At 43.1% G+C, this 72,089-nt stretch overlaps 1 long non-coding RNA gene across 3 annotated transcripts; it reads right to left on the reverse strand.

The window, feature by feature from the left end:
- Positions 1 to 36,555: 36,555 nt before the first annotated feature.
- Positions 36,556 to 60,420, reverse strand: LOC308458700. Of its 3 annotated transcripts, XR_013977624.1 has the most exons (4): positions 60,275 to 60,420; positions 59,760 to 59,810; positions 53,111 to 53,260; positions 36,556 to 36,773 (listed from the first exon to the last, which is right to left on the reverse strand). It is a non-coding gene; the product is annotated as an uncharacterized lncRNA (long non-coding RNA). The 3 variants fall into 3 exon arrangements; XR_013977625.1 differs by lacking the exon at positions 36,556 to 36,773 and having other exon boundaries at positions 52,608 to 53,260; XR_013977626.1 differs by lacking the exons at positions 36,556 to 36,773; positions 53,111 to 53,260 and adding an exon at positions 55,469 to 55,639.
- Between the last annotated feature and the right edge of the window lie 11,669 nt (positions 60,421 to 72,089).

A 72,089-nucleotide genomic window follows, 5' to 3' on the forward strand; every position in this document is an offset into this window, starting at 1 on the left:
CCTGTGAGGAGGGAGCGGCATTGGCATGGACGTTGAAGTTTCCCAAAACCAGTAGGTTTGGGAACTCCAAGGCCCAGCCCGCCACCACCTCCAGCAGGTCTGACAGGGTGGCTGCAGGTGTGCTGGGTGGTTGGTACACCTGCCAGACAGCCAAGCTCTCCTTGGTGCCACACATGAGACCAACACATTCAATGATGGAGATCGCCGGTGATGGCAGAGCTCTGAAAGAGCAATCCTCCCGGAATAACAATGCTACTCCTCCCCCCCGACCCACAGTCCGCGATTGATGGAGGACAGAGAAACCTGGGGGTGTTATCTCATGTAGGGAGACTACTTCGCCTTCCCGTACCCAGGTCTCCATCACGCAAGCCAGGTCAATCCCCTGCGAGACAAAAAAGTCACGCATGGTGGCGGTTTTGTTGCCTATGAACCTGGCATTGCACAGCACCAATGATGGAGGTATGTAATCCTTGCTCTCCCTACCCTCATCCCTTGGGATGGGGCGTAGATTGGAAGGGGTTCGAGGATCACTGCATCTCGAAACCCTTTGCCGATAGAGATATCTAGCCCCCCCCCGCCATACATAGGTAGCAAGGTATTTTATCACTCTAGGTGAAATAAACAAGCAGGAAAAATAACATTGGACGTCCACTGAAAATTTGCCATGTTATCTGTGCATGCAATGATATCAAGCCTGAGGTCCAGTGCTAAGGGCCTTTTGGTGGTTCCCTCCCTGTGAGAAGCCAAGTTACAGGGAACCAGGCAGAGGGCCTTCTCGGTAGTGGCACCCGCCCTGTGGAACGCCCTCCCACCAGATGTCAAAGAGAAAAACAACAACCAGACTTTTAGAATACATCTGAAGGCTGTTTAGGGAAGCTTTTAATGTTTAATAGACTATTGTATTTTAATATTCTGTTGGAAGCCACCCAGAGTGGCTGGGGAAACCCAGCCAGATGGGCGGGGTATAAATAAATTATTATTATTATTATTATTATTATTATTATTATTAGTTTTCTTCTGAATTTCTTTCCAAGTTCCCATAGATTTCCTGGTTTCCTTTGCAGACGCCACTTTTCAAGAAATAAAAAGAAATGAACCTACTATAATTTCTCAGCGCTTTCGCTTAGAAGTCTAAAGTTACTACTATTCGAAGCACAATTTTTTACTTGTGGCTGGTCATACGGAGCTAAACGTCAGAAACCGGCAAGGTTTTTGAGAGTGATGGGCGGGGAGGGATGTTATTATTTTATACTAGGCAGGCTCGGTGTTGGAAATACAAATATAGGAGCCTCATAACCGTGAAATGTTATGATAAGGAAAGCTCCTCTCTGTTGATCTTGCTTTCTCTTTGCTGAGCTTTATACATATGGCGCCATCCCATATATCAGATAGTGTTTCATTATCTTGCTAGACATGATCGTACTTGAGTAATATATTTTCTAATAAATCTTAGATCTGCAGACCTAGCAGAATATCAATAACTTTGCCTCCCAAGCTACTTGCTTGTTCCGCTGTAGCTACAATGTTTCATTCTTAGTGCCGACTTTTTTTTTTTACAGTTTACAATGATCAGACATGACATCTTCTGTAAATCGGAGCCCACATTTAGCAAGTTGTGATATTTTTCTTTTTCATATGCATTTATTCCAAAGGATCCTGAAATTTGCACACACACACTTTAGCAGCCACCTAATGGCAAACCTCTAGAGGACTACCTTAATCAGATCAGAAATTGAAACTTAGAAGATAGTATATTTGGGGGGGGGGGGGGGACATAGCCCAAAATGGCTCAGTTGTTGCCATTTGGATAACAAATTTCCAGATAATGGTCATTTGCATTTGCTTGTGAACCACTATTCTTCTGATACTGAGGCACACTGTGGAGAATATTCATTATTCATTCAAAGGCCAAAAATGTCTGATTTAATATGTTAGGTCTGCTCTATCCAGGAGTCTTGGAGTGAAGAAATTCTCTACCTTTTTCATCCTCTTCTCTGACATTTGCAATTCCAATTTATTTATATATAGGCTTACTTTTACAGACTTGCGTCAAATGTATCTCAATCAGTGCTTCATTTCACAAGGCCCGATGATTTTTTCAGTGCATCTTCTGTAGAGCAGACTGCTGGGGAAAATAACCACAGGATATGGCTATACCGCTGTCTGGCAAATAGGGAGGAGTGAATCCCTTCCCCCTGGGTTCTGATCAGATTGGCTCGGAATAAGCAGAGTTATTCCATCCCAAATTGGTAAATAGCTCAGTTTATTCCGAGACAATTTGAATTCAATTGGACCTCATGTCCCCACCAATTAGGGGTGTTAAGGAGTACACCTGGTGCTCCCCATTAATCTTCCACTTACCAGTGGGGCTGATAACACAGCGACACGCTGCAGATTGGATGAATTCATAACATAAACTGGATAATTATGAATTTTGGAACCATCGCTAATTCCATCACTTGTTCATTGTGAAGGTACTGTGAAAACTGACACACACAGAAGGATATAGTCTAGAAAGTGTGAAAAGATACCTAGTCACATCAGGTTTGGGGGTTATACTCTGCATAACCATTATAGCATCATTAAAAACCACTCAAGTTTGATGAGTAAGGAAGAAAGATGGGCGGTTCTAGCTGTTTCCCCAAGACTGCTCCCCCATTCCTCTTTTCTTCTGTTCCACAATCCATACTTTTTCATCTGGTTCAGTATGAAATGGGAACCATGAATGCTGCTGTAAACATGCCTGCCCCTCCTCCAATGTACCAAACTGAATATAGCCTTAAGGAATGCTTCCTTCTCCTCAACCAGTGACTGTGTTTGGGGTGGAGATGGCTAAAGAAGCAATGCAGAAAATTCCCTCCCTCTTCCCTCCCAAACACAACGGTAGCTTCAGGGAGCATCAGAAGTATATTTACTCCCATCTTCAATGCTGGAGCTACCCTTATAAAGCTAGGCTGTTTTCTTCTGCCTATGGTGATAGTGGTGATGGGGGATGAGTGTTCAGACCCCTGGGCTCTCACTTGTGGGGTGCCTCAGGGTTCCGTCCTCTCCCCCATGTTTTTTAACATCTATATGAAGCCACTCGGAGAGATCATCAGGGGGTTTGGGCTGGGTGTTCATCAGTATGTGGATGATACGCAGCTCTACCTCTCTTTCAAATCAGAACCAGTGAAGGTGGTGAAGGTCCTGTGTGAGTGTCTGGAGGTGGTTGGACGATGGATGGCAGCTAACAAATTGAGGTTGAATCCTGACAAGACGGAAGTACTGTTTTGGGGGGACAGAGGGCCGGTAGGTGTGGAGGATTCCTTGGTCCTGAATGGGGTAACTGTGCCCCTGAAGGACCAGGTGTGCAGTCTAGAAGTCATTTTGGACTCACAGCTGTCAATGGAGGCACAGGTCAATTCTGTGTCCAGGGCAGCTGCCTATCAGCTCCATCTGGTATGCAGGCTGTCTTGCCAGAGTGGTGCATGCTCTAGTTATCTCCTGCAATACACTCTACGTGGGGCTACCTTTGAGGGTGACCTGGAAACTACAATTAATTCAGAACGTGGCAGCTAGACTGGTGACTGGGAGTGGCTGCCAAGACCACATAACACCTGTCCGGAAATACCTTCATTGATTTTTCTGAGCACAATTCAAAGTGTTGGTGCTGACCTTCAAAGCCCTAAACGGCCTCGGTCCAGTGTACCTGAAGGAGCGTCTCCAGCCCCATCATTCAGCCTGGACACTGAGGTCCAGCTCCGAGAGCCTTCTGGCGGTACCCTCACTGCTACAATTGAGGTTATAGGGAACCAGGCAGAGGGCCTTCTTGGTAGTGGTGCCTGCACTGTGGAACGCCCTCCCTTCAGATGTCAAGGAAGTAAACAACTACCTGGCTTTTAGAAGACATCTGAAGGCAGCCCTGCTTAGGGAAATTTTTAATGTTTGATGTTTTATCATGTTTTTAATATTCTGTTGGGAGCAGCCCAGAGTGGCTGGGGAGACCCAGCCCGGGCGGGGTATAAATAATAAGTTGTTGTTTTTGTTGTTGTCATCATAGTTATCCCACTATGACCAAAGAAATTAGAGCTTTAGAAACTATTCTAGAACTGGGGAAAAGCCTGCAACGTCCATTTTCTTAATTTCTAATTCTACCGTAGGTGCAACCCTTAATTCCATAGTACTGACACAGCCGATTTAACCAGTTTCTGAATACCTTCTGGATATCTCAATTTCACTTCAAGTGGTACATACACACACACACACACACAGAGAGAGAGAGAGAGAGAGAGAGAGAGAGAGAGAGAGAGAAGTCATCTGAATGTATCCTTTCACATATCAAACTACTACTTCATATAAACTTGACAATATTAGATATGTGAAAGCATGTACTCAAAGGCCTTTTTTAAAGGGGTGGGGGCAAAATGCCCTGGGCAGAGTCTTGAGGATTGCTGGGCCACATTCTCAAAACTGAGGTCTTGAGGTTCCCCACTCCTGCAACAGAAAGTAATTTGGCAATAAGCTCCTTTCCCCACTTAATGGTAGATTTGTGAGTCTCGTGCCTGGTCGTATCACCACTTACAGTCCCATTAAAATCAGTCCCTTGATGGGTAGTTTATAAGAACATTTTCAGTGGTCTGTACTTTATAAAAGCCACATGTAGCTTGTTCCAGTGCCCTGCCTGCCTGTTAAAGACACAGCACCTCTCTCATTATACCCCTCGAGTGTGGCTTGTCATGTTACTGTCAAAATTATCCATGGGTAATTTCATTTCATGAATAATTAGTCCACTTTTTGTCTCTGCTTAAAGGGTATAACTAATGGAAAATTCCCCCACCCCAAGATTCAGAAATATCCAGCGTGATAGAATAAAGAGAAATGTCTTTTCTCTGTGTGGTTAAGTTTGATTCTGAGTATAGTGACAGGGACTTTTTTTAACCCTCTTTTTTTAATATAAAAAATCTCATCCCTCTCCCATGAGTACTGTATCCAAAATATGAAAGTAATAAAATACCATAACTTCCAACATTTCTCACATGAAAATAGGGACATCCTATTTAGTGATAACAACAACAACAACAACAACATTTATATTTAATAATAATATTATTAAATCTGCCCTGCCCATCTGACTGGGTTGCCCCAGTCACTCTGGGCGGCTTTCAGCCCATATAAAAACATAATAAAATGTCAAACATTAAAAATTTCCCTATACAGGCTGCCTTCAGATGCATAGCTGTCAATGTTCTCCTTTTTTAAAGGGAAATTCCCTTATTCCAAATAGGATTCCTCGCAAGAAAAGGGAAAAGTTGACAGCTATGTTCAGATGTCTTCTAAAGGTTGTATGGTTTTCTCCTTGGCTCAGGGATTGCATAACTTCAAACACTCTAATGAAAATATTTTAAAATTGCACCTATCTTTCTCTTTATTCATGGAGCAGTGGGGCGCGGAGAGAGATAAATAAGCTTATTTGCACTTAAAAATGGAGGATTTTCTCTTTCCTTCCCATGGTAATAATAACAGTAATAGTAATAGTAATACTTTATTATTTATACCCAGCCCATCTGGCTGGGTTTCCCCAGCCACTCTGGGCAGCTTCCAACAAAAGATTAAAAATACATTAAAACATCAGTCAATAAAAACTTCCCTTCAGGGCCGCCTTCAGATGTCTTCTAAAAGTCAGATAGTTGTTTATTTCTTTGACATCTGCCGGGAGGGTGTTCCACAGGGCGGGCACCACTACCAAGAAGCCCCTCTGCCTGGTTCCCTGTAACCTCACTTCTCTCAGTGAGGGAACCTCCAAAAGGCCCTCGGCGTTGGACCTCAGTGTCTGGGCTGAACGATGGGGGTGGAGACGCTCCTTCAGGTATACTGGGCCGAGGCCATTTAGGGCTTTGAAGGTCAGCACCAACACTTTGAATTGTGCTCGGAAACATACTGGGAGCCAATGTAAGTCTTTGATGGTAGTAGTCATTGTGCTGGTAGTGGCAGTTTTGGTGTGTATGTGTGAAAAGGAGACTTTCTCTCCTTTGCTCCTTTCTTTCCATATGGGAAAACTGACATGTGGAGTGCAGGAAGCCTTGCAATGCCCACCCAGTGCTGCTTCTTCCTACCCCATCTGCCTCTATCTGCCTCCAGTTCCCTCCTGTGGTGGCCACACGAACTGCAGCATGGCGACACCCTTACAATCTTATTCTAAACCAACATGCACACTTTTATATGTAGCTTCGTCTAATCTACACATTTTGCAAAGCAGTTTCATTTAACATAACTCACCATTGTGTGCTGTGTTCATTAATACATGCATTTCTGTGTATACTTTACCCCATTTTTTGCACACATTTTTGGCTTGAGAACTGCATTGCAAGATTCAGAGACATGCACATTTTGAAGGGCATCTGTGTTTCACTTTTCGTCCTGTTTTGCAATGTGCAAATTAAATAAGTTTACTCTTAAATGTGAGCTGAATTGAGTATCCCCTCCCTACTAAGAGGGAATGGAGATGGTGGCTTTTTTCTTTTTTCTAGTTGTCACAAGTATACTGATTAAATGTGGAGTCTTGGGATGAAATAATGGAATTTACATTCTAGGAAAGCTGCGTAGATATTTGGAAATACCCTTCCTGACATTCTAGATCCCCCAAGTTGCTTAGAATTCATCAAAGTCGAGATGCTTAGTAGCTTGCCATTTGTGTTACGAAATAAATACATACTTGCACTCTCTAATAACCTTTGTGTCACAGAGAAATGATTAAATATTCATGTAATTTAGCTTAGTTCCAGTTTGTTTTCAATTAACAGAAGAAAATCCTCTCTCATACATAATGTGCCATTTTATGTATGGCTTTGGTTTATTTAACTAACAAAATTAAGCTCCAAGGCTTGGGAATCGCAACGATTAAGGCTGTTGAAAACAACGTTTATTAAATAAATGGATAATAATGAGAAATAGGCAATAATGTGCTTGCAAATATAATAAAATGTAATTACTTTTCTTCTTTCCTCTTAAAAACAAATATTTTGCTAGGAAACCATCCCCAATAGGACAGGATGGTGGGGGGGGGGGAGATTAAGGAAGCATCTGATGTGTATGTAACGTATCTTGATTTCGATAAGGGTTTTGACAAAATCCCCCATGATATATTTGTGGAGAAGCTGGTAAAATCTGGACTGGACAAGATAAAGGTCAGGCTGATTTGTAGCTTGTTAACGGACCAAACCCCAAGAGTGCTCATTAACAGTACTTGGTCATCCTGGAAAACAGTGACAAGTGGGGTTCTGTAACTGGGTCTGCTGTTCAACATCTTTATAAATGACTTGGATGAAGGTATTGAGGGGGTGCTCATCAAATTTGCAGATGACACCCAACTGGGAAGGGTAGCCAATGCCACTGAAGACAGACTCAGGTGTCAAGATGAATTTAACAGATTGGAGAACTGGGCCCAAACTAACAAAATAAATTTCAGTAGGGACAAATGTAAGATTCTACACTTAGGCAGGAATAACCAGCTGCACAAATATAAGATGGAAGCCACCCAGCTTGAGAAAAAGTTCTAGGAGACCATCTTAGTAGACCATAACCTTCCTCTGGGGCCTGTTTTGGGAACCTGGATTCAGCATAGGCACTAGCTCCTTGGAGTTTATGGGGCTAAAGCTCCCCAAAAATATATATTTGAGGGGGCACAGCTCCCCCCCCCCAGATGATGAGTGCGCCACCGACTCACCAAACAGAGCGCAGGCTGTTTCTACAGGGCTGGCAGAACAAAGGTGAAGTCCCAGCCGCCCAGAAGTACTCCTGAGCTCTGCCTCACCAATTGAAACCTGATCCACTGTTCTGTTGGCTGGGGGGGGGGGGAGGCAGTGCCTGCAACTGGGGAAGGGCTGAGGCTGAGCAGGCCAGCTGGCTGGCTCTGTAAATTAAGTTGTAAACAAACATTACACGGCTCACATGGTCACACACAGTCTCACGTGGGTGGGGAGTGAGCCAATGAAGAAGCCTCTAATGGAGTAGCTGGCTGTTGTAAGCATGCCTACATGGTCCAGTATGGACTATTAAAGCCCAGGCAGGACCTGAAAGCAAATTGGTAATGACAACAGTGTATGCAGTATTGGCATATGTTTCTACATCCAAGCCTAGAAGTGAGTCCATTTGTTCTACACTGTCCCTGGAACAGTCTTCAAGGGCATGTTGGGAAACTGTGTATGTGCAGCTACTCACACAGTGTCAATTAAGGTTTGGCAGACAGCCAGATGGCAATCTGAAGGAGTAAGTCTGCCTGGAGACAACAGAGACATGAAGACAGCTCCCTGATTGGTCAAGCTCTTTCAAGGGAGTGATAATTAACGGCCTACTAACTGGAATGTGTTAGTTCAGGAGTTCAGTGTTCAGAGTTCTGTGTCAGTGTAGGAGTTGTGAGTCGTGTCAGAGAGAGCTAGCATAAGATCCGTGTTCTGTTCCTGTAAACAGTCCACTGTATATAATAAACACCTAACTACAAGTTCCTGGTTCCTGCTTCGTTTATCCTGTCTGCAGCCAAGTCACCAATTGCTTCCGTGGATTCTGCTTGTACTCTGCTAGGTCTGGCTAAGGTCCTGCAACTAGTCAGAAAGTTGCGAAACACCAAATAGGTTTTGCCAGTAGGGCAGCCTTTAAAAAACAACAACTCATAGCTGCAAGTGTCTTCATAATATGGAAATCCTAAGATGTCCAGCTGAGGCAGGTGTTTGGCAAAGCTTCCAATTCCTTCTGCCCTGTTTACATTTCTGAGATTCACATCTGAACCACGGCTGCGTTACAAAGGTATCCCCCTGCAGGCATAATCTGACTTCTCCCTTCTAAGTGACTTCAAAGGGCAAGCAGTATAATTTACTGTTGGGATCTACTCTCAGCAATACCCTAATGATTTGTACAGTAGCTGCTGCATGCTGAAGAATTTACAGATTCACCCAATGCCACAGAACAAATGTCTCCAACAAATCATATATATATATATATATATATATATATATATATATATCACATTACAATGGGTATTGTATCAACTTTGCTCACAGTACAAAGATAATTTGCCCGTCCCTGCCTCAGCCATGGTCTGCTTTCTCTGCTCTGTGCCTGACTTTCAAAGTGGATTCTGTGTTTGCTCTGACAATCGGCTGGTGCCCAGAATCCTGCTTCTTTAATTAAAGAGTGATTGCCACAGTATGCGCCGTGCAACCCCATTGATTGGAACGAGGGGAGAGCGTGAGAAATAACAGGAGTGCTTTCTACAGAAGGTTGCACCAACATGTCATTCAACTGGGAACACAGATGGCTGGCACTGTGAAGGCGATAGCATAATGGCGGTTCTATAGCAAATCCTCATTACACGGGAATGACAGAGAAACCCTGTTAAGATGAGAGGTGAAGTGCAAAGTTTCCCCAAATTGGCTATAGGCTACAAAGGAAGGAAGGAAGGAAGGAAGGAAGGGAAGGGAAGGGAAGGGAAGGGAAGGAAAGGAAAGGAAAGGAAAGGAAAGGAAAGGAAGAAAAACGGGGAAGAAAAGGAGGCAGGATAGAATAGAGGATGCTGCATATAACAAGGGTTCATCTAGCTCAGGGGTCTGCAGACTTTTTCAGCAGGGGCTGGTCCACTATTCCTCAGACCTTGTGGTGGGCCAGACTATATTTTGGAGAAAAAAATGAATGAATTCCTATGCCCCACAAATAACCCAGACATGCATTTTAAATAAAAGGACACATTCTACTCACGTAAAAACACGCTGATTCCCAGGCCATCCGTGGGTCGGATTTAGAAGGTGATTGGGCCAGATCCGGCCCCCAGGCCTTAGTTTGCCTACCTATGATCTAGCTCGTCGTTGACTACCTACACTAACTGGGAGCAGCTCTCCAGGGTTACAGGAATGGGACATTCCAAACCCGACAGAGAATGTTGGAGTGTTGTGGGTATCAAGGAGTTTACACTCTGTGCTGGGTGGAAATGCTGACTCAGCAGCATGTGATGCATATCCACCCCCATCGTTCTGCCCGGACACTGAGATCCGGCGCCGAGGGCCTACTGGCGGTTCCCTCGCTGCGAGAAGTCAAGTTACAGGGATCCAGGCAGAGGGCCTTCTTGGTAGTGGCACCCGCCCTGTGGAACGCCCTCCCATCAGATGTCAAAGAGATAAACCACTACGTGAGGTTTAAAAGATATCTGAAGGCAGCTCTGTTTAGGGAAGTTTTTAATGACTGATGTTCTAATTTATTTTTAATCTCTGTTGGAAGCCACTCAGAGTGGCTGGGGAAACCCAGTCAGATGGGCGGGGTACAAATAATAAATTATTATAATTATAATTATTATAATTATTATTATTATTATTATTAGCATCACAAGACATGGAGAGTTGACTAATTGGTCCTTATTCGGCTAGTATAAAGAGGTGTGGTTGTTTTTCCTATGCTGGCTTCTCCCCTGTATGCAATCCCACCTGTGTACACTGGTTCCTGGATGTAAGAGAGACTGCTTTATGATGATGCAAGACTTGCAACCGGAATAAAGCCCTACTTAAAATACAGCTTGACTCCTGACGGCTTCATGCGGGGCTTCCGTACATCTCAGCAGAGATGACCGAGACGAAACCTGTGCATGCAAATCAGATATTCTACCCTGAGCTCTGGCCCTTCCTCAACCACGCTGCCAATCCATCCACAAGCTCCAAGAAGAGGTTTTGGGAAGATGACTGTTTTATGTGTGGAGATCAGTGCACGCTGATCAACTCACAGTCTTTGCAGTAAGGCTCTATTCTGATGGCATGAGTATCACAACGACTGGTAATTTCTTATCTGCTGCAGCCTTCATCCGCCGTCACAGCCATTGGAGAAATGTTGGACGGTATGTCTTTTTTAAATTTTTATTTATGCATTTTTACACTGTTACACATAACAGAATATCCATCGTTTATCCCTTTTCCCAGGACTTCCTAGTCCATCTCTCCATGCCATTCTAAGTAAACCTTGGTCAGCTGCATATTCTAATACTCCACCCATTCATCTCAAATCTTCCTTTATTCGATGTTATCTGCTGCTCATAAGTGAACTCCTACTTGTAGGTTAAAGTGAAGATTGCATTTCCATTCTTCTCTTATCTGTGAGTCATTTCTTAATTTCGCAGTCAAAGTTACTAATTCTGTATATTCTATCAATTTCTTCTGCCAAGCTTTTTCCGTGGGTACCTCTTTCTCTTTCCATTTTTTCGCATATATCACTCTAGCTGCAGCAGTCACATATAAAACGAGTTTGAGTGCAATTTTCAGGATATTGTCACTTATTATCCCTAATAGGAATTTCTCCAATCTTTTGGGAAATGTGAGTTTAAGCATCTTTTTAAATTCTGTGTGGATCATTTCCCAGTATTCTCTAGCATATTTGCATGACCACCACATGTGTATCAGAGTGCCTTCTACCTCGTGGCACTTCCTGCATAAGTTTGAACCTTTTCTGTACATTTTCATCAATTTGCTTGGTGTCAAGTACCACTGGTATACAGGGCCATCTTACCCATAGGCGCTAGGGGTGTGGGGCAACCGGGCGCCGGGCTCTCAGGGGCGCCAGGCTGAGAGTCCAGGGCCCAAGAATTGAGTCCGGGGAAGAGCCCACCCATCAGTCTGAGCGCCACAGTGGGCTTTTCTTCTGCGGGCGACTGTGGCGTGAGTTCAGAGGCGACTGAGCCAGCGAGATGCTGAGGTGGCCGGCCAGCTCCACCCTCCTGCATGCCTGGGCAACCTGGGGGGGGGGCACCGGGCAGATCTTTGCACCCCGGTGCCACATATGCTTAAGACAGCCCTGCTGGTATATAACATTTTATTAAGTTTTCCTTAATAAAGGTAGCAGGCAGAGAAAATGTTGAATGGTATGTAATCCCTGACCACTGTCTGAGGATGATGTGAGTTCCCTTTGCATACCCTATGACTGTGGACCCAATTTGCACAACTGCCTAGGAATTCATCTCCCCATTTTTATTGTTGCCCTCTCCATCTCCTCAACCTGGTCATTCCTAGAATGCTCCAAGAGGTCAGGTAGGCAGTTGGTGCTAGCAAAGACGAAGAGATCTCTGGGGATCAGCATCACACCCTCTGCTAATTTGCTGATTGGAAGGTTGGCAGTTCAAATCCCCACGACGGGGTGAGCTCCCATTACTCTGTCCCAGCTCCTGCCAACCTAGCAGTTCGAAAGCGGGTAGATAAATAGGTACCACTGCGGCAGGAAGGTAAACGGCATTTCCATGCACTCTGGTTTCTGTCACGGTGTCCTGTTATGCCCGAAGCGGTTTAGTCATGCTGGCCACATGACCCAGATAACTGTCTGTGGACAAATGCTGGCTCCCTCGGCCTGAAAGTGAGATGAGTGCCACAACCCCATAGTCGCCTTTGACTGGATTTAACTGTCCAGGGTCCTTTACCTTTACTTTTGTCACCAGTGTGCCTCTATGTCAATGACTCCTATTTTTCAAATGCCTGCCAACTTCTTCAAAGGCAATCTGGGAGAAAGAAAATCCTTGCCTTCTGTTCTGCAGAACTTGCTCTCATAAGGTATTTTATGGACCAGATCAGTTTAAGGAAATGAATAAACTTGCCATGCATTTGTGAGGGAACTGTGTTCATTTCATATTCCGGCATGCAGTTAAATCATTCCCCAGGGGGGAAATAAGAAGGAGTTTGTGTATATCTCTGTGGGTGTTGTATAGTGATTGAAGGATGCCTTGGAGAATTCCATATTTTGTGTCATCTCTGGAGATGGGGATATTACCCAATCTATCAAGAAATCATTCAGAGAAGGGGAATACTTTAAATAATATTGTCATTGTTACATACCAAACCCTGGATTTCCTTATAGCCAGAGACAAGAAGGATAAGTAATATTTTTGATAAATAGCAGGAAGAAAGAAAAACCAAGATTTAACACTTATGAGAGTTAAATCTGAGTTATAAAAGGAGGAGAACTTGTTTTATTGTTATTTTTCTTATTAATGTAATCTTTTTCTTTTGAAATTTTAATAAATATCATTTAAAAAAATAAAAAAAAATAATTTTTTTTTTTAAAAAAAGAGAACTTGCAGAAATTTTTATCCATTACCTGGTGTTCCTTCATTGTTTATATTAATTTTAAAAAGATGGGTTAATTTCTCAAAGACCCATGTGGTCATATGATATATGGCCACCAAGACCATATAACACCAGTTCTGAAAGACCTACATTGGCTCCCGGTACGTTTCCAAGCACAATTCAAAGTGTTGGTGCTGACCTTTAAAGTCCTAAACGGCCTCGGCCCAGTATACTTGAAGGAGTGTCTTCACCCTGTCGTTCAGTCACTGAGATCCTCTTCTGAGGGTCTTCTGCTGGTTCCTTGACTGCGAGAAGTGAAGCTACAGTGAACCAGGCAGAGGGCTTTCTAATTAATAATAATAATAATAATAATAATAATAATAATAATAATAATTTAATTCCTAAGCATTTCTGGTCACTGGTTTGATAACAACATAACCTGTGCCTGCTCTACTTTACCCTACATTGCACACTCTGTGAGTTTATGGTATTGCATGTCGTATCCGTACCAAATATTGAAAAATGTAAATAAGAAAAGATTGGGGTGGAATTAAAGGAGGGGGGACTGAAGCGATTGGTCCCTTGGAAAGTTGTTCATTGCCACCCACCCACAACATTTCTCTTATGAAATTCGGGACATCCTAAGGAAAAGCAGTTAGAAAGCACGTCAAAATGCAAGTAGAGAAATAGGTACCGCTCCGGCGGGAAGGTAAACGGCGTTTCCGTGCGCTGCTCTGGTTCGCCAGAAGCGGCTTAGTCATGCTGGCCCCATGACCCGGAAGCTGTACACCGGCTCCCTTGGCCAATAAACGAGATGAGCGTCACAACCCCAGAGTTGGTCACTACTGGACCTAATGGTCAGGGTCCCTTTACCTTTTAAGTAAAAGTGGAACATTTTGGGATCAAATCAGAAACTGGGATGGCTTATTATGTGAATCCTGGACTGTCACTGGAAAATAGGGACATTTGCGGGGTCTGATTCCTCCCATATAAATGACTGGCTATAGCAAGTCAATGGTGGTGTGTTTTACATTTTGGTCTGCCCAGTACCTGCGCATGTTAACAGTCACCTTCTTGATGTACAAAAGTTGTTTCCTGACTGCATTGTGGTGATTTTTTTTAAAAAAAAAACACCATCACCATGCATAACACTATGACCTCTTCAGTCATAGGTAAAGGTAAAGGGACCCCTGACCCTTAGGTCCAGTCGCAGATGACTCTGGGGTTGCAGCGCTCATCTCGCTTTATTGGCCAAGGGAGCCGGTGTACAGCTTCCGGGTCATCATGACTAAGCTGCTTCTGGCGAACCAGAGCAGCACACAGAAACGCCGTTTACCTTCCCGCTGGAGCGGTACCTATTTATCTACTTGCACTTTGTGCTTTCGAACTGCTAGGTTGGCAGGAGCAGGGACCGAGCAACGGGAGCTCACCCAGTCGCTGGGATTCGAACCGCTGACCTTCTGATCGGCAAGCCCGAGGCTCTGTGGTTTAACCCACAGCACCACCCGTGTCAGTCATAAGGTCAGCCTAAAATAGATATGGCATGATGGCTTTCTGGTGTGCTGCCTTGTACGATTCTCCCTTCATATGGGAACACTATATGAACCCCACCTTTCCCTTCTGTTTCGTCGACGGATGCCTCCCTTCATTTTCATTTTCTGTGAGTTCATGGAACTGTTAGTTGGTTATATGCCAGAGTTAAAAGAAAGGTTTAGCCTAGAAAATAAGGGGAGGGGAGCTAATGGATTCCTAATGATGTTCCAGAGTTGTTCATCAGGAATTGCTTCCCTTCTCCCTTTCATTTGACCTTTCCCCCTTCCCTAGGTGCTGTTCTACAGAAGAAAACGATACCATGGAAATGATAATTAAAACATGGACCGTTCTGTTCCACGCCGAATCATGATTTATGATAGTTTCCTCAAGTGTTGGGTGTTTTATTGGAGGTTTGCGTTGTTTATTTGCGAGTATACCTGAGCTCTGCCACTCTCTTTGTCTAATGAATTAAACATTTGAATCCTGAAAGAAAAAACAAGGAATTAAGATAAAGCCCCACTTTATCCTCAGCTAACAGTGTAGCCCATCTATTGATGGACCAAATCTGAAACTAAAACACTTGTCTGCAAAACTGGTTTCTCTGGAGATGACCTTTGCGGGTCAAATCCTCTATCAGCCGTCGGCTGTTATAACAACACAAAGCTGTAAATTTGGAAATCAAAAAGTTCTATTTATTCTCAGAAATGTAAAAGTGAGATGTGGAGAGACCGCACAGGAGAGCCAGCTATCCCAAGGGGAAGCTCTCACTCTCAGTCATCCTGCCAAGTGCAAAGGAGGTATTGTCTCACATCAGATGCAAATGTGTGGTAGAATGTGTGAGGGAAGTTTTGCTATTCAAATGCACACTGGGGACTCAGCTATACAGCTGCAGATATAACGTTTTAAGTGCATTATACAAATGCGACAGTAGATGGTGCTGATGATGCAATGGCAAATTCTATCTATCTATCACAGTAGTGATGTATGGAAGTGAGAGCTGGACCATAAAGAAGGCTGATCGCCGAAGAATTGATGCTTTTGAATTATGGTGCTGGAGGAGACTCTTCAGAGTCCCATGGACTGCAAGAAGATCACGCCTATCCATTCTTAAGGAAATCAGCCCTGAGTGCTCGCTGGAAGGACAGATCATGTTGAGGCTCCAAGACTTTCACCACCTCATGAGAAGAAAAGACTCCCTGGAAAAGACCCTGATGTTGGGAAAGATTGAGGGCACAAGGAGAAGGGGACGACAGAGGACGAGATGGTTGGACAGTGTTCTCAAAGCTAGTAACATGAGTTTGACCAAACTGCAGGAGGCAGTGGAAGACAGGAGTGCCTGGCGTGCTCTGGTCCAGGGGGTCACAAAGAGTCAGACACGACTAAATGACTAAACAACAACAACATCTATCACAACTTTTTTTTTAAAAAAAAGCATTTTCACAGCGTTTGTTATATCTGTGTAGATTCAGCCTGGGTCACATCCATGCCATACATTTTAAGCACTATTATAGTGTTCCTACAGCCATGGAGAACCCTGGGAACTGTAGTTTGCTAACTGATTTCACAGAACTTCAGTTCTATTATTATTTTATGTAATTCACAGTGCCCTTGACGAACAACAGCTCCCAGGATTCTCCACAACTGTTAAAGCGCTATAATAGTGCTTAAAATGTATGTGTGGAACACCTTGAGTGACCACAACACCGTATTTAGCATTTGTATAATTGCTGCCAGTGTGTCTCTGCATGTATTTGAGATGGAATGCATTTATATTTGGCTGGGAGAAGCATAATTAGAAACTTGCAGTCTAAACGAAAAGGGAGGGGGAACCCCAAGAAGATAATAGTTGACAGGGAACCCATACTGAGGGTGGACACAGCTTCTTAAAATGTTCTGCTCATAAATGCATATATGTGGAAATAAATTTGGAATACCTGCTTTTAGCACTAAATGATCATGCACCTAGGAAACGCAGCCACAATTACACCCCACACCCCAAACCCTGGCATTAGATCTTGTTTTCCACAGCCTGCCATTTAAGAAACATGCAAATTGCTTAAAGGGAGATAAATCTGTTTTAGTGTTATCTATCCTATCATTATTTGAGATTGTAGCAGTGTTGTTGTTCTTAAAATTATTCCAGTGGGGCATTTTTAATTCCATATGTTTGGCACTTTGGATGATCTGGTTACTGCTGCTCAATGAACCTCAAATTGCTTACCTACGTCCAGTGCTTTCCCCCCCTAAAAAAATCTTTAAAGGTAAAGGTAAAGGTACCCCTGCCCGTACGGGCCAGTCGTGTCCGACTCTAGGATTGTGCGCTCATCTCACTTAAGAGGCCGGGAGCCAGCGCTGTCCGAAGACACTTCCGGGTCACGTGGCCAGCGTGACGAAGCTGCTCTGGCGAGCCAGCATCAGCGCAGCACACGGAAATGCCGTTTACCTTCCCGCTATAATGTGGTACCTATTTATCTACTTGCACTTAGGGGTGCTTTCGAACTGCTAGGTGGGCAGGAGCTGGGACCGAAAGACGGGAGCTCACCCCGCCGCGGGAATTCGAACCGCCGACCATACGATCGGCAAGTCCTAGGCACTGAGGTTTTACCCGCAGCGCCACCCGTGTCCCCCCCAAAAAATCTTTAGGGGTACTCTTATTTTGACTCAAGCAAATCACCATTTTATACTTCAAATGGGGAAAAATAAATACAGTAAATGGACAAAAGTACAAAGATCATGCATTGCCTCATTTCCTACTCATATTGAAATACTGCCCCTCAACGAGGCCAAACTTTCATCAGTAAAACACCACACATCCACATTCCACACTGCTTCACATATTAAAAGCTCACTTCCGTCTAAGACTCAGGAAACACCAGGAAAGGGAAGGAAGCCACCATTGGAGGTAGTAAGAATGAAACTGACCAATCGCCATGCTAGATGCCAACTCCTACTTCACACATTAAACACTCGCTTCTGTCTGAGACTCAGGAAACACCATGACAGGAAATAAAGCTGCCATCGGGTGTAGCAACGGAACTGACGATTCACCGTGCTAGAGAAGAAACTTTACATTTTTTTAAAAAATTGGTTCTTTTCCCGTTAGATTCACAAAATGTTTAGGGGTATGTGAACCCCTGTGTCCCCCCAGAACAAAGCACTGCCTACATTAAAGCGATGAGATGTCGGGAGTGAAGAGGGGATGTATTTCTCCTTGACACAAATTGGAGGAAAAAATATATTGACATATGACAAACTACTGCTTGAAATTAAAATGTGTGCCTTTACCAAGGAAGCAGTGGGCTGGTAGCACAGCATGCCATTGAACTGTGTCAGGTTCACAAAAAATAAAAGTTTACTCATGAATTTATTCCAGCAAACTCAACAGTTTTGAGATTATATGGTGAGAAATGTTTGTTTGCTACTGGATATACTTATATCAGGTAGCTTCCGCTAAAGTTGGCTTTAGATATTCAATAAGAATATGGAGGCCAAATGGCCGAAGTATTGGGAAATTTTGGAACAAGAGGGTGACAGATTAAAATTGCAGAGCTTTGAAAAATTAAAAAACAGAGTACGAGATTGGCTCCATTACTATCAAATAATGGAGGCATATAATTTGGACAAAAAATTAGGCTTCCAGGTGGAAAAATCAAAATTGGAAACAGAATTGTTACACCCTAAAGTTAAGAATTTGTCAAGAATGTATAACTTGCTGCTGAAATGGAATACTCAAGATGAAATGGTGAAATCTGCTATGGTTAAATGGGCACAAGATGTTGGACATAATATTATGATGGCTGACTGGGAACAGTTATGGACCACTGGTATGAAGTTTACGGCATGTAATGCCTTAAAAGAGAATTTAATGAAAATGATTTACAGGTGGTACATAACACCAGTCAAGCTCGCAAAAATTTACCATTTGCCCGATAATAAATGTTGGAAATGTAATGAAACTGAAGGTACATTCTTTCACCTTTGGTGGACATGCCCAAAGATTAAGGCATTCTGGGAGATGATCTATAATGAAATGAAAAAGGTATTTAAATATACCTTTCCAAAGAAACCAGAGGCCTTTCTCCTGGGCATGGTAGGCCAATTGGTGCCAAAGATGGATAGAACTTTTTTCATGTATGCTACAACAGCAGCAAGAATACTTATCGCAAAGCACTGGAAGACACAAGATCTACCCACCAGGGAAGAATGGCAGATGAAGCTGGTGGACTACATGGAACTGGCGGAAATGACTGGCAGAATCCGAGACCAGGGAGAAGAATCGGTGGAAGAAGATTGGAAAAAATTTAAAGTATATTTACAGAAATATTGTAAAATTAATGAATGTTAGAAGGATGCTGGAAAGAAGTTATATGACTTTGGCAGAAATGTTATAAAGAATTAAATATGAATAGATTGACAATGGGTAAAGGTGCAAAACTTAAGGTTAAATTGCGTTAAGATAAATTATGGAACTAAATTTGAGAAAGAGGGAAAGGACTTGCTGGAATAATTAATTGAACTAGAATACAAAAAAGGAGGTGTGAGGAAGTCGAGGAAATAAGCAAATGAAAGATAAGGACATGAAAATACGGGGTCTTTTTTCTTTTTTTTCTTTTCTCCCTTCTATTTTTTCAAAGGTTTGTGTTTTTTAAATGTTTCTGTTTTTTTCTTTTTTAATGTTTTGATGTACTACTGTTGTTTTGTTTTATTGTATTTTCTCTTGTTTTTGAGGTTTTGTAACTGTTCATTGCTTGTATTTCTTCTTTTTTTTGTAACTCTTAAAGTTTAATAAATATCTTAAAAAAATAAATATTGATATTCCTTTATGACACAAGGAACTGGGAACATGTTTGCCATGTAGCACTGTTTTCTCACATACCTGCAAATATATTTATTTATTTATTTTATTACCCAAGATGGCAGTTCTCAGGAAGTCACCCAACCAGGCTCTCACCAGATCCAGACTTGCTTAGCCTCATCAAGGTGGTGGCCTCATGTGCCTTACCAGAACATATACCTTGGTACACATGAGACATGTGTATATGTTGGTGTAAAAATAAAAAGAAGTTACTGATTCACACTTGCATGCATGAAAGAGTTAACCGGGCCTGGCTCAAAGGTCAGGTTGCAAGTGGGCGTGGCTTACCAGGCTCTTGGTAGCCCCTGATCTCCCCTTCTCAGTCTTTTTCTATTTATGCTTCCTGGAACAATCAAAGAAGGAGCCATGCTGCCATGGCTCCCTGCAAGTGAACTGAATTTCTCCAAAATGAAATTTTACAGCCTGCATCTTTGCTAATGGAAAGATTGCATGACCCTTTTTTTTTAAGGAAACCAAATTATTTTCTTTTAAAGTCATTTGGAACCTTTTCTTCTTCTTTGTTTTACTGCCAGGGAATGGAGACTTGTCTGATGTAACTTCTGGAAAATCCGAGTAAAACATTCACTTACTTGCAAACCTAAGTGTCTGTGATTTATTCTAGCCTAAGTATTTTAGTGGGGAATGTTTGTTTAATGGTAGATGAGGTCAGATGAAAAAATTCTAACCAAGTTTTAATGTGTTTGATAGTAATCTCCATCAAGAGTAACTCTGCTACACGTGAGTAAGAATCTTTTTTCCAAACCTCTCCAGGATATATGGCAGGTAGACACAATCAGTTCTGGATCCTTGGTGAGATAGGTAGCTAGAAATGCGTGTTTGCCATGCCTGTGCTATGGCTGGACTTAGGTCGTGCCCTAAACTTTTAAAATCTGTTGTGCAAGAGCAGTTGTCCTGAAAACTGTGTGCTCTGCCCGGTAATTTCACATTCAACACATTTCATTTCCCATTTCTCCCTGTTGGAACTTTGAGAAAATGCAATCCCAGAACTGGCATATCTTTAAGCTGTTCCACATTTCCAGGGAAATTTATTATACATTTCAGTCCTTCTACTTTCTGATTCGAGGACAGAGACCAAGGAAATATGGAAAGCCTTTAATCTGTTGAGTTTACACACATTCGGGGGAGGGGGGAATGAATGGAAAAGAATCAAATAAAATGGTTACTTCTGCACTTTTAAGAGAACAAAAAGCCTTAGGAAACATTATTAGCATTTATGAGCCAGTGGAATTGCCACTTTACTTAGCTTTATCACAGTGCTGCCGTGACCAATAATTCAGCTTCTATCTTCATTAATGTGGTTTTGTTTTATGGAACCAATTCAGCTTGCAGATGCTTGCCATATCACAAACACGAGGAAAGAATTGCTATTGCTTCCCCCACCCCACTTATTATATTAGATAATTATGCCTCAGTACATGAGATGAATAAGACACCTCCCTTCTTTCATTTTCTTTAGTCACTAAAGCGCTAACACTTTGCATATTTCTTCCGGCTCAATTCTGTGATCGCTGAAACCAGAGTTTGCTGGAAGAAGGTGCATTTTTTTCTGCTTAGCTCAATGGCATAAGTTCATTAATGTGCAAGACAACCTTATAAGATCAGAACAGCAGAAAGTGGGGGCAGTGTTGGTGTTGACCTTTAAAGTGCTAAACGGCCTCTGCCCAGTATACCTGAAGGAGCGTCTCCACCCCCATCGTTCTGCCCGGATGCTGAGGTCCAGCTCCGAGGGCCTTCTGGCGCTTCCCTCATTGCAAGAAGCAAAGCGACAGGGAGCAGGGGAGAGGGCCTTCTCGGTAGTGGCGCCCGCCCTGTGGAATGCCCTCCCATCAGATTCCAAAGAGATAAACAACTACTTAACATTTAGAAGACATCTGAAGGCAGCCCTGTTCAGGGAAGTTTTTAATGTGTGACATTTTAATGTATTTTTAATCTTTGTTGGAAGCTGCCCAGAGTGGCTGGGGAAACACAGCCAGATGGGCGGGGTACAAATAAATTATTATTATTATTATTATTATTATTATCATTATTATCATTATTATCATTATTATCATTATTATCATTATTATCATTATTATTAGGGTCTGCCCACAGTCCTACAAGAATGTATTGGAGGTGGAGATTTAGACTCTGGCAGCAAAGGACATGTATGAAAAAATGTAAACACATTTGTTTTTGTAGTGTCTTGGCTCTCTAGCTCAGACTGCCATCTGAAATTGTGCAGCTAAGTGTACTTATCACATGACGTGACCGGCTGGTACAGAAAGCTTATTTCAAAAATTCCGACAACTGCACCATTCTTCAGCCACGTAGAAGCAATTCTAAGTTCCAACCACACCCCTACGGGGAATATTTGTATGTTCCCATTATTTTCACATGCAACCTACGACTTCTTGGCTTGATGAATACATTTTCTTCTGAGGTTAATATATGCAAGACATGCTCACCTTCAGTGGGATAATTCATTGCCTATTTGCAACACATTTTGTTTCTAAAGAAAATCAAGCATCCCCTGAGTCTTTAGTCTTTGGGAGTGAGGAATCCATTTGCATCTGCATCTTTGAAGATATAATTGCTTGCCAATTATCACAGCTCTGCAAATACATATATCTTAATTTATTACCACTCAGACACCCATTTATTTGTGTATGTGTATATATATATAGAGAGAGAGAGAGAGACAGAGAGAGAGAAAGTGAAACCTTCCTAATATTTCTACAGTGCTTTTCTTGGCTTAAGCTTTGGGAACGTTTCTCAAAAATTACTGTTTCAATAATTGTCCAGTGGTTCGTATTGACGTGACTCCACAGTTATGGAAACATCAATCTCCATCTTTCTCATAAATGCACCACCCATCTTATTGGTGTTCAGGAAATCCTACGTTTGCAGCTGTCCAAGCAGCTACTTGCTTTGGGAAGACAGTGTATTTTATGGGAAAGCACATGGGTGGAGAAATGATTTAATCATATATTTATTTAAACCAATTCTTTGCCACTTCACATTACCAAAGGAATCACTTACTGGCATACAGCCTGTCTTAAGTAATCAAGGGCAACTAAGCAAAATATTGAAAGAAACCATTGCAAATGAGAATAATAACTTTACGTTTGAAGTTGCTGACTTTGTTTTAGGATTTTGCTCCAGGAAATAAACTGCTGCAGGGGCAGGATTAAAACAGCAGGTGGGCAGGATTAGACCTCCAGACTTTGGACATGCCTGATCTAACGAGACCATTGATCCATAAAATGAAAGCGATAATCAATGTACTGTACTCTAAAATAAATAAGGCAGTATTGTAGAATATTGTAAAAATAAATAAATAAATAAATAAATAAATAATAAATAAACAGACAGTATTGTAGAATTATATATATATAATTCTTACCTGCAATGACGATAGTCATTGTTTGAATGTGGGGCTTTTATCCACTTCCACAGTCACGCAATCAATCAATCAATCAATCAATCAGTAACTGAACTGGGTTCCACACAGTTACAAAAACAAATTAACAACAACAAAAGCCTCAAAAGCAAAAACACAAAATAAATAGCAAAAACAAAGGTGCCAAATTTGATCCGTTCAGGAAGTCGGTTTGACTTCTGAAATGTTCAAAAACCAAGGCGCAGCTTCTGATTGGTGCAAGTGCCTGGAAACAATAGCTGACAGCTGCATTGGACATTTGGCTTCCGAAAAACATTAGAAAACTGGAACACTTACTTCTGGGTTTTCAGTGTTTGGGAACCAAGGCGTTCGAGTACCAAGGTACCACATAGAATAAGAATTATATGTCATGGGGGAAGGGGGTATTAGGATTTTAGAAATGCTTAGGTGGGGCATAGCCAAAAAAAGGTTGGGAACCACTTATCTAGGGCAATACATCATCATAGAGAAGCAGAACCACCCTCTCCCCACATCTCATCTAGATAGGGTCTTATTCTATACCAGTTCAGTCTCTCAAACTATACAACAATCCAGAGACTCTCTCTCTGGTTTACAGAGAGCAAAGCACACAGAAATTTAGTTTACTTTCCAATAATGCACCACGCCTCCTCCATCCCTAGGTGGACTCAAGCCAATCCACCTATTTGCTTTGGTTCCGAATTCAACAAAGGCGCCTCGATAAATACTGATGTACAACTGAAAAGCAAGATAATGCAACCACAATGCTTAAGCCGGCAAACAAACAACAGAACCTGAAAGAGGTGAGCGGATAATCCAAAGTTCCATGGAGAAATCACAAATACAGGAGTGCAATTTAATTCTTCATTAAGGCCAACAGGTGCCAAAGGGAGATAACCCCCCAAAACAGCATGCAGGAGGAGGTCGAGGGAGGATGGAGGATTGTTCTGCCTGGCAAGCAGCAATGCTTGAACAGACGGAACGTTTATCCTACAACGGCACTGAATTCCATCCATATTCTTTTCTATTTGAAAGTTTTTGTCTTTTGGTCTGGGAGGGCGTTGAATGAGCCCTGACTTACAGTCTGAAGTGTGGTCATGGCCCAAATTCAAGAATGCCACCAGAGTGAGAACTAGGCCTGAGTTTGCTGGGCTAAATATGCATTTCCACAAATGAGAGAACAAACGTTTTTAAAGGAAACAGAACGTGCCAATAGTAAGGTAACGTTAAGGTAAAGGACCTCTGGCCAGTTAAGAACCGTCAAAGGCAACTATTGGGTTGCGGTACTCATCTCGCTTTCAGGGAGCTGGTGTTTGCCCATGGATAGCTTTCTAGGTCATGTGGCCAGCATGACTAAACTGCTTCTGGTGCAACGGGACACTGTGACAGAAACCATAGCACACGGAAACGCTGTTTACTTTCCCGCCACAGCAGTACCTATTTATCTACTTGCACTGGCTTGCTTTCAAACTGCTAGGTTGGCAGGAGTTGGGACAGAGCAATGGGAGCTCACGCCGTCATGGGGATTTGAACCACCAACCTTTCGATTGGCAAGCCCAAGAGGCTCAGTGTCAGGAGTGCATGCAGAAGCCAGGCCCTGTGACAGGTATGGCCTCGCAGGACTGGGGCCTTTCTGAGTTTGGCCTGGAAGGGCAAGGTGCGACCACACAGGTGAGGCTTGACAGAAGACTCGTAGCACCTGGTGGCAAGGGCTGGGAGGGGTATATAAGACAATATTTCCCTCTGGCTCTTTGCCACAGCAACATGCTACCCACCTAGCTGTGATTCGGATTCCTGGTATCCTGACCCTCGGACCCATGGCTTCCTGACCCCTGGACTGCTGACCCTGGACTTCTGATTGCTGTTTCCTGACCTCTACCCCAGTCCCAACATACCAAGCCAGGACTCCGACTGCCTGTAACCTGGACCGTGACACTCAGTGGTTTAGACCACATCGCTAATTCCTTCCATCAATATATAGGAAAAGGACCTCAAGTTTCTAAAGGTTGAACTACTGGAGTTAGAAGGAAGCTTTTCCATGAAGTTATTTCAGATGTAAAGAACACCAGCAACTCCACAACAAACAATTTCTGTACATGTTCCCCAGCTAATTTTGCTGGGCGGTTTCAATTTGGAATATTACTTTCATATTAATTCCCCATTCGGGGAGAGGAGGAAGAAGGGGAGTGTTATGGAAATTTAGTGAAATACTAATAATATCTAACTTCATAAAAAGATCCTTCAACAATGACAAAGGGAAGTCTTCTTTTTAAAAAGAAAGTTTAAAAAGCACTATTAATACCCAAGAAACAGCATTTTGAAGCTAAGATAGCCCTAATTTATTTTAAGCCTTCAATCATGCTGAAAGGTTTTTGCATATAAAAGGCTTTTGTAATATTTTCTGTCTTTGCTCGTAGGCTCCGTTGCTTTGATTCAGTAAACTGTGCTAAGATGGGGATGGGGTGGGGAATAAGATATTTTACACAGATATGCAGAAGAGGAAATAAACCCTTCTTAGTACTGTGCCTCTAATGGGGATTATGGCTACAGATGGTGGTTTCTTGGGAGCAAAACAAACCACAGTCCTGGTTTGGACTTAACCCTAAGTCCAAGGATCATGGTTTGTTTTCCTTCCAGCAATAGCAAGGAAGAACAATGTGGCCCAGATGGGCATATTCACCGTGACTTACTGTGATGTGTGAAAGGTGCTCATAGGTGCGGCGCTGGCTATATGGGTTCCCAAGGGCCTCTATCTGTGAGTTGAGATGGGTGGATATGCCAAATTGGGTTTCTTTCCATTTCCCATTTTTCCAGGATTAAGTTCAGTTCTCCTCATTTCCAAATTGGTTTGTGTATTTGTTTGTTTGTTTTGTTTTTTTAAAAAGTCATCATGAAAATTCACCAGCATTTTAGTTTTAATTTATTCTCATATGGACATTCTTGTATGCAATTTTCTGTTACACATATAAGGCATTTTGTTTATATTTTGAATTTTTAAAAAATTTGGTGACCCATATCTTGTATTGGCCAGAATATAAGCCTCACTCCCCCCCCCCCCAATTCCAACTGTGAAAAGTTAAAGTGTGGCTTAAATTTGTGACCTAACAAAAATTGGCTTTTTTGATATCACTGCTGAAACAGGCATACGGTAAAACAGAGTGGATGTGAGTGCCTGCAGAATTTTAAGGGAGCAGCTTATATTTGGGTAATGTCTTTCTCTCTCTCCCCCCCCCCTTGAATTTTAAAGGTGCGGCTTATATTCGGGTGTGGCTTATATTCAGGCCAATACGGTATTATATCTACATGCTTAAGGCCTCTAAAGGTCTTAATCTGGTCCTGGGTTGATGTACTGCTAAGCTAAACCCGAAGAGCAGTCAAAACAGGAAATATTTTTCAAAAAATGAAATGAAGAGAGATATATACAGGGTGTGCATACGATTTGGATGAATCCCAAATTCTGATGTGAAGCAAAGTGCGTCAGAGGGGTTTGGGAGTGGAGGGGAAGCAGGGATCTGTATGACACAACTCAGACATCAAATGAGTGTTTGCTGAAAGCAAAGATAATATCTCTAAGCTCACTATTATGTCGTGATTAGGTGATGGAGGAAGAGAGAGCAAGTATTGTAGTGTAGATGGGGCAGAGAGAGATCTCCTTTGTGACTGACATGCCAGTCTTGTAAGCAGAGGGAATGATTTTACCCAGAAAAAGAATTCCTTTTAGTTTTTCTCACCCCAAAAATCCATTTTAAAACTAGCTAGCAAAAAAGCCCCTGGACCTATTTATCTGTTATTTGGCAGTTTATAAGAGCATCTCTCTCATGCCTGCCATTTTCAAACCAACAGCCTAGAGAAGGGGTGAACATCCTTGCAAATTTCATTCAGTTGCACTCTAAAATAAGAAACTTGTAGGTCTTCCCTTAAAAAACAACAACAACCAGACTTTAAAGGTGCCCAGAACAAAAGCTTCTGGACTGGTCTGCATGTCATTTGGCTGGACTGATACGCATCTAAACTGGTATTTATCCAGCTATTTCTATCAAAAGGTAGGGAAATTAAAGCTGTTTTGTTTTGGGGTTTTTAATCCCAATAATGAAGGGGTGGAGAAATGAATCAGACCTTGTGAAATACCTTGGACCAAGACAGACTTTTTATCTCAACCACCAAACAGGGTACAAAGCAAATCAGGTGGTTAATGCACACCTCTAAAATGGTAAATATTTTATCCCCATCAATTAAACAGTGTTTCCTTCCCATATTACTTCATCCAGATGCCTGACATAAACAAGTTGTGCAATATGGTCCAGAGAAAGCTTACATATCCCCTTTCTGCTGGACAGATTTAAATAAAGGTCTGCATTAAGTCTCCAAATGTTGCACAGAAGCCGTCGTCGGAATTATTTTAATTCTTTTGCAGATTCTGTATTGTAACCTTCCTCAGGCACCCTAGTGCTGAAGTCATAAAGAGAAGATGGAGGAAGCAACGCGGTTTTATTTATGCATCTGGTTGCATTGCACCATCTCCCCTTGTGATTTCCTGGTTTTGAGTGCCTGAAAAGGATGTTTGAAGATACAGATGAAACCGGTTCTGTGTTTCTTTGCAGAAAATCCATTCCTGGCTGCGAGCAAAAGTGGCAGTGCAAATCCCTGACAGGAATGCACCTCCAGTCACAACATCTTAAGAATCTAGCTTCTTTTCTGAAGTTGCTGCATTCCTAATCACCCATGCTCATTAAATTGTATGATGTTGTTATCCACACACTTGGGATTTTTCTTTACACGTTTCCCAATTAAGAAGCAAATGTCATCGGTGTGGGGCTAGATCAACAGATGTATGCTTACAAAAATATCCCTACCATAAACTAGGTATACAGCAGATGAGATGTGTGAAGATTAAAAAGGTAAAAAGGTAAAGGACCCCTGGATGGTTAAGTCCCTTCAAGGGCAACTATGGGGTTGTGGCGTGCGTCTCGCTTTCAGGCTGAGGGAGCTGGCGTTTGTCCACAGACGGTTTTCCAGGTCATGTGGTCAAGCATGACTAAACCACTCAAGAACGCTCAAGCCTCCCATAGAATCATTGAGTTGTAGAGTTAGAAGGGACTCCAAGGATCATCTAGTCCAGGCTTCCTCAAACTCGGCCCAACAGATGTTTTTGGACTACAGTTCCCATCATCCTTGATCACTGGTCCTGCTAGCTAGGGATCATGGGAGTTGTAGGCGAAAAACATCTGGAAGGCTGAGTTTGAGGAAGCCTGATCTAGTCCAACCCTCTGTTGTTCTTGTTTAGTCGTTTAGTCATGTCAGACTCTTCGTGACCCTATGGACCAGAGCACGCCAGGCACTCCTGTCTTCCACTGCCTCCCGCAGCTTGGTCAAACTCATGCTGGTAGCTTCGAGAACACTGTCCAACCATCTCGTCCTCTGTCATCCCCTTCTCCTTGTGCCCTCAATCTTTCCCAACATCAGGTTCTTTTCCAGGGAGTCTTCTCTCCTCATGAGGTGGCCAAAGTATTGGAGTCTCAGCTTCAGGATCTGTCCTTCCAGTGAGCACTCAGGGCTGATTTCTTTCAGAATGGATAGGTTTGATCTTCTTGCAGTCCATGGGAGCCCAAGAAAGTAAAATCTCTCACTGCCTCCATTTCTTCCCCTTCTATTTGCCAGGAGGTGATGGGACCAGCGGCCATGATCTTCGTTTTTTTGATGTTGAGCTTCAAACCATATTTTGCGCTCTCCTCTTTCACCCTCATTAAAAGGTTCTTTAATTCCAGTATGAAATGTATGTTTGTATGCTTGTATATGTGTATTAATGATGAACTATTTTAACAATAAAAACTTATTAAAAAAAAAATCCTTCTCACTTTCTGCCATCAATGTTGTGTCATCTGCATATCTGAGGTTCTTGATATTTCTTCCGGCAATCTTAATTCCAGCTATGGATTCATCCAGCCCAGCCTTTCGCATGATGAATTCTGCATATAAGTTAAATAAGCAGGGAGACAATATACAGCCTTGTCGTACTCCAACCCCCTACAATGCAGCAATCTCATCCATGACAGGTGGCCATCCAACCTCTGCTTAAAAACCTTCAAAGAAGGAGAGTCCACAACCTCCTTTGGGTGACTGTTCCACTGTCAAACAGCTCTTCCTGTCAGAAAGTTTTTTCCCCTGAATGTTTAGTTGAAATCTCCTTTCTTGTAACTTGAAGCCATCGGCTCAAGTCCCACCCTCCAGAGCAGCAGAAAACAAGCTTGTTCCCTCTTCCATGTGACAGCCCTTGAGATATTTGGCTATCATCTGCGAGAAGTGAGGTTACAGGGAACCAGGCAGAGGGCCTTCTTGGTGGTGGCGCCCACCCTGTGGAACGCCCTCCCATCTGATGTCAAGGAAATAAACAACTACCTGACTTTTAGAAGACATCTGAAGGCAGTCCTGTTTAGGGAAGCTTTTAATGTTTGATGTATCACAGTATTTTAATATTTTTTTGGAAGCCGCCCAGAGTGGCTGGGGAAGCCCTGCCAGATGGGCAGGGTATAAATAATAATTTATTATTATTATTATTATTATTATTATTATTATTATTATTAGGATAGTTTTTAATGCTTGATGTTTTATTGTGTTTTTAATATTTTGTTGGGAGCTACGCAGGGTGCCTGGGGAAATCCAGCCAGATGAGCAGGGTATAAATAATAAATAATAAATAATTATATTACTATTTCCCAGATTCCTTCAGGCAACTTGAGGAAGAAGGTGCAGCAGAAGAAAGGAGGAGGACACAAGAGCTTGTGTTTAAAAAGTGTGCTTTTCTTACTGTCTTCAAGCAAGCAAGCAAACAAACAAATCAAAACAGTTGCCCGCTACTGTAACATAATGTAACCTGCAGCTGACACAACAGCAACTATTTTATAATGAAAGGAACAGGGGCAAGCTGTACACTTTGGTGCTTTCTGTTCATTGGACGTCTTCTGAAAATATGCCGCAAACACTATAGGAAACTCACAATATTTTATTCCTGTTTTCTTTCAGTGTGAGTCTACGGAACTAGTGTCCTGGGCATTCCTGTAGCATGGCTGTTTTGCAGCCATCCTGTGGCAATGCCTTTTAATGTCACTGTTTGAACTCATCAGCCAGCTGACTGGTAAAATGAGATGGGATTACCCTTTGGCAACCACTTTCCCCATTTCTGAATGAAATGACCTTCAGTGGGTGAAATTCGCAGCAATCTATTCTTTGCTGTGACCCCTGTGGTAGCAGAACTGGTGGCTCACATTATAAGTGGAATGTCTAAGTGCTCTGAGTCATCGTCTGACCAGAGAAGAAATGTCAATGTGTTCAAAGATAGAAGGCTTTGCACAAAGAACACAATACAAAAAAGGCTCAACGCTGTTCCAGAGATGAGCTAACAGGCGAGCCAGTTCATTCAGATTCATGGCAACGCTGAGCTCCTCATTCACCTCCTTGATGCCACTGCCTTGCTAAGCACTTTCAATACATATGCGTACGTACACCTTTTCTCATCTAGTTTAAAAATGAAATGAAGGCATTTTCTGCTTTGATTTTCTGCTTGCCTTCTATCACTGTGCCATTGAGAGCGTGCTCACTTATGGCTTATGTGTGTGGTACGGAAGCTGTACTACCCAGGACAGGATGGGGTTGTGCAGGGTTGTTAAGGCAGCAGAGAGCATTGTTGGCTGCCCACTCTCTACCTTAGAGCAGATTTATGCCACAAGGTGCCATAGGAAGGCACCGGACATAGTAAAAGATCCATCGCATCCTGGTCACTGTCTCTTCGAGCTTTTGCCGTCGGGACGGAGATACAGGACGATGAAGACAAGAACGAGCCGTCTTAAGAATAGCTTCTTCTCCAGAGTGATCTCGGCCCTGAATGGGAAGCCCGGACTTTGAAAGTCATCTAATCTCCCTTGCTGTATTATACTGTATTGTTTAATTAGTGTTTTTATGGAGCAGTCAAGTAATTTTGTTGTCCCCGACGGGGGCAATGACAATAAAGATATTATTATATTATTATTATTATTATTATTATTATTATTATTATTACTATCATGGCAGTGGTAATATTTCATGCTTTGCACTTGTGGACTGCCAAGTATTTTGTCTCAACTCTTTGAAGAAAATAATAATAATCAACCACTGATATGGTTTCTTTAAAAGACCAGCGTATTTTAGTTATGGGACAAAGGAAAGGAAAGTTAAACTGCACTGTTGTTAGCTGCCCCTATTGGGGGGAATGTGGGAAGAGGGCTTACTGTGTATTTCCACAACAAATCTGTGCAAATATTACGCCAATTTATTTGTCAATGGGCCAGATTCAGCTATTCCTTTCCATGATGTAGAAGCAAGTGCAAGGTTTCCTGCAAATGCAATAGGGCTTCCCCCTCTTCTGCTGCATGCCCTCTGCAACCCCCACCCCCAAATCCACTCTTGAATTTTTGAGAGAGTGCCTATAAGAGCGCAGGGAGGAGAGGAGAGATAACTTTTGTCCAGCAAGTAGAATTGCTTGCCCTGATGCAACAGCTACATGGAATTCCACCTACTGTTTCTCTCAAAGCAGCCTGGAAATCTTGGTCTGGTGAAGGAGTGGGATCAGAACTCATTCACAGAGCACATGTTTGGCATGTAAAAATTATAGGATTCAGTCCATGGCAATCTCAGCAGCAGCTGATATATATATATATATATATATATATATATATATATATATATATATATATACACACACACACACACACACACACACACACACAACCTCAGCCTGGAGACCTTGGAGAGATGATTTCAGTCAACGTGAATATCCTGGGATGGTTGGTCAAATAATCCGACCTGGTATATGGCAGCTTCCTAAATTCCAATTCTTAGTTAGTGAACCCTAGTTCCCTTCACAGAACAGCAGTTCTCACTGGTGAGAAGGAGTATCTATTATCAGTCAGCTGTTGATTAGCTAACCCCAGGCATGCTGGTTCTGCTGTAAGAATTCTGAAGTAAGACCAAGGCCCATGCTAGGTGTTGCCAGAGTAGCACAGCTGCTGCAGAAATCAGACATTGCATGGAATACCGGCCAATGGGAAACTCTTGATGCTTTTTCTGTTGTATTGGCTCTCCTGGCTTGCCATACCATGAACTGCCTGAGACAGCTCTCAAGCACTGTGCTCTTTAACTTCTATTCTCTGTTGCACGCAGCAGACCATTGCATCACTTCTCCCACCATGTTAAAGTTGTTTTTGTTGCGCATCCTCTGGGTGGCCTCCTCTTTTTGATACAGGTATACCTCGGGTTACAAACACCTCAGGGTACAAACATTTCGGGTTACAGACTTCGCTAACCCGGAAGTAGTACCTCAGGTTAAGAACTTTACCTGAGGATGAGAATGGAAATCGTGTGCCGGCGGCGTGGCGGCAGCAGAAGGCCCCATTAGCTAAAGTGGTACCTCAGGTTAAGAACGGTTTCAGGTTAAGAACAGACCTCCGGAACAAGTTAAGTTCATAACCAGAGGTACTATGGTAATCTTAATTTTCCAAACAGCATTGGCTAGAGCTGCTACCGACTTTTCATCCAAATGGAAATTCGGATTACATTGTAGGGGTTTCTCCTGCAGTCAAACATCTGGGTGTGAGTTCTCAACAGTGGGGTGAGTCCATACACCCCAAGAAGGCCAACGGGCTTCATCTAAATTCAACTTTGAGGTGCATTTTGAAATTGCCTCCCAACCATCAACTGAAACATCAACATGATTCCAAGGGGAGCCAAAGGAGTTGTTTAAGATATGGGCCTTTTGCTTATCTCTAGCTCTGGTCGATGTCACCACTCCAGCAACCAAAGGGGTTTTCTGTTAACAAGGTCCTAAGCACACAAGAACCACTTTGCTCGAATTGCTTCCCATTTAGATTGCGCGTGAATATGATCTCCTTCCTTGCGTTCTCCATCTAATAGTCAATTCTGTTCACGATGATGCCAGCTTTGCATCCTGTTTCAAATTCTGGAAGATGGGTGAATTTTATTTTTCAAAAGGTGGTTATCTGAAGGGGAGACAAACCACACTTCCCTCTTTACTAAGAGCAAACACAGTTTAGACATTTCACTGGCTGGTTACCTCGGGGTTGTGATTCTAAGCACTTTTATTTGAATGGAGGCTTTTTGACCTTTGCTTCTTTCTATGCATAGGACTGAGGTGCCAGTCACATGAGGACAACCAAATGAAATCAAGCTTTTCATGACACCAACACTGGCACTCCCCCTGCGCCCCCCCACCCGGAAGAGCTGCAGTCATCAGATCATGTCTTCATGAACAGACAGCGTTAATTGCTATCATGAAGACAGATGATTCACTTCAGTTTTATGGCAGCACAACTGAGCACAAGACTCAGCCTATTTGTCTGCACACCATGAAGCAACATTGAAAGCCTGACACTTCATAGACCTCCAGCACGGATTCTGTTTACCATGCTGATCACATTCTTGAGTTGAACTTGTCCTCCAAACCATATTTAAGGTTTCTTTAGCAGAGAGCACCATGCTAACAGCCAATGCATATCTTGTTTATGTATTAAACGGCATCTGGAATGCTGTTTGTCCCCACAATGTCAACCCAGCCACATCCTTGGAAGCTCATTTGAAAAATGAGCATCTCCCTGACCCAAGTTCTTAGACCCCATCCATATTCATGATTGAGTATTCTTGGATGTTCGGAGGAGAGCTCAGCCAAACTTGCTGGTGGATTAAAGAAGATACCTGTAATTGTTCCATCTAATTTGTTTGATCTTATGCTTTAGATCTCCATGCTATGCGGTGACTCAGAAATCCAATAAATGAATAAATAAAGTTAAACTAGATTTTGAGAGTCCAACATGGCAGTGATTCCAGTGAATCAGATAAGAGACTTAAGAGGTTTCACTCAATGAGTTTCATTCATAGGTTTCCGTGGGACTTACTTTTCAGGCATAGAAGCTTCCAAATGCCTTGCATGGATAATACAGTCATTAATTTACATCACAGCATGACACAATGACTTATACAGTGAAGGAGATTGATGATGAGCAACACACTGATGGCCTCAGGCTCTTCCACACCACGGAAAGCTACAATTGCCTTCTTCTGTAGAAATCTGCCTAGGTTTTGAGATATTTTGGAAAGACTCTCTGCTCTGTCCCTCTGGTATCCATTGTCAAGGGTCTTTTCATTGATTTCTCCAACAATCCATCACAATAAGGCAGTATTCACACACTTATTTTGCTGTTATATAAACTGTCCTTCTGTATGGACTGGCTGCTCTAAAACCATTGAGTTTTACTGCTGGTGTTTCCTGTGCCAGAAGACAAACAGAACTCTTCAGTTCTACAATTAGTCCCAAATTATTTCTGATTTCACAGGTATTAAGCTAAGCAATCAAAGAGATACACATCACTTGGGTTTTTCATAATGCACTTTAGACGTATGAGGGAAATGTTTATAATCTGATGCAAACTGCACTCCTATCTCACTGGCATTTGAAATGACAAACAACTGTGAGTCTAATGATGCAAAATATGTTTCTCTCTCTTTGAAGTCTGATGACATGCAATGCCTTTGAATATCCCCTGCTTAATTATATACTCCTTGCTGTGAAGAGTTACAAAGTGCAACATCCATGTTTGAGATTTCATTTCCCCCCTTTTTAATGGTGAAAATCTAAAAAAGACTAATGAAGTTTGCATGAGGGACAGAGACTTTCTGAACCAATGAATCGGAATCAGACCAATGCTCAAATGAAGCACCTTTAACAATAACACACACACACACAACCTTCCTACTCTTTGCTGCATTTAGCAAAGATTTGTAACACGTCAGCAAGTGGCTATCCAATTACACAGAATTTAAAAAGGATGTCCCCAAATGACCTCTTTTGTGAACTATTCTGGCAGGCCTTGCGTAACTGTCCTATATGGCTTTATTTGGTTTTATGATAAGAGAAAATAAGTGGAGGCTCTTTCTTTAGCAAGACCGGTGACTGGAAAGGTTCTAAGCAATCAAACAGAAAAACTGAAGGCCAATTCATAAATTACCAATGTGTCATGAGTTTGATGCTTCCTGCTGGTGAGCCCCCATCAAGTGGTTAACATGGAAGCTCTTAATATGTGGATCGCATGGTTACTTCCTCTCTTGGTGAACCCAAATAGTGGTGCACCACTGGTGCTGTGGGGGAAGTATAAACGGACACTCTCTTAATAACAATAAATGATAATTTTATTATTTAAACCCCACCCATCAGGCTGGGTTGCCCCAACCACTCTGGGCAGCTTCTAACACATATAAAAATATAATAAAATGCCAGACATTAATAACAACAATCTGATCCAATACAAAAAAGTTACAATAACTTTAAAATAAACAACACATCAAATAAAGTAACATTCCATTAGAATCCATTAGAATACAACAGTTACCAGTAAAATTAAATATCAGCAAATAACAGTTTACACATAAATTGCAATGAAGAATAAGTAAACATTATTACACTATATTTGTGATATACGAACGACATGAGAAAACATGGTATACTTGTTTGTATAGCATTATTCTTGTTTATAAAACCCAATAAAATAAATAGATAAATAAAAAATGAATGAGGGAAAAAAAGAATAACTAAACTTTAATCAATAAAAATAACGGCAAGTCACAATACCATAAAACATTTTAAAAACCCATGTACTCCATCCAACCCTCCTGTTTTTATTCTTATTTTTATTTTTTGCAATGGGGCAATGGTATGTGAATCTTGACAATGGCTTTTAAATTACCTTTAACTATGGATTTTGGCAGCCAACTGGCTCTAAGGCTTTCCCTTATTTCCTTTACTCATCCTACCTGCCATCTGTCCATCATCTCCATGCTCCTGACACCCAATAGCCAAGGTGGTGCTTTTGTTCTGGTGCTGTTTTGGAATTGAGCCTAATGTTATGGTGTGCAAAGGTAATCACACCCATTTCAGCTACCTAGGCTTCACCTTTCTGTACAATATCATAGCTCCCCTGGCTCTTCGATGCTTTATAGGTACGTGCCTTTACATTGTTGTTACGTATATCATTTGCCTGTTATTTTCAAAACAATAGTAGTTGTTTCACTTGGAGGCAGAGAAAGGCTTGTTACTCTAGCCAACTGCAGTTTTGGACAGCAAATCATAATGACATATGACTACATAACACCAGTCTTGAAAGACCTACATTGGCTCCCAGTACGTTTCCAAACACAATTCAAAGTGTTGGTGCTGACCTTTAAAGCCCTAAATGGCTTTGGTCCAGTATATCTGAAGGAACATCTCCACCCCTATCATTCTACCCAGACACTGAGGTCCAGCGCCAAGGGCCTTCTGGCGGTTCCCTCACTGTGAGAAGCCAAGTTACAGGGAACCAGGCAGAGGGCCTTCTCGGTAGTGGTGCCCGCCCTGTGTAACGCCATCCCATCAGCTGTCAGAGAGATAAACAACTACTTAACATTTAGAAGACATCTGAAGGCAGCCCTTCAGGAATTTGTGTGTGTGTGACATTTTAATGTATTTTTAATCTTTGTTGGAAGCGTCCCAGAGTGGCTGGGGAAGCCCAGCCAGAAGGGTGAGGTATAAATAAATTATTATTATTATTATTATTATTATTATTATTATTATGTGTTCATCACATTTAAATAGTATTTAGTATGGAACTGCAGCTTTTCTCAAAATTTTGCCCTTTGTTTCAGATCAAAGAAAATGTCCTTAGTAGCAGATGAAATTGAATGTGTATGAAACCACTGGTGGCTCCCATTTCCTTATTTGCTATGCTGTCCAATATTGCCTCTTATTTCCAAAAAGGACTTCTGCAATGTGGTCAGCATGATGGTATCGCAAATATTTGTGGCACCTTTTCATAACCGCCCATGACAATGCTGCCTGCAAGAGAGAACAATGTGAAAGCAAGAGAGTATTAACAAATGCCCCCAAATCAATGCAAATACCAAACAAAGAAGAAGAGGCTAACGTTAAATTAAAATTTGAAAGAATAGGTTAAAGGTAAAAAAAAAAGTAAGGTAAAGTACCCCTGGATGGTTAAATCCAGTCAAAGGTGACTATGGGGTTGCGGCGCTCATCTCACTTTCAATCCAAGGGAGCCGGCGTTTGTCCACAGACAGTTTTCCAGGTAATGTGGCCAGCATGACAAGACTGCTACTGGGGCACAGAGGACTGTGACGAGTGCCAGAGCACACGGAAACACCGTTTACCTTCCCGACGCAGCGGTACCTGTTTATCTGCTTGCACTTGTGGGATGTAAACACAGGAGCAGTCAATGACAACATTCCTAGAGTGTACATGTTAGAACATGGGGAGGGATGTCTGTCCAGCAAGCAGGTAAACTTCCTGGGACGGAACTTCCTCCGCATGTGACCAGAGGTGGGTGTGCAGGTAAATGATAAAAGCACAGGGCAGGCAGCCATCTCTCTCTCTCTCTCTCTCTCTCTCTCTCTCTCTCTGCCATCTTCCTTCGAAGAAGCAACATGCCCTCTTGGCTCCCAGCCAAGAGAGGAGGAAAGGACTATCTTCCTATAAAATAGATTCTGAATGTATGTAACCTTTTTAAGCCTGTCTGCCTTCTGGGATCATATTGTGAACAGAACGTGAGTAAACTCTTTTATACTTTTATAAAGACTGTGTTGTGTCTTGTATTTTAAGAGGGAACAAAAGGGGAAACTACCAGTGTAATTATTATAGAGGTTCTAGCGAGCCTGTGCAGACGTTACCGCTGCGAACTTAAAGGGGAATGTCATAAACTCTGCTGATATTTTGGGAACTTGTTAGCACAAGTTGGATTAGGATATAATCTCACCATATATCCTCTCCTGCACCCCAGAACATTCCCACAGCACTGGCATGCTTTTGAACTGCTACGTTGGCAGGAGCTGGGGCAGGGCAACGGGAGCTCACCCCATCATGGGGATTCGAACTGCCGACTTTCCCATCAGCAAACCCAAGAGGCTCAGTGGTTTAGACCACCGCACCACCCGCGTCCCTAATAGGTTATACTTAATAATGCAGGGAATATTATTGAGACCAATATCCTCAAAGGGGGTTATATTAGCCATTCTGCAAATTGTGCCACCTTCTGATTTTATTTATACATTTTCCCCATGTGGGACTGAGGGAGACCTCTATGGTTTTTCATACATGCTGTGAAACTATTGTTCCTTCTAATAGCAAACTCAGCTGATGAGTGTGGAGAACATTGTAGTCAAGATGAGGCTGCTCAGAAACAAGAGGGACTATTAAACCTGCCACAGTTTGCTTCTTATAGATAAGTTCTCACACCCCGGTAACTAAGCAAACCCTGAATTGCTTCAGTTAACCAGACTGTGTGAGATTGCCCATAAAGAGCCTATACTGGTATAGTCCACTGGGACTTCTGTGGACATTGTATATGAATCAAATTGCTAAAGAGACAGGTCTTGTATAAAAACTCATTTAGTTCACAATATCAAACCGTATTTACAGAATGACAAGCTTTCAGAGCACAGAACACATATACAAAATACACAGTGGTGGCGGTTGCGAGATACAAAGGTTTCTAAGAATTCCTAAGAAGCTAGCCTTTCCTTAAGAAGCCTCACCTCTGAGTTTGTCTCAAAGGTGAAGAAGTCATAGATGTTAGAGCTGGGGTAGGCAAGCTAAGGCCCATGGGCCGGATGCGGTCCAATCGCCTTCTCAATCCGGCCTGCGGATGGTCCTGGAATCAGCGTGCTTTTACATAAGTAGAATGCGTTGTTTTATTTAAAATGTATCTCTGCGTTGTGGGGCCTGCCTGGTGTTTTTACATGAGTGGAATGTGTGCTTTTAATTAAAATGCATCTCTGGGTTATTTGTGGGGCATAGGAATTCGTTCATTTTTTTTTTTTTCCAAAAGATAGTCCGACCCTCCACATGGTCTGAGGGATGGTGGACCGGCCCACGGCTGAAAAAGGTTGCTGACCCCTGTGTTAGAGGCTAAGGTGTCAAAAGCCTCCTAACATTTTCATATTTATTCCCTGAAATATAGGCCAGCTATGATCTCCAACTTTAAAAAGTCTTGAATTATCAATCTTAAATAACAGGCTGTCTGACCTAGGGATGTAGTGTGGGTTCCAAGCACCCGGGGCCAAGTCTCTTCACTGGCCGGTGTCTAACCAAGGGAGTTTCTCCTTGCAAACCAGCCCCAACCCGGGAGCAGAGAAACACGGAGCCAGGAGTGCTGCTGTGTCGCCTCACCCTCCTTTCTTTGCAGTGAGGGGCTTTGGGAAATGCATGTGGCTCTGGCAAAGCATGTTCTCCTTCATGGAGAGCACGTGTTGCGGTGGGGGCTAGCCCGCTGTTGCTGGGCGGGAAAGAGTTTGGCCACCATTAGCAGAGGGCTGGCTGTTGCTAGGGAGAATAATATGTTGCAATTTTTTGATTGACAGCCCTAGTCTTTAAATGCCCTGCACACAGTGTTGAGCTTCCTCTTTTCGCTGTGTGCATCGGATCACCCGCCCTCCCTCCCTATTTTAGGCTGTTCGCTTGACCTTGCTATGCCTGTCATGGGGTCGTCTGCTCTTGGGGCAGGGGCCCGGTAGGAATTTTGTCCATTTGGCTGATTGGCTGGTGCCATTTGGTTTTTGCCTACTGCTTAGCAAATCGTCACAAGGTTGCGGTTAGGCACTGGTTTTGGAATTGGTTGGTGGAGGGGTATGGATTTGGCTGTGCCTGCCCCTCCAAAAGTGCTGCTGCTGCAAGGGTTTTCCGTTAAAGGAACCCAGGGGCTCGCCATGCTTTTGTCTGAACCCCGGCAAGGGGCTAGGGCCACGCGAGAGCCCCTGGGAGCATTTGGGGAGAGGTGAGGCATGGTTCCCAGTCCCGCCTCTCTCCCTGGGTGTCTTATCCTTTTCTGACTTTGCTGGCGTGCGAAGTCAAACTGTCCCCGTGCGGGGTCAGATAGTCGCAACCAATGCCTAAGCAACCACTCACATTGCTTGTAGTTTAATAAAGTTGTGGCCAAAATTATGCCCAAAACCTTAAACAAAAATAATGTGTCACTTGTGTTTTATTGGGGGGTGTATTGGGGACCTTGACACACAATGCTTTCCTCCTTCCTCCCTCTCAGCTGGTCGAGGGGCGGGGTGCGCACGGGTGTCCCTTTGTTGACCACGAGGAGAAGGAGGCGTTTCTCCATCCCTGAAGGCCTGGCCTGACCATAGCTTGCCTCCTCACAGCTCCAGCCTCGATGACAGAGCTTGTCATGGAGGCACCTGCTTGCACCTCATAAATTTGCACCTGGGGCCATCGCCCCCCCGGCCCAAACATGCTACGCCACTGTTCTGATGTGGGTTGTCAGGCCATGTAACTAAGCAGAATAGAGTAAGGATCCAGAGTAAGCCCACCCCTCTGCTCTAACCTCTCTCCCCCTCTTCCCCCCAGAATGCCCATCTTTCAGAGATGGTGCAAGTTCCTCTCGTGTCAGTTCAGCTGGCTTAGCCTAAATCAGACAGAATCAAAACTGGCTGGAGCCTCTGGACCACCTTGCAAACGCTCACATTTTGTATCCCAGGCAGTCTCCTTCTAGCACAGGGGTCCCCAAACTAAGGCCCGTGGGCTGGATAAGGCCCGAGGGACTTGTTTATCTGGCCCGCGGCAACCCCCGCTGTCACCGCCCGCTCTTACCGGCGCGGCGCTGCGTGGCTGCCCACTTCCGGGTCAGAGGAGCACCAGAAATAGCTTGTGCGCATGCACAAGTGTTATTTGTGCATGCACAAGCATTCTTTCCGGTGCACATCTGGGTCAGAGGAGGCCTGTGCACATGCGCACAAGCTATTTCCGGTGCTCCTCCGACCTGGAAGTGCGCCGGAAATAGCGTGTGCGCACACAAATGGGCATGTGCTCCCCCGCTCTCCAGCCCTCCGTGCGATTGGCGCTGGAGACACAGGCCCAAGGCTGGGAAAGTGTGCTGACCCCTGTTCTAGCGGAACCTTACAAAAGATTTCACCTAACAGGCACAATCCACAGTCCTCTCCTGCAACTGCAGAATGTTATTCAATTACTTCTAAATCAGGGCGATAAGTTTGAGATTCTCATTTATATTTCCTTTTGGCCCTGTATTGATCTGCAATCAATTTTCTACGGGAAAGGAACTGAGGTGATCGGTGGCCAGCCATGAAGATTCTGAAAGCACAGTTTATTCATGCTTAATATTTCATATGGCCAGTTTAATCAGTTGTATAGACAGGGCATTAAGTTCTGAGATAAGTGGTGTGTGTGTGTGTGTGTGTGTGTGTGTGTGTGTGTGGAATCCCAGCCTCCTTTTAAATTTAATGCACCTGCCATTTGATCTTTAGTCTTTGTGTCCCATCTGGATTTCTATTGATAGCATTTCCCTGTTTTTCATATACTTATTTAAAAAATTGTGCTATGTGCTTTTATGCTTTTGATTTAAACATAGCATCTATCAAAAATCAATGCACACATTGCATATGTCTTCATTTTCATAATTTTCACAGGGACACCATTTGGTTTGTTAGAGATGAAACATCATGGATCAAAAAGGCAGAGTCTTAGCTTTTCTCATTAAAAGAATGACAGAGCTGCTTTATTAATATTATGGTCCCATGTTTTGATTCCCATTGCGGTTATATATCAGAAGTCCTGGATCCCTTGACTAAGCAATGTTAAGCCCTTTCATTCTGTGTTCTGATCATTTTGCTGTATTTGCTTCATTTTTTAATTTCCCAGTGCACATAAGTGCTATGATTTAAGAGTAGCAGAAAAATCTATCCAAGTGCTGAGATGCTACCTTAGAAGTCCTAAAGAGGGCAAAGCTTCAATTGACTTAATGTGAGAGTTTTTGAGTTAGGATTTCCATAGAATATGGAAGGTACCATATTTTTCGCACCATAGGGCGCACCGGACCATAGGCCACACCTAGTTTTGGGAGGCAGAAAACAACAAAAAATTATTCTGAACCCCAGAAGCCAGAACAGCAAGAGGGATCTGGCTTCTGGGATACCGTGTGGCTGTTCTGGCTTCTGGCATAACCGCGCCAAGCCCCCTCAGGGCAGCGGGATGAAGGCTTCCCCTGCCCAAAGAGGCTGCGCAGGGCTAAAGCAGAAGCCAGGACAGACGCGTCGCTGAAGGGGCACTGAGCCTTCTCTCTCTCTGAGCCTTCTTTCCTCGTTCATAGGAAAGGTGCTGCACAGAGAGGGAGAAGGCACAGCGCCCTTCAGCGAAGCTGGAGAAGGAACAGAAGGAGACCCTTCTGTTCCTCCTCCGGCTTCGCTGGACAGGCGCGTCGCTGCGAAGCGGGAGGAGGAATAGGAGACCCTTCTGTTCCTCCTCCGGCTTCGCTTGATAGGCGCGTTGCTCAAGGGGAGCTGCGCCTTGTCTCTCTCTCTGCGCAGCGCCTCTCCTTCACAGGAGACCCTTCTGTTCCTCCTCCGGCTTCCAGGACAGGCGTGTCGCTGCGAAGCCAAGGAGTCTGCATTCGCTCCATAGGATGCACACACATTTCCCCTTCATTTTTGGAGAGGAAAAAGTGCGTCCTATAGAGCGAAAAATACGGTATCTAAGGTTTTTTTGAGCTTTGCAAAAGCTAAAGATAATTCACAAGTGTTATAAGAATATAGCATAAATATTCATAAATGCACACATATTTAATATATATGAACCATGCATCTGAAATAGTAAGGGAGAGCAATCCTGAAGCCATTTTGACTCTCCCAATGACCTCAAATATTCCCCTGCAGTAAGGGAGGCAAATGGGGAAAGCCTTCCCATTGTCTTTTTGCTTGTGAATCCTGTCTTAAAGGCATATTTATGTATGAATAAAGTGAGCCTGTGACCTGGATTCAGGAACTAAAGTATTAACCACCACAAAAGAATGACCAGACTGCCCAGGTAATGCAATCAGGTATCTTGACAGGCAGGATTTCTGCTGTAGACCGCCTCCTGTGTTGTATTTCTGCTGTAGATCACCTCCCCTGCTGTAGACCACCTCCTTCTGTGATGTATGTATGATGTTTTGGGGGTTGATCTTGGGCTACAGGATGGGCAATTTCAAAAGTCTACATAAGGGCTTGCGCACCATCGTAATACAATTGCCATTGACAGCCTCAGTCTAGTTCTTAAAAAAGACAAGCACACTGGATGACTTACATAGCTGGAGAAGGTAGATAGAGCCATGGGAGGTAAGTCCAGAACTGAACAGGACACTGAGGACTCAGCTTTACAGCTGCAAATAAAATGTTTTAAGTGTGTTGTAAAATACAATATGATGGGACGCGGGTGGCGCTGTGCGTTAAACCACAGAGCCTAGGGCTTGCCGATCAGAAGGTCGGTGGTTCGAATCCCCGTGACAGGGTGAGCTCCCATTGCTCGGTCCCTGCTCCTGCCAACCTAGCAGTTCGAAAGCACGTCAAAGTGCAAGTAGATAAATAGGTACCGCTCTGGCGGGAAGGTAAGCGGCGTTTCTGTGCGCTGCTCTGGTTCGCCAGAAGCGGCTGGCCACATGACCCAGAAGCTGTACACCGGCTTCCTCAGCCAATAAAGTGAGATGAGCGCCGCAACCCCAGAGTCGTCCGTGACTAGACATAATGGTCAGGGTTCCCTTTACCTTTTAAAGTACAGTATGCAAATGTGACACTAGATGGTGATGGTGAGCTATGGCAAATTCAATAAATGTTTCACACACAAAAAAATTAAGCATTTTCACAGCGTTTTTTTATATATGTGTAGATTCCACCTGAGTCAGATGCTACAGTTTTACCAACTAAGGAGCCACTAAATTCCCATCATTGAAACTGATTCTGGTGATTAGAAGAAGAGTTTGGATTTGATATCCCACTTTATCACTACCTGAAGGAGTCTCAAAGCAGCTAACATTCTCCTTTCCCTTCTTTCCCCACAACAAACACTCTGTGAGGTGAGTGGGGCTGAGAGACTTCAAAGAAGTGTGGCTAGCCCAAGGTCACCCAGCAGCTGGATGTGGAGGAGCGGAGACACGAACCCGGTTCCACAGATTACGAGACTACCGCTCTGAACCACTACACCACACTGGCAGGGAAGCACTGGAACTGGAACTGCCCATGGAACCAGATCCCTGAGCACTGGGTCCTGTAGAACCAGAGTCAGAGCTCTCATGGGCATCTTCTCCTGGGCTGAAGGAACCAAATGCCTCCCAAGCTATCTCATCAGTCCAACAGTGGAGGGAGCACTCTAGGCAGGAAACCATGGAGCACAGGAGAAGTGCCAGCCTTCAGGCAAGAGGGTTGACCTGAAGCACTCCAACAGGGGAAAGACCTTAGAAGAGGTGGTCTCACTCTCATAACTTCTCCCTGTCATAACTGAGAAATCCTGACGAATGAAAGAAAATTAAAATTGGTTAATCTGATTTTGGTACAGTGGTACCTCGGGTTACAGACGCTTCAGGTTGCAGACTCTGCTAACCTGGAAGTATTACCTCGGGTTAAGTACTTTGCCCCAGGATGAGAACAGAAATCACACGGTGGCGGTGTGGCGGCAGCGGGAGGCCCCATTAGCTAAAGTGTTACCTCGGGTTAAGAACGGTTTCAGGTTAAGAAGGGATCTCCAGAACGAATTAAGTTCTTAACTAGAGGTACCACTGTACTGTGGAAGATACTAAAATAGATTAGAATGGGTTAGAATAGGTTAGATTACAATAAACACATTTCTTTCAGTGCAGTTATTAGTTGTCTTATCTCTTTTTTCAGTCAGGTTACTATCTTAATAGATTGTGGGAATGCTGTGCACATCATTTATCTTGATTTGAGCAAAGTTATGGGTGATATTCTGGTTAGTCAACTGGTTAAATATTGGGAGTCATTGGGAAGAATCACAACTGGCTAAAATCCTGTACTCAATGTGTCCTCAACATCCTAAGGGAGGTGTCTGTTGGGGTGGTACATCTGCCCGGGCCATATATTTTCAGCATTTTATCAGTTAGATGAAAGAATAGAGGGACACCTTATCAGTGTTGCAGATGACACAAATCTGGAACATATAGATTGGTTTACAAAGATGTTATTAGAGATCCCCCTTTGGAAGATTTAAAAGACAATTCTTTTATTTGAGGGTTCTTCCTTTTCATAGTTGCACAGTGCAGCTATAATTCCAAACACAAAGCACACATTGTCCCTAAATCCTGAAGCCATCTTCAACTGATGGTGGATTAAAGATTTGCTGATGTGTCTATGAGCAATGTTGTCTTTGAACTGAGAAAATCCCTTTCTTCCCCTTCTCTTTTGTTCTTTCAAAATTCCGAGGAGCCTTCCTTAGCACTAGTCTCCGCAGCAGATAAGTTTTATCTACCGAGTATCAGCAAAGTGATAAAGGAGACGACAGCACGGCAGCAGCATAAAACACTACAGCAACTTGCTTAGTGGTGCAGTGAAGTGCTTCAATAGCTGATGATTGAAAATGGAAGCTTAATGGGGTGAGTGTGAGCAAAGGAATTAGAATAAATGCCGCCCTATGCAACACAGCACAAGCCACTAAACAAATCTTGTGGAGTGGAAAAAGCAGATCCGAGCCAAAGATTTGTGAAGGCAACCAAAAAATATGATGCTAGCCAAGCAGTCATCATCAGCTGCTGAGAACATCAGGTCAGTCCTCTCCTGCCTGGCCAAATAAGACCACCTCCCTTTTGACAACTGCAGTGGCAGCAGCAACAGAAACAATTTTTTTTATTTATTGAAGATTTTATCTCAACAAAATAACAGAAAAAAGAAAGGTTTACACATATGTACATGTTTGTAACACAAAGCATCACCCCACCTCACCCCCCATCGGTTCAACATAACTCTAAATGTGAGTTAAAATCTGACTTCCTTCCATCGTTGCTTGACCTTAATTAAATAACTTATCTTTACAGTTGTGTTGTTATACTGTATTTGACAAATATTCTGATTTTATTTGCATTTGTAACCTTTCCCCCTTACCACCTCTGTTCTTTACATATCAATATTTCTGTACCGGAGCAATGTTTTTTCGTATATTCATTCACGCAACTCCATTCTTTTATTAAATTTTTGGTTCTCTGATAGCTGCCATCATTTTGGCCAATTCAACAAATTCAGTAAATTTGATTTGCCAATCTATTATTGTGGGCTCTTTGTCTCCCTTCCAGTTCTTTGCTATAAGAACTCTTGTGGCAGCGGACAACAACAGAAACTATTTTGAGACAAAATAAAAAAAATCCTTCCAGTAGCACCTTTAAGACCAACTAAGTTAGTTCTTGGTATGAGCTTTCGTGTGCAAGCACACTTCTTCAGATACACTGAAACAGAAGTTGCCAGATCCTTCTATATAGTGAGAAGGTGGGGAGGGGTATTACTCAGAAGGGTGGTGGGAATGGGAGATAGGCAGATAGCTGGGATGAGCCTGCTGACGACTCTTAACGACTGTAATGGGTCTTACAGGAAAAGGCAAGGGGTGAGAAGGTGAGAAATGGCTTAGTCATGTAGTCACTTAGTCACTAAGCCATTTCTCACCTTCTCACCCCTTGCCTTTTCCTGTAAGACCCATTACAGTCGTTAAGAGTCGTCAGCAGGCTCATCCCAGCTCATAGTCATGTAGTCACTTAGTCACTAAGCCATTTCTCACCTTCTCACCCCTTGCCTTTTCCTGTAAGACCCATTACAGTCGTTAAGAGTCGTCAGCAGGCTCATCCCAGCTATCTGCCTATCTCCCATTCCCACCACCCTTCTGAGTAATACCCCTCCCCACCTTCTCACTATATAGAAGGATCTGGCAACTTCTGTTTCAGTGTATCTGAAGAAGTGTGCTTGCACACGAAAGCTCATACCAAGAACTAACTTAGTTGGTCTTAAAGGTGCTACTGGAAGAATTTTTTTTATTTTGACTATGGCAGACCAACACGGCTACCTATCTGTATTTTGAGACAGACACCTAAAGGCAGACTTTTTCTTTCTTTCTTTCTTTCTTTCTTTCTTTCTTTCTTTCTTTCTTTCTTTCTTTCTTTCCTTCCTTCCTTCCTTCCTTCCTTCCTTCCTTCCTTCCTTCCTTTCTTTTGTAAAATTGCTTTGAGTTGCCTGTGGCAATAACAAGTGTCTCACAAATTTGTTTGTTTGCTTGCTTGCTTGCTTGCTATTGAGAGTAATAGACTGCAGGTCCATTTCAGACTTCATTTGTGGGGATGGATGGCAGAGCAACACATGGGGTTGTTGTTGTTGTTTAAGAAGATCCAGCTTCATTTTCTTAAAGGACGATAAGGGCGCTGTGCTCTAAACCACAGGGCCTAGGGCTTGCCAATCAGAAGGTCGGCAGTTCGAATCCCCACAACAGAGTGAGCTCCCGTTCCTCAGTCCCTGCTCCTGCCAACCTAGCAGTTCGAAGGCACATCAAAGTGCAAGTAGATAAATAGGTACCACTCTGGCAGGAAGGTAAACGGCGTTTCCGTGCGCTGCTCTGGTTTGCCAGAAGTGGCTTAGTCATGCTGGCCACATGACCTGGAAGCTGTACGCCGGCTCCCTCAACCAGTAAAGCAAGATGAGCACCGCAACCCCAGTCGTCCGCGATTGGAGCTAATCTTCAGGGGTCCCTTTACCTTTAGCTTTAAGGGCTCCAAAGTTGGTTGTTTTGGGGTTTGGGGCATGGGGAAAGCAAACAGATTATTAGAAACTGTGTTGGGGGTGTAGTAGAAGCTGGAAGGACAGAAGATAACCTGGAATTTATTTTCAGGTCACAGTCCCTCTACAGAGAAAACTAGCTAGTTTTCCTTTCTCCCCATGCCCCACCCAACAAGCAAAAGCATCAGCTCCTTTCAAATATCACAGATATAATCTATAGAGGTTATCTTTGGCCAGAGCTTCAGTGATCTCATGCCGAAGAATTGTTCAACATATGACAAGTGGCCCCTAGGGTCACAGTCTTTGAAATGTGACAACTGAGGCTTTCCAGCACAGTTTCTGGACAATAACAAAAGAAAAAAGAGAAAGTTTCACTTCTATTGGCTGTTCATAAGTTTTAACTTAACTGTACCTCGTAGACTTGGAATGCTAAAAAATGTGAGGCATGATATGTTCAGTTTGTGCATCTCTGTGTTGAGAATTCTTGTAGGGCTCAACAGAACTCTGTTCTCCGCCACCTTCCTCAAATATTCCTGAAGCAGAAGTCACATTCATTTGGCATGGAGGAAGATTGAATCATAGAATCATAGAATCACAGAGTTGGAAGAGACCACAAGGGCCATCGAGTCCAACCCCCTGCCAAGCAGGAAACACCATCAGAGCACTCCTGACATATGGTTGTCAAGCCTCTGCTTAAAGTCCTCCAAAGAAGGAGACTCCACCACACTCCTTGGCAGCAAATTCCACTGTCGAACAGCTCTTACTGTTGGATTGAGTTATGGTTCAAATGATGTATGGAAGTGAGAGCTGGACCATAAAGAAGGCTGATAGCCGAAGAATTGATGCTTTTGAATTATGGTGCTGGAGGAGACTCTTGAGAGTCCCATGGACTGCAAGAAGATCAAACCTATGCATTCTGAAGGAAATCAGCCCTGAGTGCTCACTGGAAGGACAGATTCTGAAGCTGAGGCTCCAATACTTTGGCCACCTCTTCATGAGAAGAGAAGACTCCCTGGAAAAGACCCTGATGTTGGGAAAGATGGAGGGCACAAGGAGAAGGGGACGACAGAGGACGAGATGGTTGGACAGTGTTCTCGAAGCTATGAACAGTAGTTTGACCAAACTGTGGGAGGCAGTGGAAGACAGAAGTGCCTGGCATGCTCTGGTCCATGGGGTCACGAAGAGTCGGACACGACTAATCGACTAAACAACAACAACAACAACAACAATGGTTCAAATCCTGGTACCTCTGCTCCAAGGATCTCAGGCAACACAGATTGGAAAGGAGGTCTGTGAGAGCTACTGCCACTTAGAGTAGACAATACAACATGTAGATCAGTGGTCTGATTCATTATAAAGCAGCCTCATATAGCCATTTCTTATTATTTCATAAATATTTCACACTACTTTGTGGAAACTTTAGGGTTTTTTTTCTTTTTTGATTAAATGGTCTATAATTTTTGTCAAACAATAATTTTAAATATTATTAAGTGGCGTGGCCCTCTTCCACTTAACAGGCTTTTAAAAATGAAATCATGTGAAATCATATGCCTTATTTCTTCAGATACTGAAGAAAGGAGGCAGCCTTTGGAAAGTACAAATTATTCCCAATATTTTCCACTGCTACTGTTGGAGAACACCATCTGACTGCCCAACACGGATGTCCCGAAGCGCCATAATTAAATTATACCACTCTCATTTCCTTTACCAGTTGACTTTTTCTCCCCTTAATGAGCAGACACATGCTGTTTTATCTTGAATCTGATGGAACAGTTGATGTAAAAACATCATGCGTTGGACATTTGTGAAGCTCCTCATAATCATGTCGGGGAAGAGGTGAGCAACAATTTGAAATAGTGCCAGCTTATCTCACTGCTGACAAATGATGCCCCACACTGCCCAGCTGGTTCGACTGTTAAAAAGGTAAAGGGACCCCTGACCATTAGGTCCAGTCATGGACAACTCTGGGATTGTGGTGCCCATCTCGCTTTATTAGCTGAGGGAGCCGGCGTACAGCTTCCGGGTCATGTGGCCAGCATGACCAAGCCGCTTCTGGTGAACCAGAGCAGTGCACGGAAATGTCGTTTACCTTCCTGCCAGAGCGGTACCTATTTATCTACTTGCACTTTGACGTGCTTTCGAACTGCTAGGTTGGCAGGAGCTGGGACCGAACAACGGGAGCTCACCCCGTTGCGGGGATTCGAACCGCCGACCTTCTGATCGGCAAGTCCTATATATGCTACAGAGCCAAACTAGAGGTCTTGCTACATAGCATCTCCATGACAGCATCCTGTTGCAAGGGCTGATGGAAGCTGGAGTCCCACAACATCTAAAGGGACTTAGTATATCACCACTTAGTATGGAGATGGGTCACAGCCTAGCTGGGATTGATTTTACATGTTCTGAATTTTCTCTCCCACAGGCTATTACTTTTGCTGTTTAAAAAACTTGCCTGCTGACCTTATCATAGGAATATCTCATCATCTGTTAATCCTGACATCCTTTTGTGGAAGTAACTTGCATTGCCATAACCCAATGCAAGCACCACATGTCAAAAATCAACTGAAATGACTTGCAATCCTATTGGTAGTTAATAATGATGCCTTGACTGATGATAGGTTGGAAGTTGTTAGGAACAATAATGACAATTCAAGATGTGTCAGAATGTCAAATTCATGCTTAATTCAATGATTGGACCCTGATTGGCCACCTAAGTGATAACAAAATGTATAAATGGATGGCATAAAGGAACATATAATAAATGACACTGTCATAAAAAATGTTCAGTATAATTAAACCTCTTGACTGTTTGGCACAGAGGAGTGTGGGATTTTATTGAGACATGATTAATCATTTCACATTATGTAAAGGTGCTTTTCTATAAAAATAATGAATTGACACTGGTCAATTTATGTTAGGTTTCCACTGAGTTTGAAAGAAACCACATCACTTCACAGCATTAAAAAAGGCTAAATGCTCAGGTATGTTTTGCAAGAGATAGAACCATAGCTCAGTGTGATGTACAAGATGGGAACTGGCAATTGGTTAGTGCCACCCACTGACTGCAGAAATTACTTTATAGGGACTGTAAATTCAAAATCTCAGAATGTATTTTCCTTACCAAAAGAATATCTGCAAAGACATTCTTAGAAGCAGGCAACATGGAAATTTTATAATCTGAAAAGCCAACATTTACCTGAATGGAAGCAATGCCAAATTTCTGTGATTACAAAGCCACAAAGGCAATGCCTGGGTCTTTAACAACCTGGGACAAAGTTGTTTGTCAGAACGCCTCCTCCCCTATCAACTGGCCCAGGTACCCTGGGCAGCAGGAAGGGGCGGGCCTTCTCTTTCTCCAACCAGTAGGTCTAGCTCACATGGCATAGGGCCTTCTCTGTTGTGGCACCCTGCCTATGAAATCAAACCTTCCAACATTTCTTCAATGAAAATAGGAACATCCTATTCCATAATAATATTTTACTATTTATTCCCCACCCATCTGTCTGGGTGGCCCCAGCAACTCTTGGCAGCTTCCAACACATATAAAACATAACAAAACATTAAACATATTTTTTTAAAAAGCAACATTTTCTAAACAGGGTTGCCTTCAGGCAGCCCTGTTCAGGGAAGCTTTTAATCTGTGATATTTTACTGTATTTTTTGTTTCTATGGAAGCCGCCCAGAGTGGCTGGGGAAACCCAGCCAGATGGGCGGGGTACAAATAATAAATTATTATTATTATTATTATTCAGGTGGCTCAGGGGTTGGATAACTGCATATCCCCCAACATTTCTCCAATGAAAATAGGGACGTTCTAAGGAAAAGCGGGACATTCTGGGATCAAATCAGAAAGCGGGGTGGCTTGGAGAGTCTGTGAAACTCTTTCTCCTCAGAGGTGTGGACAGATCCAATGAAGGGCAAGGAAGAAGCCAGTACAAATTACCAGAAGAGAAGAAGAAGAGTTTGGATTAGATATCCCGCTTTATCACTACCCGAAGGAGTCTCAAAGCGGCTAACATTCTCCTTTCCCTTCCTCCCCCACAACAAACACTCTGTGAGGTGAGTGAGGCTGAGAGACTTCAGAGAAGAGTGACTGGCCCAAGGTCACCCAGCAGCTGCATGTGGAGGAGTAGAGACGTGAACCTGGTTCACCAGATTACGAGTCTACCGCTCTGAACCACTACACCACACTGGCTCTCAGGGGTTGGCAATCCAAAAGAAGGCCTGGTGCCCAACTATCTTGCGCATGTAATTATTAGCTCTGTCTGTCTGTCTGTCTGTCTGTCTGTGTATATAATATTCAATACATACACCATTCTGAATACAGCTTGTGGACATGTGCCGTTTCAGAGGCACCCTCCAGGGAAGCAATGAGAGTTCAACCTCGGCAAAAGGACTTGAGAAGGGGTGAGGAGCTATGAGGCCTGGGAAGAGTTCTGAGGGATGCCATGAAGGCTGCATTTGGTCCCTGGTTTGATGTTCCTAACACCTGGTCTAAAAGTTTAATTCACTGTACAGCTCTATAGAATTCTATACAACAGGACGCGGGTGGCGCTGTGGTCTAAACCACCAAGCCTCTTGGGCTTGCCGATCAGAAGGTCGGCAGTTCGAGTCCATACGACAGGGTGAGCTCCCATTGCTCTGTCCCAGCTCCTGCCAACCTAGCAGTTCAAAAGCACACAAGTGCAAGTAGATAGATAGGTACCGCTGCGGTGGGAAGGTAAACGGCATTTCCGTGTGCTCTGGATTCCGTCACGGTCTTCCGTTGCACCAGAAGCAGTTTAGTCATGCTGGCCACATGACCCAGAAAGCTGTCTGTGGACAAACACTGACTCCCTCAGCCTGAAGCGAGATGAGCGCTGCACCCCATAGTTGTATTCGACTGGACTTAACCATCCAGGGATCGTTTACCTTTTTACCTTTAAACATATATACTAACTCCGCTGAGCTCAGTAGGGCTTACTCCTAACGCAAACTGGGACTGCAGCCTAAAAGAGCCTACACAAATACACTTTTCTGGTTCTGCCGAGGATTTGGGGTATGTGTGAATGTGTTTAAAATCTAATCTTGTTCCTTGGCAAGGCTGCCAACGTTTGTGTATATTTGCTCCAGATAGTGTTCTTAGCTAAGCCATCTGTAGAAACAAAACTCCTGGAAAATGCACCTCTTTGAATAAATGAATTAGGTTCAGCGGTGGGGAGTATGTTACACTTGATATAAATAATTGCATTTATATCTTCTTGTTACACCGTGAGAGAGGAAAGACAAACTCGCAGAGAGAGAGAAAACCCTTAACCCTGAAGCCCACCCCCTTTTAGATGACTTCACAGCTACACCTGCCGACAATGAAACACTAACATCTCCCCATTTTTTTCTTATTTCAAGTGCGCGTATGAGAGCATTGCCTAGCTGCCTGTGTCGATAGAAAGTACATGAAAAGTCATCTGGAGAAAAAAGGCACACACTGACTCCCGGCTGCTAAATCTTAACCGTTCTGGCATTACATATTTGTCGAAATGGTGCTGGAAGCTCATCCATTGATTTCCTTTTTTCTCCTCCTTGCCCCATGCGCTGCAGCGACAGCCACCTTAGGAAGCACGTAATCCCTTAAGCCACGAGAAACCTACTCACTGTTTGGCTTCCCAAAGCTTTAATCATCTCCATTTTTTATTCCTTTTCTCAGTATGTGTTTCATTACGCCTGTCTGTGCTGAAGAACTTGGCCTGGGTTTTTCTTTCTTTCTTTCAAGCCAGAAGGTTTGTTACTGAAACAAGCGGCTACCTTAAAGACTAAAAGAAAGAAAGAAAGAAAGAAAGAAAGAAAGAAAGAAAGAAAGCTGTTAGCTTTTGGTCCTATTTATTAATTTTAGATAGTTTGGGGGCGGAGGATCCAACCAACGCATCCTGCCAGTGCAAAGATTTATGCTTGTACAAACAGAACTTTCTCCCATCCTCTCGTGCACCCCTAAATTTGTTCTAGGCCGTGATTTTTTTCTAAAAAAATGTTTAGGGGCACTCTCATTTTGACTCAAGAAAATTTTATAGTTCAAATCGGGAAAAATAAATACAGTAAATGGACGAAAGTACAAAGAACATGCATTGCCTCATTTCCTACTCATAGTGGAATACTGCCCTTCAACGAGGTCAAACTTTCATCAGTAAAACACCACATATCCACATTCCACACTGCTTCACACATTAAACGCTCGCTTCCGTCTGAGACTCAGGAAACACCGGGAAAGGAAATGAAGCTGCCATCAGAGGTGGTAACAACGAAACTGACCAATCACTCTGCTAGATTCCATCTTCACCTTCACACATTAAACACTCGCTTTTGTCTGAGACTCAGGAAACACTGTGACAGGAAATGAGGCCACCATTGGGGGCAGCAACCAAACTGACAATTCACCATGCTAGAGAAGAAACTAAAAATTTTATTCCCCTGGAATAAATTTGAGGAGGAAGTGGGGTATGCACTGGGGAGGAGAGGGCTGAGGTTCTGTTCCACAAATGCAAATCCTTGCATTGATTGGAATGTGTGAGTTGGATACCATAAGAACATAAGAAGAGGCTGATGGATCTGGCTAATGGCTCATCTAGTTTAGCATCCTGTTCTCATACTGGTCCAACAGATGCCTGCGATATTGTCATTCGTGAATGACTTAAGCCCTGTTAAGCAGAGCATAAATCAGATTTTAAGTAAAAGCACAGATGAAATCCATAAAACAAATATACATGAAATAATTATCATTGAAAAGCAAGGAAAAAATCCATTTGAACTTTAAAAATGAATATAGGTATATAGTAAATTATATGAGTATAGCAAATCATATGAGTAGGATCCAGAGAACTATTTGTTGGGCACTATTATTAAGATATGTGAAAATGTCCATCTATCCAACAGATACTACACTTAGACATTTGTCAACAACTAGGTAAAGGTAAAGGACCTCTGAATGGTTAAGTCCAGTCAAAGGTGACTATGGGGTTGTGGCACTCATCTCACTTTCAGGCTGAGGGAGCCAGTGTTTGTCCACAGATAGCTACCGGGTCATGTGGCCAGTATGATTAAACCGCTTCTGGTGCAACGGAACACCGTGAAGGAAACCAGAGTGCACAGAAATGCCATTTACCATCCTGCTGCAGTGGTACCTATTTATCTACTCACACTGGTGTGCTTTCAAACTCCTAGGTTGGCAGGAGCTGAGACAGAGCAACGGGAGCTCACCCGGTTGCGAGGATTCGAACCGCCAACCTTCTGATTGGCAAGCCGAAGAGGCTCAGTGGTTTAGACCACAGCGCCACCCGCAGTCAACAACTACGGTAATAACAGAAGGAAGAAAAAGGTATAGGAGGAGGACAGGAAAGAGCTGGTGGGGCTGCAATATTGTATTTGTGCTCCAATATCCAACCCTAATTTGTATTGGCTTTTGTCCCTCTCTATTCTGAACATCCTAATACAAATGTTGAAGATCTAGATGCAGATGCCAATACAAATTAGGATTCCTCCCTTGTTTTATGGATTGAGGCTTGATGCAGGCCGAAAAGAACAACAATACCTCTTTTGTGAAGCCTTTATCTAGCCCCCACCCTCAACTAAAAGGAAGCCTAAGTACAAATAATTGCATTTGCAGCTCATGTGCATTCCATATTCTTGCCTGTCTCCTAATCCACCTCTTTACTTCTCTCTTTTGTCTCTCACACTGCTTTTTCACCCAGGTACTATTTATTTATTTATTGCATTTATATCCCAAAGAGCACAAGGTACATGCTTCTCCCCTCCCCCTTTAATCCTCACAACAAACCTGTTAAGCAAAGTGTAGAAGCATTGACTGTCCCAGTGAGCTTCATGGCTGAGTGGGGATTTGAGCCCTGGTCTCGTAGGTTCTGGACAACACTCAAAGCACTGCACCACTCTCTAAAAGAAAGGGAGCTACCTGTTTTCAAATGTGTAGTACAAACTTCACAGAACTATTTTTAACCCACCTGGCAAGGGTGTAATCCAAAAGGTGAGAGAAGGGATGGAAGAGAAATTTGACTCAATGAATTTAAAGGCAAACTATCTAATCCACACATTTTGAAACAATGTGCAAATCAAAACAAAGCCATCCTCCAAAATTCGCACTTTTCTGAATTTTGCAATGTTGTTCTCCGGCCACACCTATTTTAGAAAAAAATCATATTTAAAGGAATAGGTTGGTGAAAATGAAATGACATACAAAATGCATAATATTGGGAGAAAATGCTTGCAAAAATGCTCACATTAGTCCAAACTGCCTACTAAAATGTGTTTATTGGGATAAATTTACACCAAAATACTGAAAATTCGTATGATTTTTTTAAAAAAATCAAAATTGCTCCAAAAATTTGGAGAACTGAATTTGAGGCTGGAAAAATGAGAAACTGGACGCACCAAACTTGATAGGTCTTTCTGTCCCTTGGTGAGAGTGAAAGGGTTCTCGTCCTGTGGCTTTCAGCTGAAGTGTGAAATGAAAAGAACATGGGTAGACTGCTGGAACAGGCAGTGTCTGAAGCAGCCCAAGAGACACCATGACCCTAACATATTCTAAAACCTGAAAAGACCTCTCTAGCTACACAAGATACCATCTCCAGTCATTAGCTCTCATTGACGAAACACTCTCTGGGTGTGGGAAACCTTTGTCCCGCCAGTTGTTGCTGGGCTACCACTGCCACCTTCACTTGGCCACTGGGCATGCTTGATGGGACTGATGGGAGTTGTAGTTCAGCAAAATCTGGAGAGGCAAAGGTCCCTCACCTCAGCCCTAGAGCATTGTTTCCCAAACTTGGGTCTCCAGCTGTTGTTGGACTACAACTCCCATCATCCCTAGCTTACATACTCAGTGGTCAGGGATGGTGAGAGTTGTAGTCCAATAACAGCTGGGAATTCAAGTTTGGGAAACACTGCCCTTGAGGATGGGAAAGCTCATGAGAGATGGCCACTGGTGTAGCATCTCATTATATACTCATGTGCTTCACCAGTTGACTTTTTGCTCTGCCATTCAGCTTTTAGAACATGCTAAAAGCAAGCACTAAAGCTATGGTTTTCCCAGTAGTGATGTATGGAAGTGAGAGCTGGACCATAAAGAAGGCTGATCGCCGAAGAATTGATGCTTTTGAATTATGGTGCTGGAGGAGACTCTTGAGAGTCCCATGGACTGCAAGAAGATCAAACCTATTCATTCTGAAGGAAATCAGCCCTGAGTGCTCACTGGAAGGACAGATTCTGAAGCTGAGGCTCCGATACTTTGGCCACCTCATGAGAAGAGAAGACTCCCTGGAAAAGACCCTGATGTTGGGAAATATGGAGGGCACAAGGAGAAGGGGATGACAGAGGACGAGATGGTTGGACAGTGTTCTCGAAGCTACAAACATGAGTCTGACCAAACTGTGGGAGGCAGTGTAAGACAGGAGTGCCTGGCGTTCTCTGGTCCATGGGGTCACGAAGAGTCGGACACGACTAAACGACTAAACAACAACAACAAAAGCAAGCATGAGCTGTTGTGCACACTTCTTTCCCTTGCTGAAGTATTACACTTTCCAAAAAAGAAACTCCCAACAAATTTCAATAAGAAAGAAAGAAAGCTCCATGTTGTCACATTTCCTTTGGACCACATCAGTGAAAATGCAATCCCCAATTGACTGGTCACACACATTTGTAACAAAGGTAAGTAGCGACTCCACCAAGCCTCCCTCTTCCTCTCGGTGGGCTTCTGGTTATTATAATGCTGGGTTTTGACCTTCTAATTACTTCTCTGTGTTTTGGCCTCTGCTGCGCAACAAGTAGCCCGAGCACTTTTTGATCTCCTTGGCCATCAACCACCTCCTACTAATCTCGGCAGGAAAACAAACAAACTCTTGGCTTAATGAATACCTTTCAGTAATTTCAAAAGAGTTGCAGAAGCTTTTTTTAAAAAAAGCTTCTGTGGCTTTGAACAACTCCCTCCCTCCCTCCCCCAAACAGAAACTGGCTCCCTGCCCTTGCCTTTTCCTTTGGTTTTTAACTTTCAGAAAATTGTAATTAGAATGGTGCCTGTGTGATGCTACAACCCACCAGTCTCTTTAGCACAGGTGGATGAAAGAAGGCTGGGAGGGGGAAAACACTTCATTAAGTTTTAAATAGAAGTCCACTTTCCCTGTTTGTTTGCTTGCCCCAGGTGTTTCATTCCAGTCCCTTAAAAATGAATCCTTGGAAGCCATACGACACAGGGCACACATCAGCGTATTCCTTGTTGGCGTCTGAAAGGCATCCTTGGCCCATGACAACCTACAGAGAAAAAGCTTTGTTGCCCGATTTCTTTATTTGTTTTATTGCATGTATATCTCACCTTTCCTCCAAAGAACTCAAGCTAACACACATGGTACTCGTTCCTTTCCCCCATATTTTAGTCTCACAACAACTCTGGTGGGTAGGTTAGGCTGACTGGGCTCAGGAAGAGAGCCGAGTTTCAAGGCTGAAAGGAATTTGAACCCAGGTCTCTCAGGTGCCTAGTCTGACACTGTGACCCCTATGCTACACTGATAAGATGAAAAACCTGTTTCACTTCCCATGGTAGTTCATACTGGATTACTGACTGGGTCATATGTAACTCCAGTAGAACAGCTGGTCACTTGGGTCAGTCCTTTGATACTGTAGCACAGGTGTGGAGAACATGTGGCCCTGGAAATGTTGCTGAACTTAAACACCCATCAGTCACAGCAAACATGCTAGTGGCTATGGATGGTGGAAGTTGTAGTTCAGAAACATCTGGAAGGTCAGAGGTTCCCCACACATTTCAACAGTAAGCTACTTGCTATGAATATATTCTCTGATATTATTAATTATTTTTGTATCTAACCCCATACCTGCAGAACTGAGGGTGGTGTATCAACACAGGCTGGGGTTTTTTTAGAGGCATCTTCATTTGATGACTGTTGCCAGGCAACTGTCCATTTATCTAAGAGCACATGATCATGGTGTGCATACAAGAATATGCAAGGCTGGTCCCTTCTAGTGCAACATTCTCACTATCTTCTATTGTATTTGCTTGTCCACTGAGGTACTGGCATATGAAGTTCAGAATGGATTAGGACCCAAGTACTTAAAGGAGTAGCTCCCTCAAAACCATCAAATTCATGTTTGAGATCGACAGGGACGCCCCTGTTTGTGATCCTGCCCATGGACATGACTTGTGAGGTGGTGACTGAAGAGAGGGCTTTAACTGTTGTGGTGTCCCTATTATGGAATGTCCTCCTCATGGAAGTGCAGTTGTCCTCATACTTTTAATTCTTAAATGCCAGCTGAAGGCATACTTGTTTGCCCAGATTTTTGGAAGATAAATCTGACTAGAATCTAGCAATGTTAGTCCTGTTGTCCTACACTGGTGTTTTTAGGGGAATACACTGATAACTGGATTCGCTTTGTATCAGTATTATTAGAAAGCGTCTACTCGGTGTCTTTCTAATTTGACTTGTTATTCATGTCAGAATCGGATCAGTTAAATTCAAATCACTGGTTTCCCACATTAACTATAAAGGAAAATCCAAAAACAGCTGTAACTCCCCACTCCTTTTCACAGAAGTGGATGAAGTTTTCAGGCAAAGGAGCCTCTCCAGAGTGTATTAACCTTGCCAAATTGTCCATCCAGGGATTTCCATGCAGATAAACCCAAGTTTTATTGAAAATGAAAAGCCTCCAGGCACTGCTAACCTGATCATTCTTGCCAGCAAAAAGTCCTGGGCAAAAAGTTTTGCTTGTGCAAAGGGGCTCCCTGTTCCACTATGCACCTCCCTCTGAAATTGGCTCAGAAGTGGGGGAGGGGGACCAGAACACCAGAGAGGTAGAAAGGCTGGGGTTGTTCCATCTGGCAAGCTGAAATTCTTTTGCAGATGGGACGTTTTTCAAAGGGCAACACTGAATTATTCCCTCCAAATTCTTACTTTTTGGCCAGAATGAATGAAATTTGTAGACATGGTTGAGTCTTCTGTGGAGATGAAACTGCCAGCTTTCAAAACAATAGGTGCTGTGGTTCTTTCACAGGGGGGCACTACTATTTTGGCATGGGTAGACCTCTCACAGTGTTTCCCTCTCACAGGGAAAAGTGCCAGACCTAGAGGAGAGAGGGAACCAAACTTTAATTAAAAACTATAATACTGGATGGCAAGAATTCAATGTAATGAAATCAGAGGTACCCAAAAACTGAAGCCAGGTGGGTGAAATTTCGAGCAAGCAAAGGAAAACTGGGAGAAAACAACTGGAAAAACGTAAAAAGCAACACTCGCACACAGTGGTTGAGGGTGAGAGATGACAGGCTCTAAGAGAGGTTTGCAGAAACCTAAGGAAAAATAAGAGAGAAAAACAGAATGGTTTGGGGAATGGGGGACAGAAAGAGTTTAGAATAAACAAGGAACAAATAAATTAATTAATTAGTCATAACCAGTCTAAAGCATTCTGAGAGGGGAGGGAGGCAGCAGAATGAAAGGAAACTGATTGAAGTATTAGTTTTTAAATGTATATTAGAAAGCAGAAAGTGATTGGAAAGGATGCTAATCATCCAGCCTGCTTTCCCAGGAGTGAAAAAGAAACATCACTTGAACGGAACATCCCACCCACAAATCACTGTGATTAGAAAACAATTCCCTGTGATTAAAGCCTAGGTCTGCCTCTCCTAATAAAATATCCCAGTCTAGAGTTGCCATACGCCCAGAATTGGGTAAAACTACCCCCCCCCCCAAAACACTCAACAACTTTTCTGACGGCAACCCTTTCCCAATCCCCACCTCTCCACTCCTTACTCACTTGAGGTCAGACTGTTTCCCTAGTTAGCTTGGTTTCCTTTTTTTTTTTTTTTTAATTGGAAAAGACAAAATGCAGTTCTTCCCCCCAACCCTGCGCCTGAGTCCACAGAAGAACTTGTAACACAGCCTGCTCCTCAAAGTGTTTGTGATGCGGTCAAGAGAGAAACTGACCACTGTAGTATCAGTGCTGGTATTTGTCTGAATCTGTACTAAACAGAATCTATGCTCAGCTGTCAGGATTGCTGTCGGCGGCTCCCGGCTGATTGCCCAGGAAAGTAGAAAGATGAGGAAAAGTTTCTCACAGTCCTTTCTCATTTCAAACTTTACAGAGAGAGGCTATAGAACCCAGCCTCTTGGATAATGGCGTTGTTCCAAGTGAATCCCCACTCCCCGTCTCTCCCACTTCCTCATTCGTCATCATCATCACCTCCTCTATGGGTGACGCTAAGTGCCCTCTGTCTTTGAGCTCTTTGCTCTCCTACTTCTAAGGCCTGCCGGGTTCTGGAATGGTCTGGGATGCTTTCTAGGGACAACATGTCAGCTAGCTGCTGCTCCAGCTCTGCCTGTTCCTCTTCTCCCATTATTTCCCAACTTTCCCTGATTTTACAATCATTTTGACATTTCAAAACCTGACTTCCTTTCCCCTCTTTCTGCGGTTCTTTAAAGTTATTTTTACAATCTTCTGCATATCCTAATTAACATCATTTGCTCATTTATACATCTTCTTTGAATATACGTTCTTGTGAATCTACAGGTTATTATAATAATCCTGCCAATGTTTTTTATCTGTTTACAATTTATCTGTAAATATTCAACAAACCATTTACATTCTTTTATAAAAAGTTTGCTATCTTGATTTCTCATTCTTCCGCTAAGTTTCGCAATTTCTGCATATTCCATAAGTTTTTGTATCCCTTTGCTGGGACTTCTTCTTCTTTCTAGAATGTGTATTCTTCCTTACTTTTTCTCTTCCTTTTAAATATTTGAAAATATTCAGCATGCCTTCCCTTCAGTCTCCTTGAGCCTAGCTTGCCCGAGTTGCTCCCACATTCCTTCAAATCTTACTCAAATCTTTCCTTCACCCTTGCTGAAAATCTGAGAGATTCCTTTAGAATTGTTACAAAATAATTGGTATGGGGCTGCCATGACAGAAATGAATGGAGTCATTGCCATGAATGAATATACTGGACAAAGTTAATATCTACTTGTTGAATTTCTTGATAAATCAGACTCCCGGGTTATGTTAAAACACTGCAAAATCTTTACAAGTCCAACTAAACATACTAAGGTCATTTTTATAAACCTTATTACAAGAGATAGTACACCCCGAAAAAAAATACATTCCCTTTTAAAACCACCCTACTGTCATATTATTTTATTCCGATCAATGATTTTACATATCTGAGTGCAGGAATATTTAAGCCTTTGCCTTCCCAACCTCCTAATTCTGAGGCAGAAATCATTTATAACAGGTTCTGTCCTTTGTGTCTTTTCAGTGTTACTGGATTCTCATCTTTCATTCTGGTCTAAGCTCCTAATGTAATATATTCAAAACTTTAGTTCTGCTTCACTTTCCATATTAGGGCGATGGGTAGTGGAGGTGCATGCAGCATTTAGAGGGAAGTCAAAAACTTTTTATTATTTAAAGTCAAAGACTTCTTATTATTTAAAGAGCAGGGTTTTATTCAAAAAAGTAAAGAAATTGGATATTCTGATATGGCAATTTTTGTTATGGAACAGAGAAAATAGCTTGCATTCATGTTGATGCATGTTCTTCCTTCTTATAAAATTAGGCCAATTAACATTTCCTACTTAGTTCCAACAGGACATGGGTGGCGCTGTGGGTTAAACCACAGAGCCTAGGACTTGCTGATCAGAAGGTCGGCGGTTCGAATCCCCGCGATGGGATGAGCTCCTGTTGCTCGGTCCCTGCTCCTGCCAACCTAGCAGTTCGAAAGCACGTCAAAGTGCAAGTAGATAAATAGGTACCACTCTGGCGGGAAGGTAAATGGCATTTCTGTGCGCTGCTCTGGTTTGCCAGAAGCGGCTTAGTCATGCTGACCACATGACTCGGAAGCTGTACGCCGGCTCCCTCGGCCAATAAAGCAAGATGAGCGTCGCAACCCCAGAGTCAGTGATGACTGGACCTAATGGTCAGGGGTCCCTTTATTTACTTCCAAGGTGTGATATAACAGTATTAAATGGGCTCGGATATAAATGTTACAGGTCAGCTGGTCTGTGTGGTTAGCCTGAGGTTAGCTTGTGCTTGGAGGGCACCCCACTGTTGCATTTTGAGGCCCACTGGTTTTTATCCAGTGGCATAGGGGAGGGCTGATCCCTATCTTGGCAAACCCACATTTGCTGGAAATTGGGGCAACTCGAATGCTGAGGCCGCAGAGGACCTGTGGCTACCAATTTCCCCTGCCTATGGCCTTCCACATCCATTGTTTCCCTAGCAATGTCTAGACACACCTTGATTCTTTCGAATCCAATGGCACAAAAATAGAACAACAAAAAATCCTTAGCACAGGGTTTCTCAAACTTTCTACCCCAGAGCCCACCTGAGATGGCTAAAGATTACCGAGGCCCACCAGTTGCAAAATGGCAGTGGGGGCACAGAGCCAGTCACAAAGAGACAGAGTTTGGTCTAAGTGTGAATTTCAAAGAATTTCAAAGCATTTTATTCATTATCAGGCTTTGCAACAAATTTTTTGGAACCATGCAAGAAGAATAAACCTGTTAAAAGCAGTGACAGCAAAAACACACCGGCAATCGAAAGAAGCAGCAAAAGGCCATAAGAACAACATACATAACTTTACAGCAGAAAAGATGAAAACACAGAACTAGAATTTTATTAAAATTACTATGTCCAGGTTCCTTGTAATAACAGCATCAAGACATCCTCTAAGGTTTCCCATTAGTTGAAAGCTTTATTTCTTGGGACATAGGCTGTTCCTTGATCAAACAGTTCCGATTGCAAATAGAAAGACATTTGTAGAGGAATTATCTCAGTCCAAAATGAAGAGTTTAGGGCTCAGAGAGGGATAACATGAAGAGACATTTACAGGAGCTAGTGGTAGTAGTTTATTTAAAAAGATTGATATGTCTCTCAGTGAACAAAAGCCACCAAGTGGTTTACATAAAACAACAGAAGATATTAATCAAAAATACAGATAAATTCAAACAGGTTTGTAAACCTATTAGTGTAAACTCACCAGCAGGAAAAGTGGCTTTTGTTCTATAGCTCAGTTTTATGCTTGTTAGAAAGAGTGGTCTAATTACCAACTTGGATGCATGAAGCAAGAGGTCAATAGTAATCTAATGGACACAATGTCTCATGTAGGAAAATGTAGTTGTACTTCTTTGAGGATGGTTCCTCACTGGGAATGTTTTTTGCAAGAGGGAGGTGTTAGTTTGGGCCTGCAAAAAAAGAGATATTGATTGACTCTGGAGTTATTCTAGGATATGTTTGCAAACAATTAACAAAAGACTCTTTTGTATAGATTCCACCTGTCAATTACTCTGGCTGCCCTTTTTACAGACAAGAGGGATTTTCTCCCCCTCTGTTTATTTTTTACAGACCCACTGACCTGTAAACCTGACATTTACTGTTACGCACTTGTGCACATTTCAGCTACTCTCGGATTCATGCTTCGGACTGGAGGGGCAAAGGTCCAAACAAATGGCTTTGACACCTTCAGAAACAAACAAGTCGAGGAGAGTAAATGCTAAGATGATTACGGATGCCATTGCTTGTGCATTTAAATAATATATGGAGTTCAGGACGATTGGAGGTCGGCGAGGCAGATGATGAAACTCCAACTTTGAATCTTACATTTCAGAACTTCTGCATAGAATCGCTCACCCACTCTTTCATACAAAGTCCTGGCAAAATTTAGGATTTGCTTGAACAAGCATGTCTACCCCACCGTGGAGCTGCCTCCATATTTCTCACAGGTTTTGTTGCTGTCTCCACTGTTCCTGTCACTGAACACCTGGAGGATTTGTGAGCTGTGCCAACTGGACATCATCCAAGCTCATTTGAGAATATTCCATCACAATTCTGCTGAAGACAGTTGCTTCAAACTGCTAAGGCAGGCAAGGAATAAGAGCTGTGGTATCAGGAGGTCCCCCTCTTCCCCCCTCACCACATTGTACTTTTCAAGAAAAATACATCTTACAAGAGAATGAAATGTAGAACAGGCCCTCAAGTACTCAAAGAACCAAGAAAACTATTTAAATAAAAATCTGAAAAAGAATGGGTAGAGCTTATGGGAATGAACATCTCTATCTCCTGTTTGTGTAAATTTCACATGTGCTTATTCATAAGTCCTTCCATCCCATTTTCACATCAGTTTACTTTTTTAAAAAATCCTCATGGAATCCTTATTAAAAACCATATTGAAATGATATTTATGTGCTGAAATGTGTATTTTTATTTCAGTGTATACATTTTTAAATGCATTTTATCCTAAAGTATACTCTTTTAAAAATGCATTTGGATACTTTTTTTTTTTTTTTGAGCCAAGACCTCTATAAGAAATTTCAGACCAGAGCAATATCTAAAGCATAATTACATTCCAATCCATGTATTAGTCCAGGAGGTAGAAATCAGATCTGTTCGCAAAATTCTCCAACGTCCCTGCTGCCTTAAACCAAGTTGCTAAACAACTGATCCATTGAGTCCAGCCCAGACTGGAAGTCACTCTCCAACTTACCAGTCTTGCTACCTGAAATCCTTTGACTTGGAGATGGCATAGCCAGCAAGCATCTGGAACTATATGGAAGCAAATGTTTCCTATAATGTAGTTGCTGTGATGAAAGGTAAGTTCAGTGCTTCGACAATGGCCTTAGAAGTGATCACATGGAAAGGTACCATGCTCTAATCTGAGGCACATGATACAGTTATCAGCTTATGGAATATCAAGTATGATGCTAAGGCCTAAAAAATGAATGGATACAATCTATTTAACACAAACTTGGGCAACCTTTCTCAGCCTCAGGACCACATTCTTTCAAGCTCAGTTTTCTTGGGGGGGGGCACACGGCAATGATGGGGGTGGGCAAGAGGCAAAAGGTGAGGCAGAGCAATGGCTGTGACTCTCATTTTGTACAGTAGGGTAAGATAAAGGTAAAGGACCCCTGGATGGTTAAGTCCAGTCAAAGGTGACTATGGGCTTGTGGTGCTCAACTTGCTTTCAGGCCAAGGGACCTGGCGTTTGTCCACAGACAGCTTTCCAGGTCATGTGGCCAGCATGACTAAACTGCTTGTCACACAACAGAACACCGTGATGGAAACCAGAACGCACGGAAACACTGTTTACATTCCGACCACAGTGGTACCTATTTATCTACTTGCATTGGCATGCTTTCGAACTGCTAGGTTGGCAGGAGCTGGGACAGAGCAATGGGAGCTCACCCCGTCGCGGGGATTCAAACTGCCAGCCTTCTGATTGACAAGTCCAAGAGGCTCAGTGGTTTAGACCACAGCACCACCCGCATACGGTTTGGTGCTACATTCTAGCCACATGAAGGCCAGAGGTTTCTGCACCACCCTTACTTACATCTCTTAATCCTGAATCCTGTAAGCAAGAGGCATTATCACATATCATTGACACGTTTCAGCCATGCAAAAGTACTTAAGAGAGGTGTGCAGCAGGGCAAACAAGAGGTGTGGCCTAGCAAGGGGGTATGGCTGTGGGAGAATCCCAAAAGTAAAATAGAGAGGCCTAGGGAGTCTGCATTCATACCATGGGGCTGAGGTTTCTCATCCCGTTTTAAAATCTACTTTAACAACTTGGGACATACTATCCATATCCTAATGTGGTGTAGTGGTAAAGAGCGGTAGTCTCCTAATCTGGGGAACCGGGTTCACATCTCCGCTCCTCCACATCCAGCTGCTGGCTGACCTTGGGCTAGTCACACTTCTCTGAAGTCTCTCAGCCTCACTCACCTCACAGAGTGTTTGTTGTGGGGGAGGAAGGGAAAGGAGAATGTTAGCCGCTTTGAGACTCCTTCTGGTAGTGATAAAGCGGGCTATCATATCCAAACTCTTCTTCTTCTCTTCTTGTTGTTGAAATATTATGCATGCAACACATATCAATCTGATAAGCAGAAAACATCACTGTGACTAATACACTGGGAAAAATTCAGGAGAGTGGGGAAATTGAAGCGAGTCCTGTGAAGAATTCCACACCAGGTAGTTTCAGAGGTCAACAAGGCCTGTGTTAGCCAGATATTTCAGTTGCTTATGTACAGTCGGTAGGAACCAGACATCTACCGTTATTTCACCTCTAAAGTGCTAATTATATAATAATAATAATAATAATAATAATAATAATAATAATAATAATAATTTATTATTTATACCCCGCCCATCTGGCTGGGTTTCCCCAGCCACTCTGGGTGGCTTTCAACTGAATATTAAAAACAGTACAGCATCAAACATTAAAAACTTCCCTAAAGAGGGCTGCCTTCAGTTGTCTTTTAAAAGTAAAATAGTTGTTGTTGTTTAGTCGTTTAGTCATGTCTGACTCTTTGTGACTCCATAGACCAGAGCACGCCAGGCACTTCTGTCTTCCACTGCCTCCCGCAGTTTGGTCAAACTCATGCTGGTAGCTTCGAGAACACTGTCCAACCATCTCGTCCTCTGTCGTCCCCTTCTCCTTGTGCCCTCCATCTTTCCCAACATCAGGGTCTTTTCCAGGGAGTCTTCTGATAGGAAGTGGGTTACTTCTTTGAGTTTTTGAAAGACTGTAAGCCTCCAGCTTTTTCTGCATGGTCTGGCATACTTCACACAAGAGTCCTCTCCTCTGGGTCAGTTCCTATGCGGAGAGCCTGTTTTACTATTAGAAAGCAGAAAAGGTAACCAAAATAATCAAGGGACTGCTGCCCTTTGGTTGCTGTTAGACTCTAGCTCCTCATCACCCTCAATCAGCATTACCAATGGTCATGAATGATGGAAGAAATGGAACACGGCAAATATTAAAGGTGTTGGTTATCAAAGGTTTTGGAAGCAGTTCTTAGATGCTTAGTTGGAACTCCACATATGCTGAGATTAGCTTGGCATTATTATACAAGCTTTAATAATGTACCGCACCCTTAAAAAAAACCACCTGCTTGCTTAATAACTCATTTACAGATACTTAAAATTAAACATTGTGTCTTTCTGAAGCTGCTCCCTGCTTGTATCCTAGTAGCAAATCTGGTTAACAAACCTTTTTTTTTTTTTTAAAAAAAAGAGCAATTTGAAAATAAGCCCATCTTATTTCTTTTATTATCCATGAGCTGTTCAGTCAGGAATTGTCTGCAATAATTAGCATGAGAATATCTCCTTGATGACATTCAAACGACATAAAAGAGGCCCGTGCTTCTTCGATCAAAGAGCATATTTATGAACTGAAACTCCAAAAGGCTGAAGTTCTGATAGTTTATTTTAATGATAATTTCTCCATATGATTTGAGAATTTGTTAAGCTTAACTTCTAGAAACTCTAATAGCAAAGCTCTTCATTAGGCTTCTGCCACTTTCCAGACTGGCACATACACAAAAGGAAATCTGGTAAAAACAAACATATAGGGGGGAAATTGCTATTCAGATGTGAAAGTGGATAATGCTGAATGCTGTACAGAAATATGAATAAATTTATCTTTTGATCTCCTTCTAACAATTCCATGAATGGTGAATAGGAAAAATCCCATTCTGGAATCGGAAGCCATTATATCAATTGAATTTCTCATTTATTTAGTGGTTATGGTGGCCTCTTGCAAATAACAGTGGGAATAGATAATGCATTATTTTCATTGCTTCCTTGGTCGTAAGGCCCTGCGGATTTATTGGGGCAATTAATGCGGTCCTTTTTTATTCCTTTAGAATGAATCTTGATTTTGCTCCCCGGAAGTAAGGAATTGCAAACACAATGATGGGACACCTGTACACATGTGCATCCCTTTCACAGCCCTGCTGTGAGTGCTGAAGACCCTTTCCACCTGGCCTAGGGGGCAGGGACCACCAGACCCACCCTGCTCTGCTTCAGAGGCTCCTGGGAGGCCGGAGAGACATTGCCCTGCTGTCAGTGGTGAAGAGCCCAGACTCACTGGAACAAACTCTGGGCTTGGGGCAACTGTCTAGAATGCTTCAAATGTTTTAAAATGTTTTAAATTAGTTTTTAATCTGAAGCGTTTTAAATTTTGTTTTATTTTTGCTGTGTTGGGGGGTGGGATAAATTTTTAGTTGGGGTTGGGGATTACTTTAATTTTAGTATAACTGTAAAATGTGTTTCTACTGTTTTATTAGGGTGGCACTGTGGGTTAAACCACAGAGCCTAGGACTTACTGATCAGAAGGTCGGCAGTTTGAATCTGCGTGACGGGGTGGGCTCCCGTTGCTCGGTCCCTGCTCCTGCCAACCTAGCAGTTCGAAAGCACGTCAAAGTGCAAGTAGGGAAGGTAACCAGCGTTTCCGTGCACTGCTCTGGTTCGCCAGAAGTGGCTTAGTCATGCTGGCCACATGACCTGGAAGCTGTACGCCGGCTCCCTCAGCCAATAAAACGAGATGAGCACCACAACCCCAGAGTCGGTCACGACTGGACATAATGGTCAGGGGTCCCTTTACCTTTACTGTTTTATTGGTTTATTGTACAGTCTGCATGACATATCCTATTCTGAAGGGGAGAGGGTCAGGGCTGCCTGTGAGTGGGCCCCAGCGAACAGAATAACTGGGACAGGTTCCGGGGGGGGGCGCACAGGAACACCTGATCTCAGTGATCACGGGTAGGAGGGGGAGTTATGCTAGGACCAGACCATGTCATTCCCATGTCATTACTGTGTACTCCATCTGGTACACAGGCTGAGACCCTACCTACCTGTGGACTGTCTCACCAGAGTGGTGCATGTTCTGGTTATCTCCTACTACAATGCGATCTACGTGGGGGCTACCTTTGAAGGTGACCTGGAAACTACAATGCGGCAGCTAGCCTGGTGACTGGGAGTGGCCGCCAAGACCATATAGCACCGGTCCTGAAAGACCTACATTGGCTCCCAGTAAATTTCCAAGCAGAATTCAAAGTGCTGGTGCTGACCTTGAAAGCCCTAAATGGCCTTGGCCCAGTATACCTGAAGTAGCGTCTCCACACCCATCACTCAGCCCAGACTCTGAGGTCCAGCCTCCAGGGCCTTCTGACAGTTCCCTCCCTGCGAGAAGTGAGGTTATAGGGATCCAGGCAGAAGGTCTTCTCAGTAGTGGCGCCTGCCCTGTGAAGCGCCCAATCATCTGATGTCAAGGAAATAAATAACTATCTGACTTTTAGAAGACATCCGAAGGCAACCCTGAAAATGTTTAATGTCTAATGTTTTACAATTTTGTGTGTGCTGAAAGCCACCCAGAGTGGCTGGGGAAACTCAGTCAGACGGGCGAGGTATAATAATAATAATAATAATAATAACAACAACAACAACAACAACAACAACAATAATTTGTGCCCATAAACTCTCTAGATTTAAATTATCTAGGTTTGTTTTTAAGTTTCTCTTGTGAATTTTATTTAGCTGCTTAGTTTTAAAGGTGTTTTTTAAAAAAATAAAAATAAAAAACCAGATCCTTGAGGTGAGCCTGGAAATGGACCCGGAGGCAGTGTGTTAAGACTAGTGAAATGTGTTATTTAGACTCATTTCCAGTTAGTGATCTAGCTGACATGTTCTGCACTTAATTGCAATTTTGAAACTGTCTTCAAGGGCAGCCCCACAGACAACACATTATGGAACCCAACGGTATGCTAAGCAGAGCATGAATATCTTTAATTCTACCCATCCAAAGTAATGAGATCAAACCCAAATTCAGAATGAGAAGAGATTTGGGAGTGGGGTGGGGGGAGAGAGTGCAGTAGGAATAAAAGATGTTGTTGTTGTTTAGTCATTTAGTCGTGTCCAACTCTTTGTGACCCCATGGACCAGAGCACGCCAGGAACTTCTGTCTTCCACTGCCTCCCGCAGTTTAGTCAAACTCATGCTGGTAGCTTCGAGAACACTATCCAACCATCTCGTCCTCTGTCGTCCCCTTCTCCTTGTGCCCTCCATCTTTCCCACCATCAGGGTCTTTTCCGGGGAGTCTTCTCTTCTCATGAGGTGGCCAAAGTATTGGAGCCTCAGCTTCAGAATGTGTCCTTCCAGTGAGCACTCAGGGCTGATTTCCTTCTGAATGGAGAGGTTTGATCTTCTTGCAGTCCATGGGACTCTCAAGAGTCTCCTCCAGCACCATAATTCAAAAGCATCAATTCTTCGGTGAACAGCCTTCTTTAGGGTCCAGCTCTCACTTCCATACATCACTACTGGGAAAACCATAGCTTTAACTATACGGACCTTTGTTACTACTAGCTGAATATCAGGAAGGTTTCCAGATGAGAAAATCGTTTGGTTGCAGATAGTTATTTATTGATAGCAACCAAAGTACAACATGAGACAAACAGTTTGCCAGCTGTAGGTGACAGCAAAGGTCAGTTGGGAAAGGAAAGAAAGGAATCATACAGAAGCAACGATGAGAACAGCAACCAATATTTACTGCAGGGAAAACAGCAAGAGCTAGCAGAATCTCAAGGAAATAATATCAGGATAGGAACTGTAAGCAATGAGTGGAGGGTGAAAATCGAGCCAAGGGCAGCAGGCTCAAACAGAATGGCAATCTGCACGCAGAATTCTAAGCATGCCCCTATCCATTAAACACTGTTAGCAGCAGGACTTAATTGCAGAGTTCGGTCTTATGCCTAAGGAAATGGATATATCAGAGTGGGAGGGAAGAGTTAACAACAATGCCAAAGTGTCAATAGCAGGTGTTTGAACGTTAGGCAAATATTAAAAAAGGAAGAAAAGGAATCAGGAAAACTTTTAAAACTCTGCTTCCCCCTTCTGCTGTCTTTCTGAAGTCGCCCCAACTCAGCATCAATCATTTGCTCCACAGGTGACCAGGTAGAGATCATTGCATGCAGCCATGTGAATACAGCCTGCTGCTCTATGTGATGATCTGCAGGCTGGAGAAATAAGCGAAAACTAGAATTCAAAAAGGAATAACCCTGCTCCATAACAGCACAGCCAAGAAAAGAGAAGATCTTTCTCATCCGCCTTCTCCCCATATCACATTGGGTTGTATCTAACTATGTCATTCCCCAGAATAGACTTAATGGAATCAATGGGATTAAGTTAGTCATTATCAACTTTATAGTGGTACCTCGGGTTACATACGCTTCAGGTTACAGACTCCGCTAACCCAGAAATAGTACCTCGGGTTAAGAACTTTGCTTCAGGATGAGAACAGAAATCGTGCTCCGGCGACGCGGCGGCAGCAGGAGGCCCCATCAGCTAAAGTGGTGCTTCAGGTTAAGAACAATTTCAGGTTAAGAACGGACCTCCGGAACAAATTAAGTACCTGAGGTACCACTGTATTGATTTTGGTGCATCTTCTCTGAGTATGACTTGGTTGCAAGCCACTGGGATGACAGGGCAATAAGGCTGCAGTCATATTCACACCCCCATAGGTCCAAGGTGGATCAATGAGAACCAAGGAGGTATACAATCTAGCTAGTGGAAGAAGAACAACACCTGGCTCAAGGTCTTCTTCCTGCTTTTAACGTGTTTACTCCAGATGCTCACTTTGTTCTCTCTTATGAAGGCTCACAGGGACATGGGTGGCGCAGAGCCTAGGGCTTGCTGATCAGAAGGTCGGTGGTTCGAATCCCCGTGACGGGTTGAGCTCCCATTGCTCGGTCCCTGCTCCTGCCAACCTAGCAGTTCGAAAGCACATCAAAGTGCAAGTAGATAAATAGGTACC

The sequence above is a fragment of the Podarcis pityusensis genome (genome assembly GCF_964106645.2).
Source record: "Podarcis pityusensis genome assembly, chromosome: 1".
In the NCBI taxonomy this organism is placed as follows: Eukaryota; Metazoa; Chordata; class Lepidosauria; order Squamata; family Lacertidae; genus Podarcis; species Podarcis pityusensis.